At 40.2% G+C, this 72,089-nt stretch overlaps 1 protein-coding gene across 1 annotated transcript; it reads left to right on the forward strand.

Moving 5' to 3' along the window:
* Positions 1–21,458: 21,458 nt before the first annotated feature.
* Positions 21,459–28,847, forward strand: LITAF (lipopolysaccharide induced TNF factor). Its single transcript, XM_009820234.2, has 4 exons — positions 21,459–21,531; positions 27,563–27,745; positions 28,151–28,307; positions 28,647–28,847. The coding sequence occupies exons 2-4, from the start codon at positions 27,568–27,570 to the stop codon at positions 28,753–28,755; spliced, it is 444 nt and encodes a 147-aa protein (XP_009818536.1). The 5' UTR covers positions 21,459–21,531; positions 27,563–27,567; the 3' UTR covers positions 28,756–28,847.
* Positions 28,848–72,089: the final 43,242 nt, after the last annotated feature.

Below are 72,089 nucleotides of genomic sequence, written 5' to 3' on the forward strand. Positions count from 1 at the left end.
ATAGACCTCTGAAAGATGAGAAAAGCAGAGAGATTCCCCCCTTCTACCCCAAGTAGTATGCTTTCTCAAGAATCTTTCACCCACTTCTTTTAGTGCTGATCTGTGAGCTGATTAGTGCTGATTCTGTTGTGAGCTTTAGTAATCTTCTGGGGGTTTAGCTGCTAGCAGTACTATGGCCTTTCACTTAAAAGGAGAACATCCAACGCTGTATTGCAAATAAATGCCTGAAAGAAGACCTAAAAGCTGATGCTTGAGTCCTTTTGGTAGGATTCTGATGTGGAGTGTCCTGATGAAGTGCCAGAGCTGTATCTTTTTGCACTACCGTATTTCTCGGATGCTAATTTTACCTAATTCAAGTAAAAAAAGATGGTGTGATAATTTCTAATTGTTACCTGTGAAGCCTATTTGCATTATCCTGGAAACCCAAATAGGGCAGCTTTAATATATCCTGTTTTCAATGAATCATTTGTATTTCCAGGTTTGCTTTCACATAACTGCTGAAAGAGCAGAATTGTAACTAAAGTGCTGTCAGTTAAGTCCTGGCAGGGTTGTTATCACCCATCCAGTTTTTGCTGTGTAATTGAGAATTCAGTGCAGCTCTTGCTGAAGAAAGAGAGTTTTCTGAGTTGCACTGAGATTTCCTAAGTGCTTCAGATAACCACAGCTAAAAGCATCTAGTGTGCTTGTACTGAAGCAAAGACAAGCGGGTTTTTTTTTCTTTCTTTTTAGGTCAGTGGTTCCCAGAATAATAATGTATGGTTGAACGCACAGCCTCATTTCCAGAAGGATGATATTGCAGCTTAAATGATTAACACTAAGGCACTATAAATACTTGTCTTATTGTAGGGCTGTTGCTACCAAAGTAAAATAGTCCAGCAGTAGCCTGTTAACACAACAGCGTGTTTATTAATAAGTAAATTCAGCCCCTCCTACTCTAACACAAAACTGGTCAGTGCATCTTAAGAAAAACAAAAGAAAAATCGCTCAATCTATGTACCATTTCATATCTGCATCCATTTTCTACCTATAGCGTGGGCGAAGTAAATGATACCAGGTGAACAGATTCTTCCTTATCCATGCCAGCTGTCTCCTGCTCTATAGCATTGCTTCCTTCTGACAGACTAATCCTGCAAAACCCTGAATGTGGTGGAACTCGGCGGCTTGGTGGGCATCTCAAAATCTGCCTCAATCTCATTAGTCTGAATTTGGGAAATTAGTAAGAGTCTTTAGAGTAAATTCATGTCTGTTATTAAATCAGTGGAATAGTATACTTTTTTCCCCTGTGATTTTTAAACTGAGACTTGCAGCATTGAAAGCTGACTACTTCCTTTGAAAGTTTCAGTATGCTGTTAGGATTACTAAAATTAAATTCTGGTACGGAGAGGAAAGTAATAATTTTACAATATCTATCCCGAATTTTCCTTTTTGTCCTCTATTCTTGACCCATAATATAATAGCTGACCATCAGAGGGGTGTTGCACTGTCAGCTGCAGTTGCACATTGTTTACTGGTACACTGTAATCAGCTTGTCTTTTTAAGCATTTCTAGAGAGTTGAGTCTGAAATCTCTATAACCTTACCACTTTCAGAGATGTCTGCAATTGAGCTCTATGTGTACAAAGTGGTTGGAGATTCTTGATGATAATCCCCAAAGAATATATCTAGCATAATTTCTGAAATAATTCCAAATATACTGAGTTCTTGCATTCAGGCTATCAAATTGGAAAAAAACAAAAGCCTGAATCTTTCCATGCTGTAGCAGCTTCTGCCAAGTCTTATTGTTGCTACAGGTAGAAACAGATTTCTGACCCCAATCTGCTGCACAGAGCCCTTTCTTCAGTGAAGGCACGAGGCATAGTGGTGAGAAAACACAATTCCCACTAATTTAGTTTAAAAGCCAGTCCATTTTTTTTTCATTTTTCTCCACCATAACTAATTCATTCACAATAAATGGGACCCATTCCATTACCCCAAGAACAACTAACAACTGAATCTGTAATAAAGTCTGATCTAAACCCACACTTTATTATCTAGTACCGCAAAAGATGTTCTGAGGGAATAGGCTTGAGAGAACCGGAATAAATACATTTTTTTGCTCTATGTCTTGCATGCAGTATCTGTAAGTTGATTAATTACTGTAATAAAAAGATATGCTGTAGTTTCTTAGAATCCTCATGGAAGGACAATGAGAATAGAAACGAATATGTGTCTGCAGGAGTTTCACCAATTTGTCCTTTTTAATTACATTTTCTTAGGCATTTTCATATTCATAACTAATATGAAAAATATCGACAGGCTGACATTTAATTAAAAAGTATGTTGCATTGCCATTATTACTTTACATGGGGAAATTAAATGCTGATTTCTCGCTGATTTAACATTGCTCTTCCAGTCTGCTCTTGTAACTGACATTTCTGCCTTTCCTCTGGGTATCCAAACCCAGTGTCTGAACTAATCAAGAATGGCTGAACATTGAACTGTTTGGGCATTCTGGAATGAAGTAGGCATATTCCAACTCAGAAATAAATGAATAGAGAATGTGTTAGTAGTAGCATATATAGTTATAGTCCACACATACTGATTTATAGAAGAGAAAATAAAATGCCTGGTTTGCTAGAGGAACTTTTCATCTCATTTTTCAAGTTCTTAGGATAGGCAGCATACTGATATTGTTGCCAACAGTCACCAGTAACCTCATGGAGCAGTATAACTTCAAATAAGATGGAATACCGAAGAGAATTTTGTGTGCCTGAGTAAAAGATTTTTTTGATGGGAGTTTTCCATCGCCACGGTGTAAAATCTGTCTCTGTTTGAAACGGAGAGGAGATATTACATGGACACGTAGCTCCCACTTTGGAGCTGGAATAATTAATGCAGATTATACTTTTTTAATATATATATATGGGGGTTATAAGGTTGTTGGGAGGCTTGGGGGCAGGGTGGGTTAGGGGTTTTTTTATTTTTAGGAACAATTGGTGTAACTTCCACCTCTGCACCTGGGTGGTTTTTAAATTGATCTTTTTCCCCTCTTGTTTGTCATGAAAGGCACTAATAAATAATGGACTGTCCATTACATTTGCTCAAAACACAGTCCCATAATAATCATCCACAACAGAAGAGTTTCCATATTCTTATCTTATTGATTCACCTCATCTTGCAACTGTGGACTTGGCTTTCCCATGTAATTTGCTGGAGGTCAGCTTTGTGGGCTCTCTGAGTAAAGGCAATTAATCTCGTTTTGTCAGTGGTAGTACTGTGCAGTGGAATTACTTGCTGTGTTATACAGAAATTCACTAAAGGAAGTAGGAAGATAAACTTGGATATTCTGACTACCAATGTGTTATTCTACCTACCAGCTGTCTTCTCATGTAGCTTTCTTATTTTCAAGTATTTGTTGTTGGGGGTTTTCAGTTGTTCCTGTTTTCCCCAAGCCTGTAAGTAGACCTGATGTATGTTTAAGAGAACTTACTAGATCGAATAAAGCATAGGGGTGCAAAGGAGGAGTTGGAGGAGTGAGTGATAGTTGTAAGCAATATTATTGCTTCACTCTCACAGAGAGCCCTAACCTTGTGCAAGATTAAATTTAGCCCCAAGTTTCCACAGTCTCTTCAGTTTAAATGTCAAAAAAGTGCCTTTAGTGAATATCTCTTTCTCTTACAGCACTGCTGAGCACTTTCACAAGTTCTGTAGAGCTGTTAACCTTAAAATAAATTTGTTCTAAGTGTCATTTCTGCTTCACACTCACTATTAGCTAGTTCACAGCTCAGAGCACTGACTATGTATTTGTCCATTGTAACTTCTGAGTGTCACCATACTGAGTTGAGAGATGTCCTTGTTGGTGTTACTGGAAACTTTCACCCTGAACAGTCTTACCGCCCAGTGGATTTCTTCTCAAAACTTCAGCCGCAGCTGGTGGAGGAAGCAGTATTGACACAGAATAACCCTTGGCCTCCAATCTGTATATCCATCAACTCATTGGCGATTCTTTGCTCTTTCCTGTGAAATGATCAAGAGTGACTAGAAATGTGATGTCAGCATTAGAAACGGACCTTGTCTTGTGGGAGTGGTGGTGTACTTATCACACTTGTTGTAATTGCTGCATTTATAATTCTGTGGGTTTTAGCTACTTCACATATACATAGCTGAAAATATCTCGAGTGACACATCAAATCCCTTGTTGGCCTCTGAGACTTCAAATAAAATTGTCCATTCTAGCACGAAGTTCTTACTGCCTTGAAAGTGTGCCTTTAGGACAGAAACCAAATACATTTCAATTTTCTGAAGGGCCTCCAATGATAATTAATTAGGCCAGTTTTCTTCATGCTGTTTGAAAGTAGCTGTGTAGGAAAACCTGTCCAACGGTCTTGGTTTAGGCTAATGCCAGTTTGCAATGACAACAATGTCAATCTGGAGGGGAAAAAAATTGACATTGTAGGACTTTTGCTGAGCTTGGAATAATCAGAATTGGAAGCCACATCTGGCCTTTTTGCTGAAAAAGCATGACTGTACAGTGCCAGGCTTCCCTGAAGGACTTGGATAGCAGCATTAGTTATGGGTGGTGGAATCAGTTGTGGGAGGCAGAGTAAAGGACAGGTGCATGTTATTTTCACATAATATACAATGAGAGTATTTCATATTGAATGTGTGGCTACCAGGCTTATTATTTCTACCTTCAAAAATATCTTCAACAAAATTAGGGTTTGGATGAACTTGGACGTCAGGATTTTATCATCAGAAAATTAATCCCACTCTTTGGATTAGCATTTCACATATCTTAGGGATTTATGTGCCTTAAGCTATTTGAGTGTGTTGAAGTGAAAACTGGTGACGAAAATGCCGAATAGAGAGTTTATTCATAAACATACTTAAATTATGTCAGGTCATTTGGAATAGAACAAGTATCCTATTCTGAATTCTTTTTTCAGAATAGCCCTGTTTCGAGGCTTTACTTTGGGTACAGTTGCCTTTAGTTTAAAAGTGCTCTGCAAATATGTGTGTAATTGAATGGGATATGTTCGTTACTTGTATGACAACAAAAGGACATTTAGCTGCTTTGCAGAAATGGAGGAATTGCATTATTAATTTCAGAATCCTGGCTCTTTGGTTGCTTTCAATTTTGTTAAAGAGGTGTGTAAATATCAACAAACTGAGCAAGGCATATGGGTGGATGATAAGAGGGGTTTCATTATTATTTGATCACTGTGAGAAAAAAGTGGAAAATACTTATGTTGTGATAATAGCAAACCTGCAAGACTCTGGCAACTTGATGTGTATCTGTCAGAACATTTATGCTTCAGCCACTTGGTGCCAGTGTTTCTGAGCTTAGCTGGGAAACACTGCTTTGTACTAGAGCCCAGATAGCTCCATGATATTTTGGCTTTTCAGTCTGGTGTCAAAAGGACATGGTCATATGCCTATGATCACTTCAGCCTTAGGTGTGGCTTGGAAGCTGTCCTAAACTGTAGTGGTTTCATTTTTAAAAAAAAAAAAAAGTGCAATGCTGTCTTTATAGCAATAGTAATGCTAAAGTTATGACAGATGGAAACAGGGTCCAGTTTGCTGAGTAGTAAGTCCTTTTATTAGGCTAACTGACATAAAGTGACTTTAGGGCACAGAGGACCTCATCTGAAGAAGAGCATGTAGACTTGAAAATGAGTTTCATAGGTGAGTCTAATAGAAGAACCTTACCTCTCTGTGCAAACTTTACCTCAAAAAATATAGTCCAGTATAACGATGAGATCCAAAAGGGACAGATGGGTCAGTTGTATTCATTTAATGCTTCTATTTCTGGCAGCATCTGTGGCAGGATGTTGGGGGGGGGGGGGGGGGGGGGGGCAGGGCGGCACTGTATTTTGTTTTATTTTTAATCTGAACAGACCTACTGAGAGTTCTGAGAATTTTATGCCTTTTTGGTTATCGGGTATGTAGGGATAAATTCTTCTAGACTGTTCTTAGTTTCAACTTCCTATGAAGGACTGTTGTCTTCATTCTGTGGTTTTTTGGGTTTGGTCTGTCCTTTCAGAACCCTAAGCTCTTTCTCTTCCCATTCTTACCTGCTTCTGCTAGGCATTGAGATAGACACTGGTAAAAACAGATCTTTGGTAAGGTTATAATCCTTCTCCCTACAATGCCTTTGCCTCTTGTGTATGACTTAACTTGGTGACAGTCACCCGAAATCTCAAAAACTGGTTCCCCTGGGTGACAGACATTTTCTGTTTTCCATGTGAACTGAAGTCTCTGCTTCCTTCTGAGGCAAGCAGATTTTTGATTATATAAGCAAATCATGAAAATAATTACAGACAGATATTCTTCTGTGCTTGTTGAGAAGGATAATGAAATGAGGAAGGATAATTACATTGAAGCTTTTTTGTCCCATAGATGTTGCAAAGCATTTTGATGTGTCAGTTCCTTTTGGACACAGTGTATGCCATCTTGTGGACAAGTCCCATTATGTCTGAATCCTTGAGACAAATATTTAAAGATCATGACCTTTTGTGTGTGTGTGATAAAATTGCTTAGTTGTGCAATATGTAAAATAGACATATTTGTAGCTCAGTGCAAATAATCCCTCTTCTTGGACGCTGATTTTGTAATTGAAGTTACTTGGGTTTGCTTGGTTCCTTTACTTTTGAGGAAGCTGAATTTCTTTTGCTAGGATATGAATCACTTGTTACCGCTTATAAAAATACCAAACATAAAATTCTTTGCAGTTTTCTTCTTAATTAAGTTTAAATCAATGACCTAGAATGATGTTCATCTGGGAACAAATCAGAAATAATTCTGAGAAACATCTGTCAAAGCAGCATAATTGATACATGCCAATAATAATAAAAAGAAAATAATTTTAGAAATGTCCTTGCTTCAAGAATGAAAGCAAAAATATTCTTCTTATTAGAGACATACACAACTTGTGTAAATATTTCTTATTTGAAATTAAGATAGCTATACTCTTTATTGACCCATACTAGTTTGATTCTTTCTTGGTAGAAAGCAAGTGACAACTCTTAAGGCATTCTTTAGTGACTGAAAAGTCCTTTCCAAAAGCAATAAGTATTTGTTTTACAGGGAAGGCTCTAAAACCCCCAATATTTGTCAAAATATTATGCTTGCTGAATGAGATAATTTCCCTTTTCATGCAGAGATCACAGAGATCAACAGATCTTGTCTTCTAAAAGTCCTTTAGAGATAGCCCACTGCCTGTTTCTTCTAAAATTTAAAATAAAGCAAGCTTGTGGTAAATGTTTCCAAAAACATGTACGTAAAAAGTAAAACATAGATGGTTAAGAAGGTGAAGTTTTTGCTGTTAGCTTGAAAGTACGATTCTAATAGATCAACTTATTTGAGGCTTTTTCCTAACTTAGAATCTAATTTGAACTCGGTTAGAAGCAATTTTATGTTTAAAAAAAGACTGTAGTTTAAATTTCATTTAATGACTAAAAACTGCTGGACTTATAAAGTAGCTTCAGTTGCATGCTGTCCTGCAGGTAGGCAGAGCCATTGTTAGCTTTAGGGTAGATGTTCTTGTTAATTGGTCATGCAGAGATGCTGGAAAGGTGGCTGATTTATAAGCTTTCCCACCATTCGTGTGTAACAGAATTAGTGCTACAGAGGTTTAAGCAGCTTCTGGTAATAGATTTGTCACCCAATATCCCCAGGTACCTCTGAAGAAGCTATCAAGCAAGTGGCAAAGCAGCAGGGTCAGATGGTTCTACTGCTGAGATATACAAATGTGGGTAACATAAGCTGGTAAGAGAACTCATGGCTTACTAAACAAACATCTGGGACCAAAACAAAGTGTTGCAAGTATTTGAAGATAGTAACATCGCCTACCCATGTGACAATTAAAGAGGTCATACACATTGTGATAATCATAAGGTTCTGTGTTTGCTGACCGATGCTGAAAAGTAATTTATAAGCTGGACTAAACTGAGCCATGAATTTGCAGAGAAGCAGTTTATTTTTAGTTACTGTAGATTCTGTTCTGGTTGTGGCACAGATCACATGATTTTGCTGCAGGCCAAATTCAGGAGGAGCTGCGCATACAATCAAGACTTGCAGAATCTATGCGTACAGCAGATCAGCCAGCTCTCAAAGTCCCAAAGTGCTTTCAACCATCACGTGAGGGTTTCTGGTTCACTTATGTTTATTTCTAGTGTTTGTCTGTAAGGATATTCAGTTGTTTACTGATTGCTTTGCTTGTCATGAAGGATTAGTCTGAAAAGACAAAGGATTCATTTCAACTGAGGAGTATCCTGAACATTTGGTGTCCATATGTAACAAGCCACTCAAAGCTGCCAGCAAATTTGGTGAAGTGCTTTCCTAATGTGTAGCAATGGATGATGAGATTGCATTTCACCATAATTAGTCATTGTTTTGGTAAATGGGTATTAATCCTCACATTGCTATCGCTGTTTTAGCTCTGTAGCTATGACACTTGCGCTAATTTTGTCCCCTGATGGTAAGCTTCCTGGTTTGCTGCTTCCTGCAGACAAGTAGTATCAAGTGACAAGATATGATATGTAATGCCTGAGTTTCTGGAACAGGAACTGACACTTTCCCAACTGACACCATTGGCTATTTAATTTATATGTGGACATGAGAGATTCATTATCGTGCCTTTAATGAAGGCAGTCCTGCCAGAGGTGGGGAACTGAAATATTAAACATTATGTCAAAGCTATTCTTAAATCATGTAACGTAAGTTATTACAACCAGAGATTATAAACCAAGAAATTCAATAGCAATAACTTTGCAATTGCCAGAAGTGCAGCAAGTATTAGTACGGCTAAGTTCAAATGTTTGTAGCATGAAGTGAGAGGAGTATAAGAAAACAAATACCTGTTAGCATCCAGCTTTGCACATAATGTGTATGAGTGATGCTGGGAACAGAGTTTCAGAGAAGTGGATATTTGAGGCCTTAAGGAAAGCCTCATTGGGTAACTATGAATTTTTAGCAATAAGGTCTTAATCTCTCTCTATACTTCTGTATTTCTTGCCTATATCCCAACTAGGTTATAATAATTCTGGTCTCCAGATGACAGCTGTGTGAAAGTTTATTATGTCAGAATTATGCACAAGAGACTATTGTATCATTCCTTACTCGCTTTAGATCCAGAGTTGGATCAAAGCAGTTCATTAAAATAAGTCTGGCTGCTGCCTTAAGTAAAACAACAGGAAGCTTAAATATAAGATTTAGACCAGTGGTTTCAGTGGTCAGATATAACATGAGTCAGCAAAGCTGATTTACAGCCAAGACTATACCACAGCTTGGCCAAACAGTAGGTCAGACATTATTCTGGAGGAAGGGTGAGAAGATGGGATTTTTGCACCTCTTTGTTCAGCAATGGCATCACAGCAGTTGAAATCATGCTTCAGTTCTGTCTATGGGAAAAACAATCAGGCAGCTTTATTTTTGAAATCACATCCTTCCTGTACCCTGTCAAGGGAGTAGGAAGATGAATTTGAAGGTTTTCTGATGGCATTATTAGAGAATCCATCTAATGATGTATGACTTAATCAGGACAGATCTACCATTTTTAAATGTGAAGCTTTTCTGTCATAACCATTTCTTTTTGGTTGTTTATACTAGGAAAACCATTACTGGCAGTGAATTGTTATTCTCCTTGTAATTCTTTACATGAAGTGCCAAATGTTCTGGGAAAAATAAATCTGTCATTACCTCTTTTGACACCACGCTGCTGTTTCACTCTCTAGGGGAGATGATATGATTTACATACTTAAATGTTTTGCTGTAGTGTGAAATAGTGTTTTGCAATCTGGTGGCTGTTATTAGCTGTTATGATCATCAAATAACACTATGGGAGTTGGTAATTAAGAAAGAAGCAATACTAAAAGAAGGACAGTAAAGTATTAATATTTAGGTTTGGATTAATTTAGCAATTCTGTCAACCAATTGCAATTCCGGGGGATCACTTGCAGTTTCATACTTGATATGCTACTTCTGTTTCACGTAATAAACCCATTAATATTCCACTCTTCCACAGGCATATTACCCCACATATTAGCAACTTGCGGATGAAAGAAGTATGACCATTAAGGAAAAAAAGACTTGCTAAGCAAGGCACGTACAGTGAGAAGGGTGCATGCTTGGGAAAGACGATGGCAGATGTTTAGTATCAGGAGGAGTTGTTGCAATACCTTGAACTAAGAGTTGGCCTCCCAGCGAAGGGGGGGGCAGTCTCTGACCCTGCTCTCTGGAGGCAGGGAAGCCCACCTCCATGCATCTGCCCGGCACACGGATAGGCTCTAGGGTAAGGAGTTCCCTACCTGCCAAGATGGCAATAAATGGGCAGCTGCAGCCTCAAAAGAGAGAACAGCAGCAGCCAAGAAAAGCTCAGCCTCAAACCTGCCTCATCAGAGAGCACCAGGCAGAAGTGTCTGAGTGGCTGCTGCGAAGGGGGCATGTGGGGTGAAGAGACCTGAGAGCAGTTTAAAAGCTCAAAACTTCTGGAGAGTTCACCCTTTCCATCCCATCGGTTTCCAGTACCTGGGGGGGAGGGGTGGGATTATCAGGGGAAGTGTAAAAGGCACTGGAAGAAAATGGGAACTGAGAAAAAAGATCGTTTTATGTAAGATAACACGTGTCTTGAGAGCTGACTTGAAGTCATTATTTATCTATCATGAGGGGTTCTTTTGGGTTTTTTCCCTATCAGTTCCATACTGGTGTGGAGCAATAGTTTTGCTTTGATACATCAACCTAAGCAATGATACTGTCAGTCACGGGGTATTTATCTTCGCAAAGTAGCTTCTGAAAGGGAGGCTGTATTTGTGGGCTCTCTGTTATCTTTTTTTTTTTCCCCCACTGCCTCCTCTGTCACACACAGAATTTATTTGGGGATAATTTAAGTTAAGTTATTAACTCCCAAATCAACATTGCAAAGCCCCCTATCACAGCTTTTTTAAAAGCCAAGTGTTTGGAAACCAGCATTCAAGGTAACCCACTTCCTGGCAGCCTTGAAACCCAGGCTCTGCTCTTGTTCACACAAGCAAACTGCACCATCTTTGAAATGAATTTGGCACCTATGTCAGACTCTTTTGTAACTGCTCATGTCGGTATAGTTGTGTATACTGAACAGGGCTTGTGCTCACCCAAGCAGAAACAATACAACAGTGTTATTTAGGCCTGTCTCTGCAAGCTGTTAATTATTGCATTGTTAGCTCTGAAGTATTTTGTGATTAGTATTTCTGTAGTACTACACAAGAGGAAGTATATTATTGCAGTAGTTCGTTTTAATTATTGCAGACATTTTTATGTGTACTCACTGTTAAAAGTAGTTTAGAGAATAAAACTGAAGCTGTCTGCACAGTACAACCAGAAAGCACTGAAGTTACTACAGAGTGGATTTGGAAGCTAATGAAACCCTAAGCCCTGAGCTCAACTGAAGCTTGAGGCTCAAGTGGTTCCTTTAGCTATTGCTCCTCTGCCCAACAGGCTTGGAGAGGACCGTGTAGAAGTTGAAATTAATCTCTCCTGCACTAACATTGAGTTAATTTACAGTAGACAGAATTATTACATGGTAACATTATTCCTTCAAAATGTAGCTCTTGCCTATCCTTCATTACCTTGACTCATGAAGCATTTGGCAGAATTTTATTATTTAGTCTTTACCAAAACAACTAAAATGCTGTCTCAGTCTTTGTTTTATCAAAGCTCTAAGCCCGAGAGCCAACCTAAATAAGAATATATTTAAAAACAAAAGTCAATGACACCATCTTTTTCCTTCCTGATCAAAAAACCACCCAGAGTGCCAACCATTAAAAGCATTGTATAAAACCCCATAGACTTAGTTAAGGGGACTCTATATTCTACCATGAGTGTTTTGCATTCAGAACCTCAGCCAGGATAGCTATAATTACTCTACTGGGTGCTAACGAGGGTGCTGTTGGTACTTTAGTAGGGATATGCAAATTGAGCTTTGTGGCTACAGAATACATGTCTGTATGCAAATCCCACCTTTATAAAGCCATAGTGCCTCACAAAGGGTGAGTTTGCTACTGTGGCTAATATGTCTTTTTCCTGCTCGTCAGCAGACGGTCCCAAAGAGGCTCATACCTTCCCTCCCCTCAACGATGCAGTGTCTAAGTGCAGCTAACACCCCTGCAGCGAGGCTTTTCTCAGACAGCCAAAACTCCTGTTTTCATGCCTCCATCTACTATGAAGGAACTGCTTAGGTAACTGCATCTCATCTGAGCAAACTGTGTGCCCAGCTCATGACAGCTAAGTATTACCAGTGCTTCAAGGACATCTCAGCAATGTGAACATGCTCTTTACACTGAAATGTGCGATGTGTATCTTGTTTTCAGCTTTGAGGCTTGAAGTGTGATCCTCAAAGCTCACGTCTCATGGTTGCTTGGCTAGTCGGAAAGAGAAAATTTCCCTTGAAGATTAGTTGCTGTTAGCTCTAGAGGCAGCAGAACACCTTCATTTGTACCTTAGACCTGTAGAACAGATGTTGATCTACACTCATGGCACTGACAGAATGTGTATTTTGTTATTGGTTAAAATGCAGGTCAATTTTAAAGAAGAAAATTTTGACCAAAGCCACTAGAAATCAAATGACATAATACCAAGTTGTACTACTGTTTTGTGGTGTTGTGTTTTTGTTTTTTTTTTAACTGATGCACTATTTCTTAAACCAGATGGGATTATTAGCTCACCAGTTGGACTTGTTATACAATGCAGGTGACACATGTGATTCGTAATGACTGAGGCTTGTCTTAAAAGTATTTTCCAGAAAGTCAGCCAACTTTGTCTGGAAGTAATCAAAAGATGTAGAATCTCTTTCTTCTTTAGTCAGTTTGTTCCACTTGCTTATCACCTAATTACTGAAATGGAAAAATAAGACATTAACCTTCATTTTCCCAGCTTTGTCCTCTGAACATAGGTTTTGACTACACTTTTTTCTCTTTGATTAAAAAGCTCTTTACTATCTGATACTTCCCCCCCATAACCTAGTGAGTGATTTAGGACAGTAATTTTCTAAACGTGAAGAAATTGTATCATTTCATGATTAAAGAGATTCAATACTCAGACTAAATACTGATCTTCATATCAGTATTATTTAATTAAGGAGAAACAGAAGGAAAACCTGTGCATTCTATATGCTGACTGTTTTGACAAATATGTACAATTAAATTTGTTTAACTTATTTTACTTCCTAAAAAACTTTTTGTCCAAATTCTTTAGCAGTAACAACCTAGCAGACCAGTATCTGATAATGGAGGGTAAAAGGAGAAGAAAGGAAGAGATTATTTTGACTCATTTAAATAACAAAACTGGAGAGGATTTATATGTAATTAACTTTTTGTTAGTGTTATACACAAAATTACATGAAAAAGAATACAGCTCATAGGTGAGCTAGATTTGCTATAAGGCTCAGAGAAAAGATTTAGAATTAGCAAAATCAGTGCTAAGCTATACCACTTTAATCGAAATTCAAGCTCTTCTTTCTCAGGCAGTCAACATTCCCATGGGCAGAAGCTGAATTTTGATTGAGTACCACCTGACATTGTAAGTGTAAATAATTTGTTCTCCATCAGTATTGATCCCACCTGGTAGTTCATGCTCTTCGGATTTTAAAGTAGGTTTTCTTCAACCAATTGATGCTTGCAGCAGTGAATTATGTAGAAACGATAATTTTGGATTTTTGGTCTGGTTTGGTTTTGTTCAGTACTTTAAACATGAAGCTGCCAAAATTTGGAAGTGTTACTCTTCTAGATGGCACTGCTGTTTGTGTCTCTTCTTTTTTTTTTTTTTTTAACCCCATCATGTTTACCTGTTTCTCTTTTAAAATATTTATATTGTGAAAAGCAAACCTATGAGTGGCTTAGATTTTAGCTGTTCTTGTAGGTCAGGATATTGACTGTCAATTGCAACACCAAAATGACGGGCTGTATTTTGCTTGTAGTAACTGTTCAAATTGTGTTGGAATTCTTGTTTTGTTTGCTTTGCAACTTGAATCAGCCATTGCAACAGTGGGGAAAACCCCAAACATTCTTTCAGATTATTTGACTTAATGTTACCTTGCTTTCTTTGTAAATCTATGCATGTACATTGATTACTGGTCTGAAACTGCATTCTGGCACAACTCTCCTTAAGTATCTAGTGCTATTGAAGTGATCAAAACTCACAGAAATTCTTTTCTAGTGTGAACAAATCAGTATATGCAAAATGACAAAAAAAAAAAAAAAGATTGATTTGTATGTGTGCAAGTCCTATGATTTCCACGCAGGAGAAAAATAAGGTGACATTAAGGTTTACTTATTTTACACATTGAGGGCATATTACAGTATGAAAAATATGGCTAACAGGTTTTAAAATGTACATCAACTTCTCAACTTCGTTTAGTTTCTTACGTGGAAACTTACTGCTGTAAAAGCAAAAGCTAATAAATCTAGCATGCATTCATTTTTGGGGCTAAACTGACATCTACTGGCATTCTGTAATACAATACATGCAATTACTGTGATGACAAAATATACACAATATTCTGTGTACATTTCCATTTCCATGACGCTGTTAGCAGCCTTGTTGATGACTCAGTAGGGTGGAGAAAAGCATTAACAGCCAAATATAGAGGGTGGGGCTGCCCAGCACATCATGCCACTGGACAGGTGATGGCGTGGAGCTCTCGTAGTTACAGCATACTGCATTTGGACCTACTTCAAGCTTCTGAAATTGCCGTGTGGCCTTTCTTCTTCTCTTACAATTTTTTAAAACAAATTATGTTTATAATCTTAAGAACAAAAATATTCTAATAGGTACACAGCCCATGGGGACGGGGTGAGAGATAATAAAGATTTATCTTAATTTCTAGCCATGTTTCCTCAAGTATGCAGTGAGTTGATGCTGCATGTGTCCCCACCCCATCACTTGGTCTGTTGCAGGAAGAGAGCTTCTCCGGGTCCCACCGCACAGGCAGCCACTTCGGGGAAGCTGGGCTGGGTTTGCCCAGTGGTGCAGGCAGGCACCCTGCCTAACCCAGGCAGGCTGGCGGGCTGCAGCTCGCAGATGCTGCGGTGGCCTGGCCAGCCAGAGGCTGGCTAAAGCTGATTCTTCTTTCACCCAGTGCCAGCCAGCAAAGGACTGGAAAGGGACGAACTGGTGAATGGTGAGATGGGTGGGAAGGAGGAGGGGTAGTGAGAGGAAATATGCTCACACACTGATAAGTGGATGCTGACCGCCTGCTGTATTTGGACATTTGGTGGAAACAGTAGTACGGCAAAAGGGAGCAATATTTTTGGGGTCCCCAAGGAGGAGTAAAAGCTGTAGCACGAGCCAGCCTCTGACTAAAGGTAAGCAAAAAATATGAGAGAGCATGGCAGTCAGAGTAAGAAGGCTTTCAGTTGAAGGTCATGCCTTATTTCACCCTGGGAGATATGTTCAGTCATGGCTTCTCTCTCCTGTGGCTTCTAAGCTGCTCATAGCCACCTAGGGAAGGGGATTTAGTGACAAAGAGAACAATTATTCCAATTTTACTTAGGCCAGGGCACCAAAGCCAAATTACTCATACTCTGCTACTGAGAAAAATATCGTAATATATAATGTGATTTCTTGATAATGATGAAAATTTGTTCACCTCTAAGTCTAGTTCTACTCTCAGGTTCAAATGCTAATTCATAGGAAGGACTGAATGCTGCTAAATCAACCCCCTCCCTTCCCCTCAAATCAGGGGATTGGGAATATGCACGCTGCCAGAGCCCTCATACTCCAACATCTGATGAAACCCCCGAGTACACGTACCTGCCGGTGGTTCAGTAGATTACTGTGACTGCAGAACTCACTGTTGGGCTTGTTGTTACTTGGGGGAAGAGCCTTGTTTGTCCTATGAAACCTGAATCCTGGCTCTGGGATGTGTTTGAATTGAAGCTTTATACATGTTACTTAGGGCAAGATCCAAGAAAAGATTTAAACACAAAAATAGGACTTGAAATGATTTTAGATGCTTTCAAGCCGAAAGGCCTAATGCACAATCCCTGCGGAGCCCTCAGGTGTTATTGACTCCCTTCAGCCTGAAGTAGATTAAAGCACTTGAATACTAGCTCTTGCCAACTGGTTCACCTAAACGATAGCAGGTGAAGCAGTCCTTGTTGAATCCCTTTCAGGGATCTGGCCAGTAATTCATTTTCTGTCTTACCTTTGAGCTGTTGGGTTGGATAGAGGAAGGAGTGACATAGTCGGTATTTTCCAAAGACTGAATCCAATTCAATTGCCTGTAAGGGCACTAGTTAAAATTGCTGTATCTGTTGAAGGTTTCTTCGATCATGTTATGTTTTCTTGCATGCGGTGTTGTCTGAAAGAACTGATTGTGGTAGCATAAGGGGTATTGTAGAATTAGGGCAGGGTTTTTTCCTCCTCTGCCACGAAATGCGGAGTCTGGCTCCGCCGATTATGGGAAAGTTGAAGATCACTTGTTTCAATTTGTCAATCTATGAGTAAGCCTCTTGCCGAGAGCTGCGAAGTTCCCCGATGCTTAGGACTGGCCGTTTGTCAGGCAGAGCAGGGGAATTACGGCGGTGTGCGTCAGTTTGTACTTCCACGGAGTTTTGTGTCCTTTCCTTTTCCTCCTGCCAGTGCTCAGACGCGCCGCGCCCAGGTGCGGGGACGCGCTGGCTCCGCTCGCAGCCCGGGCGCGGGAGGCCCCGCTCGGCGGGGAGCGGACGAGGCGCTGCCGGTATGTCTGGGGGAGCGGGGGGAGGCGGCTCCCCCCGACCAGCTGGGCTCCGGGCAGGGCCTGGCCCGGGCCCAGGGCTGGGGGCGGCGGACTGTCCTCCCGAGGCAGCCTCCCGCGGGCACTCGTGAGAGGGTGAGGAGGAAGGCGAGGCTGGGGATGGGGCGGGACAAGCCCTGCGGGACGGTGGCTTCACCCGGGCGGAGAGCAGGGCAGGCAGGCACCCGCTGCCGAGCGGTAAGGGCCGCGGGGCCGCTGCGGGCGACGCTGGGCGCGCCGGGCTCTGTCGCGCCGCCCGGAGCCTGGCTGCTGCCGGACGGACCCCGCCGGGACCCGCTCCCGCGGCGGGCAGGACGGGGGGAGGCTTTGCTCCACTGCCGGGGCCGCTTTCGGGGGTCCCAGTTGCCGGCCGCCGCCCGGGGCCTGAGCGCTGCCCTTCCCGGCGCCGCTCCCAGCCCTCCCGCGGCGCCCAGGCAGGGCCGGACCCCCCCGGCCCGGCTGCGGGGCGGGGGAGCTGCCTCGTCTCGGCGGGCTGGTCCCGCCGCGCAGGAGCCCCCGGGGCGCAGGGGGGAAGCGCGGGCTTCGCGGGCGCCAGCGGTGCCCCGAGCGGCGCGGGCGCCGTCCCGGCAGCGGCGGGACGGTCAGGACACGGCCCGGGAGAGGCCGCGGGCGGCGGCTCCTGCCCGCTCGGCTGCGGGCGCGGGGCCGGCGCCGAAGCCGTGAGCTGTAAGAGAAGCGAAACCCAACTGTTGCAGGCGGCAGCCGGGCTCGGGCGGGAAGTGTCCCTTTCCTCAGGGAACGGGCTCGAGAGCGGCGCAGCAGCAGTCTGTTTCGAAGGGGCCCGGCAGCGCCCCAGGGAGGGGTTTACCGGCCTCAGCAGGACCCCAGTTGAAGCCACTCGCAGGATTATTCCGAGATTGTTGAGTGCTTGGTAAAAGTAACACACGAAACGTCTGTAACCGCTCCTGCTGGGGAGAACACGCTGTGTGGTACCGTTTCTATTCTACCAGTATAAAATTCAGTGTGACCTGAATGGCATTGGTTGCCTTAGCAAAATAATGTTTCAAAGTCTTTATTGGAATTATTACTGAATTTTATTCTCTCACGAAGGCCTGAGAAATTTACACAACTTTAATATTTCTAAGCAGGTTGGTAAACTAGGAAGTTACTGTCCAGAGAACCAAGATGGTGGCCCCAAGTAAGTGCAGTGTTACGGCTTGCTGCTGTGTGCTGTACAAATCCCGAGTGCTCTGATAAACCTGTATATCCCGCCTGATTGTTTTTAGCCTTCAACCTGTGTTTCATTCCAGGTGCTGCTGATTAGTAGCTGTCTTAAACTCTGCTGTGCAGGGAGCCCCTATGTTACCTGTGGTGTTGGAGAGCAACTTGGGATTTCTAGTGAAGAGGACTGAGTAGGACTTGTTTAATTTAAGGGATTAAATCGTGTCAAATCTTAGCAAGAGATAAAGAGTAAGGGAGGGGCAACAACGTATTTGCTTGGCCAAGCTGGGTTAGGAAAGCTGTGTTTGTAAGCAAGTCTTTTCCTTTTTTTTTTTTAATACCCAGCAGAGAGGTGGGTTATTACCTTGTCTTTCTCTTGTCCCCAGGCTAATCTTCAAGTAGTGCTCAGGATTGCAAGACACATGTTTGCACTGGCTGTATGAAGTAATAGTTCAAATATCTTTTCAAAGTTTACATTTAAAGCAGAAGGGACATTAGCAAAATTAAGTTGAAAAGCTGAAGGTGTGGTTACCTCCACAATACTCAGTATTTTGAAGAGATTGTTTTGTAATCCTGATGTCTTCTTGTTCTTTATTAGGAATTTCTGTTTTTATAGATAACTTAAAGGGACTGGTACTTGGTTTTAATTTTATACCATTCACTGTAGGACTCGGTAAACATTATCTGTGCTTCAGATTTGAAGCTTTAACTTTTAAAAAAGAAAAGGAAGGCACAGGTGGTTGTCATGCCAGGGATGCTGCCAAGCTCTGCAAAGACCTGAGACCTGTTTGCATCTGTCTTCAGGAAGGGGGGGGGAAGTGAAAAAGCATAGCAGTCAATTTTAAATTGAACCAGCTGTCCAAAACTAGTCAGTGGTAAGAAATGAAAAATGCAACATCATTTAAAAATAAGTATTGTATTTTAAATATCAAGACTAGATGTGTTCATGCTGGAAGTTATGATCACGACCATTTTGAAATCTATGAAAGGGTGGGGCTTTCTTAGAACTTGCTCTTCAGTAAAGCAGAGGTGAGGACGGTCTTCGGTCGCGCAGTGTTTGCGTAGCAGAAGTAGCTGTGACTGGGGGTAGCTGATCAGCATTCAGCTCTGTAGTTTAGTCACAAGGGGAAACTTTTCTTTTTCTGAAGAAAACGGGAGTTCAGTGGTTTTTAAAAATACAGCTATGGAATATTTGGTACTACAAATATCGTCACAAAAAATTACTGATTTTAGTCATCTTTGACTGCTGTCTTGCTCCCTCTTCAGTCTGCTAAAGCTGCAATGAGTATGAGGATGGTGTGAAAGAGCAATGCCTGTCCTCAAGGAAGTGATGGGTTACCACAGTTCCTGTTCCTGCACACACATTGCGACTGTAGCCACATCTGTCCTTCTGTACCAGCTGCTGTGTTTGTCCTAGCTACGTGGCTATTGTAAAACCCACTCTGGACTGAGTACACAATTCTCTAATAAACTTTTCTGCATTTCTGCTTAGTCTACTGGGAAGACCGTGGGACTACTGAAATGTATAAACATCAGTAGTGTTTGCGGATGTATTACTATGCCTCCAGTGCAGCAGATTAATCCTGCGTAACCTGGAAGCGTGAACAAACTTGTGACAGGTTCTTTATAGAAATGTTTGTAGACTTCACTGAAATCCTGATGAAAGCTCTGTCGTGTAAGGAAAGCAATCAGCCATATTCCAGATACTTTTCTGCATTCCAGGAAAGCGAAGAGGCTTGTGTCTTTGTTGGGAAGCTTGTGCACTGGGTCATAGCTGTACTTTGTGTGGATGGAGTACTAATCAGGTACTTAAGCCTGAAATTCTTTCTCTTTGCGTGTTGTCTTTTGTACCTGCAAAGTTCTCTGTAGGCATCTTTCAGGTGTTGAAAGGGCTTTTTTACTTGAGAGACATGGTCAGAAAAAGTGTAAAATCAAGAGATGCTACTTGAGGCCTATTTTAAAACTTAGAAGAATGACCACAGAAACTGGTACAGGAATTGGCTTGGTGAAGAGCAGTCACGGATTACAAATGAACTTGTTTATGTTGCTTAGAAATAACACTTACTTTCTTTGAGGTTTGCAGTCTGGAGATGTGTGTCCACAGAGCCTTATCCTTGTAACTGAAGGTTTAAGGGAGAGATTTTTGGATGGCGAGGGAAAGGCTGAATAAATAGCTTATCAGAGCAGGAACCAACAACAATTTTAGATTACTTTTTTCTTTTTGGTATGTGGACAGGTGTGTAGGTGGTATATACAATAAGGAAAGCAAGTACTGGCTACTGACTCAGCAGAGGAATTGGCCCGCACAGCTGCAGGGGCACTGGGGGTGACTGGCTGCATAACTGAACTCTGCGCTCGCTCAGCTGGTGCATGGTGGTAGTTGATTATTCGCAGGTACAGTGTGGAAAGGAAAAGACTGGTGATCCTGCAGGACAGCAGTGTTGACATGGACAGATACAGACCTGAGTAGGTGAGGAGGCAACATGGACATTGTAACACTAGCAGAGGTTTACCAGACGGGAGGCAGTGGTTGAGAACTCTAGTTGAGAAGTTACAGTAGTAGAAGTATGTTAGATAAACATTAGGATATATAACTGCTTAAAGGATTATGTAGACACAAGCAAAGTTGGTTATGAGTTAAGGCTAAAACTTACTACAAAGTTTGGAACCATGATAGACTGGAGTTTCTAGAGCATCTCACAAAAAAGCAAGAAAATCAAGCTTATCTTAAAATGGTCTAAAGTTCCTGTGCTGTCAAATAAATGTATTTACTTTATGTCTTGTGAAGTAAGAAAAAAAAAAATGTCGGGTCCACTAATAAAACCCAACTTCCTTTTGATATCAGGATACTGATTCAGAATCTGCATTCCACTAGGTGTACAGCAGTACTTGGGACAGAAGGAGTATTTAATAGCCGTACAGTTCCTATTGGTATTTGGGATGAATTAGTGCTGCTCTGACCTGAACCAAGCTGGCAGCAATGGAGATAGCCCAGCAATTAAGGCAGTTTTCTGGAGAATTGTCCTCAGTGAAGAAGTCATTAAAGCAAATTAAATTGTTTACATCATGACTGGTATCTTTTGCATCAGTTTTGTCATAACTTAGTATTTAGCCTTTAGTGTATGGATATAAATAGAACTGGACCTTTGTAATCTTTTTCTAGTAGAGTAACCTAACTTTTGTTTTCTGGGTTATTATAGAGTAATTTAGGTCAGACAAGGGATCTCCAGAGGTCATTTGGATCAGCGGCCTGCTTAGGACCTACTTAGGTGAGGTTGTTCAAGGCCCTTTGACTTTGTATTCTGTTACAGCTTTCTATTCTGCAGTGTGTTTCCTACTTCTGTTCTTGTTACAGAATTACTTAGAGCCAGCAACAGTCCCGATGGGGAAATTCTGCATTATTATCTGGCTTGTTTACTGTGCCTTTTGTTTGCTTCTAGTAAAAACTGTCCAGTCATTGCTTCTGTTTCCTTCCAACTAATCCGTTCTTTGCCCTTTCGTCTGTTGCCTACAGATTCTGCTGGTGTTCCCAGTGAGTGTTTTCCTGGACTGAAAAGATCAGATACCAGAGTGTATAGACACCAACTTTCAGCTGTGTGTAACAAACGTGCAACAATCCAAGTAAGTCAAACCATTTTCTCTCTACCTGCCGCCCCCCCCCCCCCCCCCCCCCCCCTTTTTCTTAATGCCTGAGACTTTTTTCCCCATGTTTCTCTCCCTGCCTGGTGCAGGCTGTGCTGTACTCTGCACTTCGAAGCCTGCTTAGGTAACGTCTTTCAAATTGAGGTGTGTAGCTTCTTGGAATAAGCTTGGGCAATGGGCATATGTGAAGGACATTATGTCCAGGAGAAGGCAGTTGGGCTGGGAATAGAGCAGCAGGAGTTGAGAGTCTGGCAGGAGTTTGAGACAAGCTGCAAGCTTTCAGTGTTGGATGGCAATGGCAGGGAGACAGTGGCTTGGCTCTTGTGTTCCTGGCAACCATGTGCATCTTCTGGTTTTGTTCTCAGTGGTGTCTGCTCCCTTGCTCAGCTGAAGCCCCTCACGCGCCGTGCTGTTTTGCAGCCTTCCTCCGGCCCCATTTCTCTTGCCAACTCCTCTGCTACTCTCCCAACAGGTGGTGCCCAGCACTGTGTCTTCATCCTGGGTCAAAGCTAGTATGTCCCTGCTTGACATCTGCTGTCTTGCACCCGAATGTGAATGGCTAAATTTACATGTCTTGTTTCTTTTCATCCAACATATATACCATTCAATAGAAGTCCCCGAAAAAATGAGAACTGCTAAGAAATCTAAGAAAATAATACCTTCTTACGCTGTTATAAAAAGTATGCTTTCTTGATGATATTGTCACCTTGTTCATCACTTGGATAGCCAGATATAGGCTTACTTTATTTTCATGTCCTTGCCTTGTGTTGCGTGGCATCTTTGCTAGTGTGGTGTACCTCCAGTAAAAATTCTCTAGAAAGCAATTTGATGTAATGCATTCAGGTAAATTCACATTCAGCAACATTCCTCACAGTGGAAGATAAAAATAAACTATGTACTTCTTTTCTAAGTCATCCTAATAAATGTGTGTAATGGAAGTGTCCCTCCTCTTGCTGAGAGTGTGTATGTATTGATTCTGAGTTTTGGAATGACGCTCTATGAAAGTAAAAACAGATGGTCTGAGATGTTGGGTCTGGTTTCATGACCTGCTTATGTTCCCTTGCACGAATGTTGTCGCCATCTCCCCTTGTACCACTAGCATTTATGCTATTGTGTGGCTGGTGAGACTAAGGAACTGATGTGGCTGAAAACTCACTCTGTAGGGTAGGCAGCTGAAGTGGCAAGTTGGATCTTTCTTTTGGTAGAAATAGTCTTAGATTGATTTAGGTTATTTGCTATTGCACTGTTTTAAGGATATAAATTTACTTTGATAAAACCAGGAAAGTTATAAAACCATACCAAACAATGAAAATGTTCTTAGTTCAAACTTTCATATAGCTAACTATGCTTATCTTTTATAAAAATTTCTTATGACAGACATACACTCTGATTTAAACTAAAAATTATGTTTTCTTTATACTAAAGTTTGTTTCGGAAAGACTTCAAGCAAATGCAGATGTAATTATTTAGTTTCAGGGGCGCCTATTTAAAAGCAAGCGGAGCGGTTTTGGTCTGTATCTGAGTGGCTAAGGAAGATTTCAGATAAGGAAAATTGTTCTGTAAGGTAGTAAGTGTATTTGCTCTTCCATTCCTAGAAGAGCAGTACTTGCTATTGCATTAAAAGCAGGTGCCAGGTTCAGGTTTGGCTGGGCAGGGAGAGAGGGATGACTCTACAGTTCCCTCCATCCTCTCCAGCCTCCCAGGAGCAACGCTTCTGTGCCTAAGTTTCTCCTCGCATGGTGTGTTAGTGTGAGGACTGTGCAGACCATTTTTTCTCCCCTGCTGATAAGGGGCAGAGAGATCATCTAACGACAGTTATCCTTGAGGTGCTGTTGCTGTTACCTGTGTGCTGCTGTGGAATCCGTTTCTACTAGACTCTTGTGCAGGTCAGGAAACCGGCTGGGATTAAAAAAATTGTTGCCTAATGATTCATCTGTAATTGTTGGGTAAGGCATGAATGACTTGACTTACCTTTCCACTTTTCACTTGTTCCCCCTCCTGTTTTTTTTTTTTTTTCCATTTGTTCTTGGGCAAAAGATGTTTCTCTGCATTCTTAGAATACACATTTGCATCCTGTCTTCAGAAAAAGGCTGCAGTTTTAAACTACATAATGTTAACATACTGATCTGGGCAATATAAAAAATTCTCATAAGATGGGGGATGCATCCTGTGGTGAGAAAATGGTAATAAATATGTGTTCAGTTTTGGGTGTGGAGCAGACAATTTGTAGTTATGGTGATTATCACTAGGTGAAGATGCATGAAAGGCATGTGAGCCAGACTCTGACCCTGACTGGTCTGCATCATGAATGGAGTGTGAGGAGGGAAGGGGAAGATGACTGCAGCCCTGTAGCTTTGTGCATCTCTGTATTTGGGAGCATGACACAGATAATGGCGCCCTAAGGTTCTTGCAGTAAATCTGCCCCTTGGCAGGAAGGGAATCTTGAATACATTTCCCTTCTTAGAACAGACAATGGCATAAGTTAACATGTGAGTATGTATTATCTGGCAGATGCAGCAGGTATAGGTTATCACAGGGCAACCTATTGTTTTGGGCACGTTAAATAAGACCTGTGTAGCTTCTGGACTGTGATAAACATACATTCTTTCTTATTTTCCCTGTAATGACTGTATTCAACTTGATGAAGAAGGTCAGAGTAAGAGTCTTCCTCATCTACAATAGATTTTACAGTTTGATACTTCCATTAGTATTCTGAAGAAACTGACCAACTTCTTACAAACCCATGTTGTGGGAGGGTGTACTGAGGAATGCTATGCAGCTATTTAAAAAAAAAAAAAGTGTAGGTCATAGCCTGTATTTTAATTAGTTACATAAACAATATTGGACAATTGTCTGATGAGATATATATCCTGCTGAATCCTTCTGCAATGTGTAGCTGCCTCTGAGCATACTTCTAGTTTCAAGTCAAAGTTTTATCTTGGATGATTTTAGTCAGATACAAGCCCTGAAGCCCATGATAGAAGGCTGTAAGAATCTTGGCTTTATAATGAATGCTTGGTTAATAAGTTCTTCAGATTAGTTACCTTAGAATTTCTGATTCACTTAATTCACTTTCTCCAATAACAAGATAAAAGGAAAGTTTAGCCAGGTGTTGTGCCTTTTTTTTTTTTTTTCCCCCAGGTACAGCCTGCAAATTCTTTTGCCGTGTTAAAATTGGCAGTTCTGGGTAGAGAGCAAATCCAGACCCTGCTTCTGGTTTCTGGTTGCTGCATGGAGTTAGAGTTTAGGAATTGAAATGGAGGGGAGCGTTTGAATTAGCTGAAATATGATTTTTCAAAATGCAAAACCTTCCAAAAACTGCTGTGTACTACTGAGTTTGGCTAAGTATTCAACAGTTTCAAAAGGCTTCCATTCCCCAAAATTCATGTGGCTTTAGTGCAGTTGTAAACGTGACATAAAGCTGTGCTGCACTCTCTATTGGAGAGAAGGGTATCCATGCATTGTTCTGTCGGTAGGATTTGTTACTTGTCTTCCTGGTCTCCAGCTAGCATAAGTAACTAATCTGGTTGCGTTTAAATAGAGTGGTTTTTGAATGCTGTGGCTTTTAACAGCCTTTTCCCTCCCTTTATGCCAACTTTGTTCAGTATGTAGAGCAAGAGACCTCTGCAGAAAGGAATGAACTGGAATGGTGCTTTGCCCCATGTTGATGTTGTTCCAGTGTGTGCTTATGAAGGAAATTATTTGGGCTGAGAAAAGTGCTCACAGCTTTAGATACTTGTGATTCTTTCTATTGAGCAAATGAACAAAAAAGAAAAATCTGGAGGCGGGGGCTGCTGCTTTTGCTGCTTTATTAATTCTTCTCTGGAGTGACTCATCTGTGCAAAGTTAGAGTGCAGCTGGGCATAGTGAGTCAATGTCCACCTTACCATTGTGCACCTGGAATACAAGAGTTTTTTCATGAAGAGCAGAAGAATGCTCGGTAGCTGCAAGGACGGGTAGCTGAAGCTGTTGGTCTTTGTCTTGCCATATGCATTTTGAAAGACTTGAAGCAAAAGACTAGTGAGAGTCTGGGAAGAGAAGCTAGTACGGAGTTCTTCTCTATGCTTAGTGGTATTTGGATCTGAAACTTCCAGACGTAAATGGAAACTTCTTGTGTATCAATGTAAAAGGTCCAGTCTTGTGGCTAGTGTGCTTGTTGGTCTTTCAATGTTTGCATATCCTGGTTTGGCATAGCTTTAATGTTGCCTAATGGTTTGCATATATGCTACCTCCAGATAACTTTTTGGTGTATTTGGCTCCCCTGTTAGCAGTCTTATCCTTTGCTTCTTCTTGCACCCAGGTACCTGTCACCGAACAGTCTTCCCTTTTGAATTATTTGGGAGCAGCATTTGAGAGTCTGCTTTAAGACGACAAAACTTGTGGGTTCAGTTTCTGCTTCTGCCATCAGCTTGTTTTTGTGCTTGCTTATTTTTCAATTAGTAAACTGCTGCTGTTTCGTAAGTAGCTGGGTACAGTTTGTTAAGGTGTTAGAAATGCCAGTCTTCCCTATCCTGTATGGATGCTTAAGATTCTGTATCACTTTTTGTATGATCTGGGGTCGGTTTGTAATATTAATCTTTTGTCCTCTTTGTAATTAGGCATTATGCATTAGTTGCTCTTGCCAGACATGTCTGTATAAGTGGTATTTTATATAAGAATGTATCTGTAAAACATATTAGGATTACAGTGACAAGCTGTTCCGTACCTATGTGCAGGGAGAAAAGTGCGAATGGAAACTATGGGAAGTCTATTAGTGCCTTAAGAGATTGCATAAGGAAGTATAACATGCAGTTTACTAACTAATCCAGGCTGTAAGTCTTGCTTAAGCTAAAATAAAATGCTGAAAATCCTTTCTAGAATGTCCGTTTCGCCTTTGTTTTCATTACTATTTAATCCTTGGGTTAATGCTTATTGCCATATCAATTTACTGCAGGTACTATCTTATCTGAAGCTGAATAAGTTTGATACTGAGAAACTCTTTATAATCATGGTTGGTTTGGGTTTTTTGTTTGTTAGGGCGTTTTGCTTGGGGGTTGTGGGGTTTTTTGGTGGTGTGGTTTTTTTTTTTTTTTTTTTTTTTTTTTTTTTAAGTAGAGGAAGCTGGTTTTCAGCTAGTTCTAGACCCAGTCTTGCAATGAGCTCTAGGGGCAGGGAGTTGGTTTGCAAGCAGTTTGTTAAGGATTGTGCCTTACTTTCTTCAGAAGATGTAAAACAAAGAAATTGGTGGGCAGAGAATAGGAAGTGGGTAGGCAAGGAGAAAGAGAGGAAGTCTGCATTGAAATCACAATAATTTCTTTCCACTTTGGGAAGAGGTGATGGTTAGAATTCTTGTACTCTGTAATGAAATAACAGTTGGTGGAGGAAAGCTGCATTAACAAACGCATTGAAACTTTGGTAAGCAGCAAAAATGGCAACCTTAGACATATTTGAACGTTGAGTTGGATGTACTTAATTGTTTGGGGTTTCTGTTTCCTTCAATATAAATATTTTTTTATTTCAAACTGCAGCAGAGATAAATAGTCTTTTTTAGATACTTGAGCTTCACCACAAACCAGGCTCATGTCAGTTAGCAACTACCACATGGCCTATCATACTGTTTGATTTTTTTTTTTTTTTTTTTTTTTCAGGAGAACGGGGGGCAATCTGAAATACTGTTCTTGGAAAAAATGGAGAAACTGCCAGATAGCTTAATATACTAATAAAGATGCCCCATGTCCCTGTTTTTATAAATTTTTAATTTATGAAGGAAGAATTGGTGGTGGGAAAATGTGTAAAAACTGTCCTGTGAAAAGGAAGAGTGAAGGAAGCAACAACAGCAATGAAATAAAGATTAACATTTAATACTATGAGAAATACTATCAGAAACAAATAACACTCAATAAATTTTATGCTTGTAAAGGTGCATTTTAATCTAGTTATCTTCTTGCTTTCTGTCTGAATAGAGCCGAATTAGTTGTCACTTGCCGTCAATAAATAATGTCTTTTGTTACAATTTTCTATTATGTTTTAGTTACAATGTCTGCTCCGAGTGGTGTCCCTGTCCCATCTGCACCACCTTCTTATGAGGAAACAACAGGAATCAATGTGAGCTATCCTCACCCCTATCCTGTCCCAGAACTTGGCCAGAAACCAGATGGGAAGGGAATGAACCCTCCCCCATACATGGGACAGCCTGCACCAGTGAATAACCCTGGTAAGCCTGAAAAACTGTACTGTACCTCATGTTAAGGAGGTGGCAAATGGCTATGTAATAGGTGCTGTGCAGAAGATTAAAGATTGGGGTGCACAGGTGTTCCGCACCTTCCAAAAAAATATTTTTGAAGGGAATAAGGGGAATCAATTCTTGTGAATCCTTTTGTGTGCACTAATAACAACAACTTATTTTGGCTTTCTGCAGTTTTTAATGCATACTTACTCTCAAGACAGCGTGCTTCTGCATTAGGAAACGCCATGGTGATTTCTCTTTGTCATTGTGCATTTCATTGCTCTGAGCCTCAAATACTTCAGAGTAGTAGCTGGTTCTAGCTAAGAGGAAGTTGATCAACTGTCCTTTTTTCCTTATTTACCCATTGAGTAAACAGTGTATTTCTCTGCTCAGTTACAGTTCAGACAGTGTACGTGCAGCAACCAGTAGTATTTTATGACCGCCCAGTTCAGATGTGCTGCCCTTCCTGTAACCAGATGATAGTGACACGTCTCTCGTATGACTCAGGAGCTTTGACTTGGCTGTCATGTGGTGGCCTCTGCCTGCTGGGGTAGGTTGATTCCAATTTGCGCTTTATTTTTCTCTTCTTACGTGACCTTTTATAGCTCTAAGGAGTAATAAAGCCCTCAGCTTTGTGGCTTTCTCATTCTGTCTGGGGCCTGATCCTTTATAGTTTGAATAGCCTACATCTGCATTTAAGTCCTATAGGACCTTAAAGCAGCTTTAGAACACTGGAGTGATGGACTCCATAGCCATGTGTGTTCTTCCTAAAGCTTCATGGCACCAGTTTTACTGATGGCTTTTGCAGGAAATATATTTTACTTTCTTGTGTATGTAACAAGTGGTAAAACAGATTGTTTGGTTGTTTTGTTTTTTTTTTCCTTTGTAGGTGTATAGCTGGCTGCTGCTTAATTCCCTTCTGCATTGATGCCCTAAAGGATGTGGATCACACCTGTCCAAACTGCAATGCTCTTCTTGGTTCTTACAAACGTTTATAGGCAGTATTTAAACATTGATAATTGATTGATGAAGTTGATTAGCACCTCTAGAAGCCCTTTCTGAAGCTTCATGGAGACTTCTGGTTGTTTCTGTGCATCCTGTCACTGGAACCAATCAAAAGTAATGTTTATTGCTAGATTGTTTGAATAAGAAATTGCTTGAGGGGATTCTGACTTAGGTCTGTAAAAAGTATGTGTAATCTTTATCGGCCACTCAGTCCAGCACCAGTTGATAGCAACTAAATGTTTTCCCTTTCTGCTTTATGCAAAACAGGTTGGCGACATTCTTCAGTTAATCTTGCCTCAATTGTGTTGCACACTGGTGTGCTTGCTTACAGTCTCAGCACAGACCAAGAGGAGAATGTCTATGGAGACCTATATAGTCTTATGCTTGGTGTTGATGCTTTTGCAACAGCACTGTTTACAAACTGTCAGGGAGTTGCTTGCCTCTGAGACCGGTGCCCCTCTTTGACAAAAGAAGTGATTTGTTGGCATCTTTTCATGAGCGCTAAAATTCACTTTAAGACTTTCTTAGTTGAAAGAGAACCAAACCTAAAGGCTTCTTCCTTCTTGGAGGCTGCTTTACCAAATGGACAACTCAGGTTATTGTGCATCTCTGGTAATTCAATCTAGTACCTGAATTTCCTTGCCAGTTTTAAGTCTAGTCATATCTCTGCTCTGCAGTAAAGATGTTCATACAGGAATTTTTAATTCAGCGTTTTTTGTTTGGTTGGGTTTTTTACTGCTGATTTATACATCTGTGAAGTGGTCTCGCCATCCCAGTGCAAATGCCCATAGAGCTTGGTTGTAGCATTGGAAAACTTCCTTTTACATGTATGTAAGTCAGCTCATAGATCATAAACAAACCTTAGCCTTATCTTAAGGCTTGAATTCCACCTGCAAAGCACAGATACAGGACCTGTGCTTTTAATTGTTGATCTGTTTGTTAATTACTGTTTCTTCGTTAAGAAGGTAACATGTTTGTTAAGGAGTTTGTCTATGATTAGACTTGTACTCTTGATTTTTCTGAATGAAAGAGAAGTTCTGTTTTCAGAAACTTAAGCTGGATATGCTTATTTAAGACAATGATCACAAAAAATTAGGGAATGAGGCTCTGAAGGTTGAAGTATTTTACCATGTCATAAGCAGCAGACTTAGTCCAAATAACATCTTGATGCATTTGAATGATAACCTGTCTAGAAAAGGCAGGCAGGTGTTTAAACAAGGCTATGATGCTATGTATTAATCTCTGTAAAAGTAAAAAGCTAAAATAAATACAAATAAAGTACTGCATTTACTGTTCTTGCCAAATGTGCTTTCTATAAATATTTGGTGTAAGTTAACTTTTGAAAATTCTTTCAACACTTCATGTTTGAAATCCAGGTGTTTTGTGGATCACAAATATGACCTCTAGGCATTGTGTTAATTAGTTTTTTGTAAATTGCTGCTGCTTGTGGGTCAGTCTGCAAGTAGTTTAAGAGCTTCCTTGTGCATTTGGAATAGGTTTCTGATCATATGTCTCCCTGTACCATAAGAATTTATATCAGTAGCTACTAACTGGCAAGAGAATGATGGAGATAAAAAGCTGGTAGTTTTGTAGCTTTCTGCTTTGATGCAGTACTAGCTCGTGTTTTCTGCCTGCTGCTGCACCTATGTAATGCTTTCGATGTTTGTTAAGGGCCTGGATAATGCCCCGTTGAATTTTCTGTTCTCATGACACAGGCACTGATTCTAACTTACGCAAGTCACATGTGTTGCTGTAAAGCAGTATTTCCACACCCCCCACCCGCACCTGGATTTCACAGAAAATGTAATTCTTGTCAGTTTATCATCAGAGCAAGACAGGAAGAAGCAATGAAGCATGCAGTCTTTCCAAACTTGATGTTTGCTTGTGTGGTGGGGAGGATTTTTAGTTCTTTTGTCAGTCTGGTCTGGATAATCCTGCTGGATATTCATTTGGTGAGTAAGTCTTCAAATTGTTATTCCCTTAGCTCCTCTTTTCTTTACAAAGTGACAGTTGGAAAATCTGAGGTGGTGGCACCAGAACACAGAACAACACTGACCAAAAAAAAATTATGTGGGGTTTTCTTTGTTTTGTTTTATGGACACAGTCCATTGCAGCTCTTGAAATTCCTCTTACGGATTGAGAATAGGACACATAAATGTTGGCAGCTATTCCATCTAACTAAGTATTCTGCAAAACTTTCTGCTGCCCCTTCTGTACTTAAATTTCCTTAAATACAAAGCCTGTGTTTGTTCTCTTGTGTATGGAATTATCTACAGAATGTGCCAAAGTAACTTGCTTTGTTAAACTTATTTTAGACAGACAAATGCAGGATGTAACTTGCTTTGTGTGAAAGTGCTTCGTGTTTGATTACGTTGAAGTTACTGTTTGTTTTTAAAACTGATTATATTTAAAATAAAAACTTTGTCTTTCATAGCTAGTGCTTGTAATTGATAAATTATAACATTTGGAATGTTTCCAAACACTTGAATAGCTGAAATGTTAAAATGAAGTCAAGAAATGTAATCACAGGGTGAAATTTATCAGAGTCTCACTTGGACCAAGTCTCTGATCAATGGCGTTCTCTGGCCTGCACACCAACTGTTTACACACACAGCCACATTTGAAAATGTGTTGTCTTTCTGCAACTCAGGCCCTTTAAATATTTTTTTCAGTTAAAACTCCTTTGGGTGAGACTTTCACTTGCAACACAACTAAACAAACATGTATAGATACGGCTACACTTTTACATACCAGTGACTGGTAGGGAGAAAATAAATACCAAATATTATGTTCAGTTGGAAAGAATCCCTATTAATCATACAAGAATACCCTACTTTTTTAATGTCTGATGCACTTTCTTCTTTTTTTGTTTTCTTTTTCTGGGATGCAGAAAATACAGGAAGACAAGATTAATACCTCAAACAATTTTGTTCTAATGCATTGATTTTTGTTATTTTTATTAAGCAACATTTTGGTTAATTTGTTAGTAAGCAAGTTGAGTTGTGAACAAATAGTTTTTCTTCTCCTGATAGGTACAGAAGTGGCATGCTGACTTTATGTGCTCATGCTATTTCCACAAATAAGCAATGAAGGGGCATAGGCCATCTGAAATCCTCCAGCCTTGCATGACAAATTTGGGTGAAGCCTTCCCATACCCCCACCTTCATTAGCTTTCCAGGATGACACTGCTTTCTGTTACGCTTTGACAGTGTTATTTCTATTAGACTTCTATTTTTAATTGACAGAACTTGCAGTGTTCAAACTTAGTTAATTCTGATGAGGCTTGAGCCAGGAGGAAATAAAATTTGTTTTGTCATGCAAAGAGGATCCAAAATAAAAGCTGTTAAAACAAGTAAAAAGCAGCTGATAGCCTTACAAGGGGGAGTTGTTAAATGAGAGCGGAGTGGTTTCAAAAAGCTGCTATTTATTGTAGTGTTTGTGAAAGCACTTCTGGCAGTCTAACCACACGTTCTTTTTTGAAGAGATGCATTGTGGTTTGTGTACTCAAACCTAGTTAATTATTTGTCATAACTGAGCAGCAAAAGGAGGGTAATGGAGTATATACAGTCATCCTAGGAATAAAAACTAAGAAGTGCAAGTACCGTGACAAAGGTGTGAAGTGGTTGTAGTTCAAGTGAATTGTATTTTATAGCAAATTAGCCTTTGTGTTCCTATTTTCTTTATAAGATTCTGCAGTGCGATCCAAAATAATTAGGATGACTTTTGTAGTAGGATGTGTTTTTGTGAGGTGAATACCCTCATGTATGATGTGCTGGACATGAATCCGGTATAGAAATAAATCCTCCAATGAGTGTCTTACTACTTTTTCGAACCAGGACACCAAAAGGTGCATGGTGAAACGTGCTAATTTCAAAGGAAGTGCTTCTTATTACCACTTATAATTGATTTTTGTTATGAGTATTTCTTTTTAAAGAATCTGAAAATCTAGGGTCTGTTTGAACAGGTGCCTGTGTGGTTGGGAGATGCTAAAAGTAGTTGTGCTCAAGTCTAGAATAAACCAAGAGTGAGTAGGAGGCTTTTGGAAAGTCCTTTCGTGGTTGGATGTTTTGGTTCATGCAACATCCTGGGCTTTTAACAACAACAACAAAGCAGCTTCAGTGAGCTCCAGCGGATTATTGCATTGACGGGGGAAGGACAGGCACTGCTCTAGGATCGAAAGCGATGGTGCGTTTGCATGTGACAACAGCCATTTCACAAAAGGGGGGGGACGCAAACGCAAAGTCCTTTCCATCCCTTGCCCCAGGGAGCCCCTGAAGCACTTTCTCCTGGCATGCTACCCTGAGTGAGGTGGGAGGGAGGGAGGAAGGCAAAGCCTGGCCCGCACCGTCTGTGTCTTGGCAGTTGTACCGAAGTTCCCTGAGGCTCGTGCTTCACAAGGTGCTCTAGTTCTTCACAAAGTAGCGCTGAAGAGTTTTCGCTCTGGGCTGATTAATAAGTAAGGCCATAAGTAAAGGTGACGAGCCTAAACCAACCCTGGACGCGCGGCAGGCCGCGGCAGCGGGGCGAGATCGCTGCTTCCGCAAAGCCGCCCCTGGCCCTTCCGCGCTCCCTCCCGCCGCGGCTGCCGCACCTCCGCCCGCCCGCCCGGCCCCCGCCGCTGCTGGCGGGGCGGCGGCAGGGGGCGCTCCCGCGCGGGAGGGCAGCTGTGGCGCCTCGGCCCGCGGGGGGCCGCCTCAGCCTCGGCGCCGCCTTCCCTCCCCCTCACCACGGCGCTTTCTCGCCTCGGCCGTGCGGCGGGTTTCTCGGCTTCCCCTCTGCGCCCGGGGGCGGCGGCCGGCGCCGGGTGAGGGGCGCGTTTGGGCTCGGTCTGTTGGGGAGGTGGTGTGGTGTGCAGCGACCGCCGCCGCGCGCTGCCACAGCCCTTTGGCCCTTTCCTCGCTTAATTTCCTCCTGCTAAACCGCCTGGAAAATGTACTGTCTCACAGCGCTGCTCGGCTTTGGGGCTTTTTTTTCCAGGCAGATAATGTATTTGCAACACTCTCCCCGAAGCTCTGCCCTGGGAAGCGTTCCGTTCTGTGAGGGTTCCCGCTGCCGCGGCCCGCGCCTCGCCCGCCCGCGCCGGCGGCGGTGGGGCGCGGCGGGTTTCTCTTCAGGCCTCGTTGTAAGGCCCAGAACTAGTCAGGTCTGTCAAGACGCCAAATAGTTGTAAGAACAGGTAGGTGGGAGCGGGCTGCTCGGGCCCCTGCGCCGGTCGGGTTCTGCGGGAGCTGCGGTAGCCCCCGCCGCCATCACGGGAGGGCGACGGGCGTGCAGGTGTTTGCACTTAGAGGTGCAGGTTTGCAGCCATGGCTGAGGGCACGTTCCTCCTGCTTTTGCCCATTAGGGTTAAACGTGAGTTTTATAACTATATTGTTAATTTAAAAGAACTTGTGGTGCCTTTACGGAACAGACTTTACCAGTTTGTTAAAGCTCAGATTTTCCTGGCGATGCTACCATAGAGTTTTCAGGTGTCCATGGACATCTTTACTCTGTTGTGTGCTAGATGGTATTTTTGATGAAATTCATTTTGCAAACTTGAGTACAATAGCCATTAAAATGGATGAATACTTTTCTCAGACTTACCGCCAGTGTCGGTCTCCTGTGCGTCATGAAACTAGTGTGTTTGCAGCACATGTGCGTGATTTTCTTCAGTACTTTAAGATTATCTACGACAGCACCATGGTGGAAATTTCTCTTTGGGAGGTTCTTTGTCTGTTTTGGGGGCGGTGGTTTGATTTTTTTTTTTTCAGAAAAATCTCGTTTTGGGGGAGGTAGAAAAAAATGCTTCAAAGATGTTGAGTTTGTTTTTCAGTCTTGGACTGCATCCTGCACTTACCAACCCACTCAAATGAGTGAAGTTAGTCAAGTACACAGGACACTAATGTTATGCAGTGTTTTATCTTAAAGGTTTGGCTTCGGCATGCATTTAAGAGTCTACTGAGAATCAGGCATTTAATTTCTAACTTTGAAGTTTCAATACAAAGGGCCCAAAGTCTGTGATGTACTGAAAAAAGCTATTTGAAGTATTTTTTACAAAAAAGCCCTGGAATTCTGTTAATTTCTTTGTTCTTTGATGTATGAAATTGTTAAAATTCAAGCAAACTCACATTCTTCAGTGTGCTCATACACCTACAATAAGCTATTTTTCTTCCTTTTTATTAATATAGTTTCTTCCCTATGAAATGGGAAGCTGCAAAGCTAAAACTTGAAATTAAAATGCAAATTTGATTATTTTGGAAAACGTGATTTACAGCTGTAACTGAAAAAGCGGAGCAAGACAATTTGAACAAAATAGAAAATTAGATGCAGTTACCAGGTAACATGAATTCTGCTTTCTTTCTGTAAGCCAGAGCCCAAATCCTCAAGCTTCTCTGTTCCAGCAGTCCTTTCCATATATAACATACCTTGGGATCACTGCCTGAGTCTGAGTGTGAATGTGAGCCTGACCTGTGAGTCCCTCAATATGTTGACATGTAACCCATTCTGTAATTTATGTTTTTATGTAGAAATTCACTGTATCTGTTATTTTGCATGGATCTTCTATGTCAATATTCAGTCTGTGGCTCACAGTGTTATTTATTACTGGCTGTTGATCCTCAGGTATCAGAAGGGGAGAGACTCCGCTACAGCCTGGTTGCGCTGACATCTGAAGCTGGATCTGTCCAGTTCTCAGACACCAGGATCACTGGTGACTTCTGCTGAAAACTTCTGAATAGCTGCTCTGTTCTTACAGACATTTGAATTTCTCTTAACTCCACTTAAGCGTGCGTTGCGTGTCTGCATTTATTTGATCCTTTACATTTAACAAGATCACTTGTGCTTAAAATTATGTGTATACATTTAATGGCCAATGAAATGAAAACTGTTGCTCCCTCTTGAATCTTTTGAGAAAGTTTGTTTGCTAATTCTTAAAGAGAACCCTTCTACGACACACCAGCTATTTTTGCATGAAAATGTTGTTACTCTAGAAATTGTAATTGACATGCTAATATCTGTAGGTAAGTATTTGTCTTAAAGCTATAAAACATGTCTCTTACTAAACACTATGGCACCTTATAAAAAAGCACATTGGAAGAGTCCAGTTTTCTTGGTGTGATGCCTGTTGTGTAATCTCTTAGACGCTTTCTTGCCACATGATAGGACATGCATGCAGTGTTGTTGGTCTGCACATGCACAGCAGTTCTGAGGCATCCCAAAATCTAGTGTGCTGCAGTCTTGTGAACAGGTCTGACGTTTTTGGTAGATCTGGTTAGACCCTGCTTTCTTTCAGGGACTTTGGGCACAGACTGTCTCTCAGCATAGCTCATACAACCTTTCCTGGCCACCCTCTTTCCTAAAGCTCCTTCCTTGTGCGAAAGAAGTTGCCTGAGACCTGTATGAATTATTCTGGGTGAAAATTAAAAATATAACTGAAAGAGAAAATTTGATTTTTTTTTTTTTTTTTTTAAATGAGAAACCTGCCCACAGCGCTCTGAGGAAAGCTTAGCTATTTAGCGTCGAAAAGGTTTCTGAAAGAGTTTCTGGTGTTTGAGTAGGGAATGAAATGACTAATAAAATGGCCTTGTTCCAAGAAAGCGTTTAGATTTGAGCACATGCTTAATTTTTGGGGTGTGCTTATGTTTAAAATTAAGCACCTTTTTATGTACTCTGCTGACTCCGGACATTGGTGCCATACATGAGATTAACATAAACTAAGTGGAAAACTTACTATAAAGTGTCAAATTCATTTAAAAAGGAGTTTATGTTGGCCTCTCCAATGGATTACAAATGTTGTCCTTAATATGAGGGTAGGGCTACAAATGCTCAGCACACAAACACTGCTTGTAACTCATTGCTGTTGGACTATGCAGCTCTTAGGAGAGTCATGATAAGGCATAAATTCCCTCCAATTCCAATTTTTATATTCCCACTGACTTCAGTATAAGTTTAATGTTTTTAGGTTATTTTGCAATAGCTATGTGAAATATGTTGAAAAATCTTACTATATATGAACAGTTAAAAGTCAGACTACTGTGGAGGACAGGCAATCGTAGTGATTCAAGAAAAGAATTGTCACAATACAGCAATTTTCCAGTAAATTCATGATGGTTTTATACTCATGCTCAGCTATTAACTTAAATGCTTCTATCCATATTGCTGATAGTAGACCAAGAGATGAACGATTGCAGTCTAATGTATGGGGATAACGTATGGAGCACGTACTACGCCCAGATGAGCTGTAATCTTAAAATGGAAAATCAGAATGAATACAAGACTGAGTAACTCAGCAGAGTAAAAATGGCAAACCCAGCAAGTGGCAAGATTTCCACAATGAAATCTCTGAAGCAGTTTCAAAATTAAAATACTCTGAAAAATCACAGTGGAGACGGAAGAAGGCTTTCTCAGGTACCACTTTGGGTAGATCGTAGGAAATCCGAGTTGTTGTATGAAATCTCTAAGGTTTTGGGTTTTTTTTTAATTCTGTTTCAGACCTGAGCTGTCCCCAAGTTTGGCATTTGGTAGATCTGCGATTTTGATAGAGGGGCCCAGCTTTCGTCATGGAGTATTTAATTAACTCTTCAGACTTGACTTGCTCTCTCTTATCTTCTTTGGTCATTGATCTATGCAAAACACATGTGGGAAGTTGCTTTCCCTTTAAGTAAAATTCATAAGTGTTTTGAACTGAGCAAATGTTACCTGATGGAGAAAGTAAGTTCAGGCAAGAGGCTGTGACAACACAAGCTTAGTGGGGGAGAGTAGTACCGGTGCCTGGGATTGTTATCTATGATTTCTACTTGTGAATCTGGTTTGAAGTAAACAGTAGCTCAGGGTAAACCAGAGAGGCTTACAGCAGGTTAAGACAAGGCAGCAGGAGAAAATAAATCTTTGCCTGTCCACAGCAGAAGGTCTTCAGAAGGACTTTCTTCAGAAGGTCGTGGCGTGCAAGCGTAACTGAGTTTTGACAGGGCCTCTGTGGTGTTGAGTGATCATGGATCCTGTGATGTGTGAAAGACCTGGCCATAGGCTGCCAGGGAAGGCATACGGCGAGAACCCCAGTTCTAGAAGAATGAGTCAGTAGAACAGGAGGTAGATGGTGAATCTCCCTCAAGCAGGAGTGGAAGGTCTTTATCGCAAGTGCAGTGAACCCTGGCAGACCTATGTCTGACATGTTGTAAAAACCTGATGGCTGCCAGAAGGACTGTAGTTTAGTGGTTTTGTGTGTTATTTAACACACAATTTCATCCATCCTAGGTTTGGGACTTTGGTTGAAGGGATGAGCTGCCTCCCATGAACTTGCTTGCTCCCAATGGAAACGCCTTGCCTTCAGCCCCAAAGCTTTTGCTTTCATCCTGTGTGCTTTTTAATTGATTAATTGTCAGAGAGCGATTGCTAGGGTGATTTTTTTATTAATTTATTTATTTTAAACTTACTGCATGGGATTGTTCTGAGCATTTGCTGTGTTGTGATGCCGTGTATTTAATTTCTTTTCCTTGCAGTTTTGCGGAATTTCTGATAGGTTAACTTCTCTCTCTTTTTTTGCAAAAAGGCTGAAATGCTGTTAGAGATTGGATGAGATGTTTGCGTGTCTTTCTTTCCCCCTTACTACACACGCACACCCTCCCCTTTGCAGGCTGCCCTGCCAGAGCCCCTCCTCTCGCTGCAAGAGAGGAGTTGAAATAGTGAGGTCCTGCTTTGTGAAGGAAATTTTCTTTCACTGCCTTGCTCAGAGGTGCCTTTGAGAGGAGAACTGATGTGGTTTTGTTAACATCTGGGCTGAGGAGGTGATTTCGATGGCCATGGGGCTGCACGCCATCATTTTACTCTGTGCTGTTGTGGCAGGAGCTTCAGAGAGTAAGTAGAAGAAACTTTTTCCTCTACTAAGATTGATCTCTCTCAAGGCAGAATACTTCTGCTAAGGAATGATCTCAGTAGCAAAACTTCTGAGATGCTGTAAATTATGTTACAGCTTGTAGGTTTGCAGTAATTCTTGTAGCAGCGTTGTCTTGATTTTCAGTGTAGTGTAGCAATTCACTTTACTGAGCTCTCTGGGTGGTACTGGGCAGGTGGGAGGGCACCCTACCTATAAAGGAGTGCAGTTAAATAGTGCGTCTTCCTTCAGCGTTATCAGGGAAAGAACAGAAACAGTGAGATTGTGCCAGTTAATTAATTATCTCACCTGAAAGTAACATGTAACTATCATGCTCTAAAATCGTGCTCACTTTGCTATTTGGCAGATGAAGGATTCTGAAAAGCGTGAATAGGTCACGAAATGTCAATGATGTGGTCCTTTGTTACTCTTGTCAACTGAGAAGAGATAAGTGCATGCTGTTTTTAGAACCAAAATAAGTTATGGAAGAAAATTTGAAATTTAAAAAGAACAAGGCAAAGAGCAGAAACTCTAGATCTAAGCACCTTAACAAAGTTAACAAAGTGCCTGATTGTGCAAGGTGCTCAGTCTACCACACTATCTGTCTGTGATAAGCACGTTTAAAAATTCTGAGCGCAGCATTCAGGTATCCACAAGGGAGCTGAGAGAGCTCTTAAATCTGGTCGTGGAGAGGTGTGCTTATCATCTTAAAAATGTGATGCTACATAACAGAGATTATTTTTCCAAGTTTGTCTTACCATATTTATTTCAAGGTTCTTGGATAATTTGTACTGATTTCTTAATTAAAAGTCATTAACTTAACACTACCTTTTTCCACTGTTCAAAAGAAAAGGGTGAGGTAGATAGCCCTTTTTTTACCTGACCCACTAGATACTTAGGGATAACTTTTTTCCCCCCAAGGAGACTGAGAAGTGTATTTCTTTCTCTCTAAATGCAGTGTGTTTGGAATGTTAAAGTTAATGCATATGTTTTATGTATAGATAGGTATATTTATAAAAATTAATATTTGAGTGATAATTCTCATATGTAACATGACCTGGATTCTCTATGCTGGAAAGTTTTCTAGTTTTGCAGATATCGGTAGCACTAGGACCAAGTTTGCCTGAAAATAAGATGTTATTCATACTTTTTAAAGGTAAAATCAGAAGTTCCATACAGAGAATTAATTCCGCAAAATAAAAAGGAGCATTTATTGGGAGAAAAATGTAAATGTGGGGGTAAGACTTTTTCAAGAAAAATGTAATTCTACTCTCCAGAAACTTAAATTTTAACCTGGGAATGAAAATGTATATAAGCTTGAGTGGGTGCCGAAGAAACAAACACTTTCTTATTTTTGTTCCCAAATTCCTTTCTTTCCTCCTGCCAATAATTTTGACATTTCAAAAAAAGGGATTAAGAGAAGGGAAAATACGGTTCCAATAAATAATATAAATGTGGATTTTTAAATATCGTAGTTTGACAAGAGCATTTCCTTCAGGCATATAGAATATATAAAACATCCAAAAGCACAGAACCAGAGTAAAGAGGCTTTTTTAACTTCTGTCTGTAGTGGGAGACAAAGCTGAGCAACACAGGGATGTTAGTTACAGCTTAACAGGGAGGTTTATTAGCATACAGCATAGTGTAGGGGTTGGGGGCGATTATACTTACTATTGAACTTCTTGTGGGAGTTATTTTTAAGAAAGATTTATCAATAATGGCAAGTTAGGGCTGAATGCTTTTAATGCTAATTACATGATTTATTAATAATTCACTATGTTACATACAAGTGCCATGTATTGATGTGCAGTAGGATCACATATTTGCTTTTGGCTGTTCCTTGTGTATCACTGCAGTGCGTATGAGCAGCTGGGATCTGACTGATTTTGCCATGTGAATGTTCCTATCAATATCTAGGACTTGGGGTAACTTGCTGAGTTGAGTGCTGGGGAGTGTTAGCAGTGTGACATCAGGTCCTGGAACATGCATCTCACGTGTCCGTCATGGGGCTTCTCTCTCAAAATTCCTGTAATTCAGCTCAAGTTTATCACAGGAGTTCTCAAGAGATTGGGACCAATAGGCCAGTCTTCAACATAGTACCTGTGTATTTGCCAGGGGTGAAAGCAATCTGCAATGATTTTGCTTCATGTACTGAAGCATGATTGATATCAGTCTAGCCCTTTGAGTGCCCAGTCATCATGCTTGTAGAGGCAATCACAGTGATGCACAGGAAATGGATACCCTAAAAATTTCACTGTTGCTTAACTTATCTGTGAAAACAGAATTTTTCTCCCAGTTCATCATGGACTTTTATGTAGTCTAGCAGTGCTTGCAATAACTGATGAATGTAATTCGGCCAGGCTTATTTAAGGTCATTCAGTGTCAGAGCATTAGAGTGAGAGTCTTACTAGTTTACTCTGCAGATGTGTGTGCATAGAGTGAAGAGAAGGAATGGAGGCTCTGTATGTAGCAGCCCTGACTGTTTCCTCTGTTCATGTTAATGCGAATCTGAAGCAATTCCATCTGTGTGGTGTAAGTGTGTTCTGCATACCCTTGAATTCGCTGCCCTCCCAGTTAAAGTCTGAATGAAAGTCATGCTGCAGAACAGGTTCTCCAGTGTTAAAGGATGTCTTAACCAACTGCCACCCTTGAGTTATGATGTTTAAGTATCATTTAGCGTCCTGGTACTTTGGCAGTAAAGCTTGCTCTTGTTCTGCTTTAAATGATACTTATGATTTCTTGAATGGCCATGGGCAATAAAAAACTTAGCTAAACAGAAATTTTCCCTAACTGCAATAAAATTCAAAGCCTATGGATGTGAAGAAGTGTGGTGTGCAAAATGTGTATTTCTTTCTTTGCTGAAGAACCCCTTTTTAAAATTTGCTTGGTAATCCATGGTATTGTTGCATTTCCATACCTACCTCAATAAATACACTAAGGCATGTCATTCCTTTATGTATGTGCTTGTGTGGTATAGATGTGTGGAAAGGGGCAAGAGCAAAGTCTTGTTCCTGTATACTTGGTAGCAAAACTCTCATGTTTTTTTTTTTTTTTTTCCTGAGGGCCATTCTTTGGTTACAGTTATTTCATTGTAATTGAAAAGCAGCAGGTCCGTCTTGAGCTGCACACAAATTTCCAGTGTTTTTCTATTATCTTACCTGTCATTGCAGGATCCTTGGAGAATTTAAGTTACGGAGCTTCCTGTTTTGCGGAGTGTGTAGGTGAGTAAAATAAGACTGTATTTCAGGCCTTGTATGTGATAAGGAAGGAGGGATTTGAAAACTTTCTTCTCTTCAGCAAGGATGTTGTGTTCTTAGAAGAATGATACTTATGTCTGAGTGATTGGCATTCATGGAAGTAGTGGAGAAATTCCACTAAGCTTTACCAGGCCCAGACCTGCCTAAAATTTGCATTCTGTGAACTCAGAAAACTCATAGACATTAGAGCTCAGCAAACTACTAAACCAGTGCAGGACAAAACACTGCCGTGTATGAGTGTATTTTTTACCAGTACCCAGTGTTAGCTCCTTTCATACTGAAACAGGCGTGAAGAAAGACTTCTCCTTCAGTGAGCAGGCACAAAACTTCTGTTCTGTAAAGGAGGAATGGATGGGAAGACAGGATAGAGAACTGACCTGGAAAGGTTTGGTTGAATGGCTTGAAGTGTAGTTTGTAACTTGTGCTTCTCATTTACATTGCCAGCAGGTACTTGAGTGTGCAGAAGTGCTTTTCAGTGTAACAGCGAGGGGAGCACATGGATGTTTTGCTCCCAAGGAGATCTTGCACTGGCCTCTTAGCCCCCTACTCAGACAGTGCTCAGAGACCCTTTATTTTTTCAATATTACTTCAACTCTGTGTGGCTTTGTCATTGAAAATGCTCGAGTGTTGCAGTGCTGCTGTGATGCGGAGAAAAAGCAGCGCTCTGTTACAGGAGCCACATGGGAGTGGTCATTTTTCCTAGGTGTTGTCTTCTTCATCTGAGGGAAGGGAGAGTATTTTCTTTGAATTTTCCCTCTTCTGCACTTCAGTGGTCCCAGTTAAGGTTGTACCATGATGTCTTGTCCTTTAGGGACACCGTATTTGTTACCATCTCACACACTCAGCCACCAAAATGCATGGCATTGAAGGTATTGTGACTCTGATCTTCTCATCCTTTCGGGGTTAATTCTTATCACCTGGTCTAGAAGAGAATCTCCTTTGATTAGAGGAATACAGAGACCATGTAGCACACATGAGGGTGTCTGACATTATATTCACTAGAAGACAGTGCTACCCATGGACACTTGCCAGGTCATTACAATGTCTTCATAGAAATACACATAATCCTTATCTTCCCATGCTTTCTTTTCTTCAGCCTGGATCTTTTCGGGCAGGCTTTCAGAATCAAAAGTTCTTTATTTAAAAACAATGTCGTTTAGTTTGTCTGCATGTGTGTAGCCACAGCATGGGCATGAAAAGCAGTGAATGCATCAGGAGATCTTTTTCATCTTGCTGTTGCAAAGGTCCTGCTTTGATGCTGTCTGAAAGGTGTTGGAAAGAGCATCATGCCGTAAATGCATTGCATTCCTTTTCTGCTCTTGGAAATTAGATTCCTGCCTTGATGGAAATGGTGAGGTTATGTGCATTGGAGAGAGGGCAATTCTTTTCACCTTCCATACAGGAGTTATTGCTAGCATGCAGGGTGCTTTCAGAAACCCAGTTCTTTCAATTCTTAGTCCAAGTGGGAAGGGAACATTCTGAATATCCAGCCCCTTGTTTAGCTGATTTCAGTGGCCAAAAGATTAAAAAGTAGAGAAAAAAAAATAGGAGGAGAGGAAGCCGAATAGACTAAAAAAATGTTTTTTTGTTTGTTTCCTAGGACACAGTGCATCGTACTTCCCCAAAAGCGCTAGATACAGCTACAGGTATTCAGCAGTCACCAGCACGTTCCTGCAGGGAAGTGTTTACAAAAGCAGTGGCTTGTCCCTGGAGAGCACAGTGATCATTGAGGACTTGGGGAATTGCCAGATGGTTTTGAAAGTGAGTATAGTCATAATTGTCTGAGTGATTGGGATGAGCTAACGTGGAGCTGTATCTTTCCTTGGGATTACTGCCACATTTAAAACATTTGTTTTTCTTGTAATTAAAAGCCAGTTTAATTCTGGATCTCATAATTAGAGTTGCAGAATTGCTTTGATGTGACACGGCTTCAAATTATGTATTTGCCAGTTTTAAAGGGCAGATTAAACAAATCATTGTTTTCTTTCTTAAGTGTTACAACAATTTCACTGTTTTGTCACATGAAGTGCAGAACTGGAGATGAAGTTAGTCCCTTTGAAAGGAACTTGGTTTATTTTTAAGCACTTTCATATCTGTAGCAGTAATTTAAAAATAGCAAGTGTTTTAAAGAGAACTTGAGAAACTTGTGGGATGTGCTGGATTGGTGCCATTCCTAGCGCAGTGTAAAATTCAATCTTATAACACTCCATTGATCTCAACAGGAGGTATCTCTCTCAGTGGCAAGAGCAACAGACCAGTTTCAAATTACAGACCTCTTCCTGAGGTGAGCCCTGCAAGTAGGCCAGTTTGAGAACTATAGTGCTTTAGCAAGGGGAGCATGGAAAATAAACTTCTTTCATCTGCCCTGATTTTTCTTCAGGTTAACAGAGGGTATAATTCATGGGTTCTGCAGGGGGTTGACATCTGTGTACTATATAGACCTATACATGAGGCCAGTGAAGAATAGGATAGTTATCCCTGTCCTAACATGGCCATATGCATAAAATTGACTGGCCAGTGGTCCCGTGATTTTACATGAAAAATGAGAATTTGGGTACTGTCTTCAGATTGAATCACTCTCTTCTGCCTTACGATATCAGTGGCTGGATTCCCCAACTTCTAGCTCTTTATTTTCATTTGAGGCCTCCTAAGATATGCAAAACAATATGTAGTTGAATGCTTGTGTTTATAAAAAATAAAAAGTAGAAGATACTAAGAAAAAAATTTACTAACAGTTGCAGTCTATGCTGTACTTAAAATGGGGCAGAGAGCCACTGTTTTTTATCTACCATTTGAGAATGGTTCTTCCTTACCACAACCAGCCAAATTGCAAGTACTTTAGGAAATTCCATAATGATCTTAAGTATGCATTTTCTCCTCTGAATTCAGTAAAAGTAAGCTATGAAATGGCTACTGAGTACTGAGAACTTTACCAGGTATAGGCTCAAGAGTCAACTGAGATGGGTGGTCATTTTGCTTCTCAGGTGGAGTAGAAAGGACTTATGTTTATCCAGGCTCCTACTTTATCCCAGAGTAGGTGGTTGCTTCTGGCTTGAAAATGAAAGGGCTATAATAGTATCCCTTTATCTAGTATTAGATACAAATGTATTTAATAGTGAGTGAAACTTCTTTTTAGAGGAAATTTCTGGAAACCATCTCAGATATGCAACCTGAAGATTTGGCTATTGCGGTTGTGTTGCTTGCAACACTAAGCCTTTTTTCATAGTCTATGACATTCTATGGAGATATTCTTTTGTGACAAAGTCCACAAGTTCCTATTGACAATGATATTTATTGCTCTATAATCTTTGCTCCTAGGTGCGAGATGTACAGATTAAGAAAAGTCTTGCATCCAGAGAGGAGCCTCTGAAGGAAATGGACAGTCTAAGGTACAAAAACTTATAATCTGGTCTAGTTCTTGTTTTTTTGAAGCTATGTGGCTTAGCAGCAGCCTGACTTGACGTTGTTCACTCTGTTTCATGCTCTGTTTAGTTTTAGTTGGTGGGTTTTTTTGGTTTTTTTTGAAAAAGCAAGGATCAAGATATGAGCACCATCAGCAAAATGAGAGGCATTTGGTCCAAAAAGGTTTTTTTGAACCTAATTTTCATCCCTTTGTATGTAAAAACATTTGGAGAGTAGACAATTAAAATTATTCTGGGTACAAATTATCAGGCCTCTAGCTGGCTAGCAGCCTGTATGTATCACTCACTAGTTCCCTGAGTTGCAGTTGCTACTTGTACAGAGTCTTGAGTTTTGAAGTACATTTCAGAAGTTCTTGGTTTGGAGCATTCTCATGATGCAAAATGTTGGGTTTTTTTCTTTCAGGATATTTAAATTGCATTTATTAATCTAATGTAATTTTCTTCCTTTTATGTTTTTGTTTTCAGTAGCTCATTCATAACATATGTCAGCGTGTTTCCCTCTGACTTGCAAAGGTATAGACTCTATCTAGTGAAGATGCCTATACAAAAAGGTCTCTTCAAACTATGGAGGTCTGGTACTTTCCCAGAGCGCTGATGCTTCTTGTGTTGTCAAAAAAAAAAGCAGTTCTGTTGTCTGATGAAGCTCAGCCTTGTAATCCTCCTCTTTGTCCTGCCACTTGGATTCTCAGCCTTTAAACAACACTGAGAACTGAGATAATTGACTCAATTCAAAGGGTCAAAAAGAGCAAGTTTGGAGTAAATGCTTTGCTTTTTATATTCATCAGGAAGAGCTTTGTGTTCCGCAGTATGGGTAGTGGTATCAGAGTTCAAATCAGAGTACAGGCACACCTTCTTCTGTGAAGTTATTTGTAGGATTTTCACAGAGGTAAGAGCAGTCTTGTCTCGTTCTTTGCAGAGAAGCCGAAAAATAGAGGTAGCAAAGAAATCATTCAGTGAAACTTGGCTGTTGAAAATAATTATTCAGATGAGTGAACCTTATTAGCATTTGCCTCAGCCTATTGTGACTATACAGCGGTCTAGCTTGTTCTCTGAACATGCATGTAATTTCCACAGATAGTAGCAAAAGCAACGACAGTTGCCTAGGAGTTCAGAAACCCTTATCCCATATGCACAATCTCTTCTTCCCGAAAGACTTTATCCAGGTGTTTGTGCATTAAAAGTTTTTCTCTTAAGTTGTCTTTGTGGCCCGGTTGATGAGATGAACAGTTAGTTCCACAGTTAATGTGCAGATGAACTGTGTATCTCCCTGTGTGGGAGCTGACCGTTGGGCTACTGTAGTTCTTCCTTTTGATGGCTTATTTTTCCTCATTTAGAAGGGAAATATATGATTAAAGTACATTGTATTTGGAGTGAAAATCAATGTTAAAAGTCATCTCTTGCAAAAGTAGGAAATGCTGTACTCTCAACTCAGGATAGCAAAAGCAATCAGGGAGTGAACTGACAACAGAGACTGGGGGATAACCTTGGGATAGACCCCAAGTATGTACACCTAGCAGAGGAGGAAGAGATGGGTTGATTGGAAAGCAGTTGTTCTTGTGTGTATCACAGCTGAAGAGGAATGATAGAGTATATGCAGTTACTTTGCAACTGAGACATGCTTACCAATGCCAAAGGCACCCTGAGTCATAAAATGGAATTTCTCTCTTACGTTAAACCAGAATCGTTGCCATTAAGTGTAATTACTTGTAAAGAATTTACCAGAAGTTGGCTTTCTTAAGTGTTACAGTTATGTCGAAGATGCTGTGATAATTTTGATAGTTTTTGACTTGTTTTATTTTTTTAAAGGGCTCTTAGGTCAGGGTGAATTCACGAAGAATAGAGACTTGCTATAAAGAATGGAGATACAGAATGAGACAGATCCATTGTGGAGGAACAGCTCTGTTGAGAAAATCTGAGTCTAATGTCACAGACTGACTTGCAGCCACTGTTTGAAGCAAGAAACTGTAAATTATTTTATTGCAGGGAAATACTAGAACAGCATGCTCTTCATTTTTCTTTCCATGATGGGAAAGTTCTGAAGCTCTGTCCTGTGAGGAGTGAACAGACCTGGGCACTGAACATAAAGCGAGGCATTCTCAGTGTCCTGCAGACGTCACAAGCATCCACTGCTAGTGCAGTCGTGGAAGAGGTGAGATGGTTGGTAGAGTCATGCTCTAGGGTGGCTGTTAGCCCTTGTGCATGTTAAGTCTATTCCCTTTTTAAATAACTAAAGGTTTTTGCTACCCGGTGACTGGTCAGCAGCCAGTGGTGCTTGTCTGATTGCTTTTTGTAGTGAATGTTAAGAAGTTATCTATAATTTGCATTCTTATTGAGGGCTGGAATCCACTACCTTGTTTTCTGAGGAAAAGCTGTATACTGCAGAGTTGTCTGGGGAGTTGTAACACCAGGGCTTGTGCTTTACCTGTTCTCTGGGGAAAACACAATATTCATTATTCATGATTATTCATCATGACTTTTTTCATTAATTTCAGGAGGCTTTAAGATCAGGCTTCTCAGAGCTCTTTGCAATTTTTTTTTGAATACTTAAGCTCCAGTTCTGCTGTGTTACACTGAAATAATAGTCCAGAGTACCCCACTGTCGCCCATGTGTTTGCATGAGTACAGCTGAGATACCTCAATGGCTGCACTTCTTCTGTTGTGAAGAGCAGTCTCTAGTTTGACCTTCAGCACGATGTGTACTACCTCATTCTTATGCTGTTGCTATGTATCAGTGCTTAAATAGATGTTCTTCAGTAAGGTTTGGGACACCCATATATAATTACATTTCTTCTGAGTAGAAATGCTCTTCTGAATTAATGCTTCCCTGCAAACTCACAAAATCTTGAATGAAAAAGCATACATCTGTAAATTATCTGATTCAGAATGACACAGTGAAGTTAAACAAATTAACAAACCCTGGCTATTATAAAGTTTGACCAAGGTCTTTAAAACGCTTTGCCTTTCCATGGCTTTTGTGGCGAAGCCAGTGTCCTACAAGGGAGAATTTAGGTCTCTGTTGCATTGTTATTACAACAAAGCAATTATTAAGATTAATTGTAATAGCCCATATACCTGCTTGTGTTGTATGTGTGATTCAACACTGTACGTTTCTTACTAGGTGGATGTTCTGGGAATATGCCCAACCAGGTATCAGCGAAAAGGTCCTGTTCTTGTCAAGACGAGGGACTTAAACCTCTGCTCTCATCGGTATTCTGGTTTTACTTCTGTGCAGTCTGTTGCTCTTCCTTATGTGTCGGTAAGTGTTGGGGAATGACATCAATTCTTCCACAGGGCCTTTTAATTTCTTCGAAGAGTCTAAGTAGTAGGTGTGCAATTCACGTCAGGTACTTCTGCTAGTGGAAACATTTTTCATAATGTCAATGAAAACATTTTCGAATAGCCATTTATGCTCAATTATATTTGTGTGTGTCTGCCCAAACTTGCATTCTTAGCAAAGAAATGATGAATATTATTGTCCCTGTAATGCCTGTTATTCACAGAATTCGTTTTTAATGCAAATCTGCCTTGTAGTTGATGAGCATTACAGTATAAATGCAAGAGGTTGTTAGGTGCCTGCATTAAACTCTGTCATTAAAATATGTTATAGTGGTAAACTGAAAGTAGGGCGTGAAAGAGAGGAATAGAGAGATGTGGGTAAGAAAAATAAATTGTGCAAAGAAAGGTGTTATTTGCAGAAAACTTTGGAAAGATAGAAGCTTTTCTAAAAGCCGAAACGTACAGCTTTCTACTGTTCATGGCAAATACAGTCAATGTTTGTATCTTGTGCCATTTTTATTAGGTGAATATTAGTTGTTTCTTGTATTGTACTAGGTAGTTGTAGTTTGCCATCCTGTTGCTTTTCTCAACTCTGCTGACCAAAAAGATCTGCTTATCACTGATGCTTTGTGAGCTGAAATGAATTGAGACCATTTGACACTGAAAAATTAGTAGCAGATGCATTTCAGTGGTGGAAAAATCAGACTGAAAATAAAAAGTGTATTAACCTCCACAGGCTGGGGGCTGTCAAAGGTCTGGACAAGAGACTTCATACTGTATCACAGAACTGGAATCCTCCATGTAGTTGGGAGAGAAAGGATTGGGCAGGCTGACGTAGGTCATCAAGACTTTACCTGAAGTATCTATTCTTCTCAGTCTGAGCAGCAGATCTTGTCCTCCAAACTGGAATGCGTTCAGAGCATTAAGGATGGAGTCCTGGCGGAGGCCAAATGTACTGAGTCCGATCTTGTTATACCATTCTCTCAGAAGGGCAGCGGGGCAAAGACACAGACACAGTCTTCGCTAAAACTCTTTCAAGTGGAAACAGAGACACTGTACAAAAAAGGTAACATGATGTTTCTGGTAAAGTAAAGTAAGTTTATTTCCTAGAAAAATCTTGGGACTGCATCTTGCCTGTGAGAACTCTTTGCACCTGGTATTTCCTTTTATGCATTAAACTATGTGAAAGTGGATGTTTTTACAGGCTGGGCTACTGACAGCTGTCCTTTCTTTGGGAGTTGGGGCCTGCTATAACTGGAAGCTGGGTGGGTCTCCAAAAGTGATAAATTTCCTTAATGGCCAACCCTTTTTTTACCTACTTTACATACCTAGCCCCCCTGTACGAAGAGCATCAGCTCCTGTGTCTGTGGACAATTCCTAGTTTGTGTACAAATGGAGCCTAAATAATTGCAGGTCCTAATGGAACTAAGGACATGCCATGTCTGAGAACTGTTTCCATGTTTGCTCCTTCTGTGCTCTGTGTGCTTCTCCTTAGGAGAATGATTTTATTGAAGTCAATGGGAGGCTTGCCTGAGGAAAGATTTTAAAGTTGAGCTCTAAATGTTGAGAAACATTTTGGGGTTTTTTGTCTACTTCTAAATAGTTTTTGGTTGGTTTTTTTTAAAGGAAAAGACAAATTTCCAGTACAATTTTTGTTTATAGTTATGCTGACTTAAGATGACAAGATTCTTCCTCAGGAAGAGGTTAAGAGCCGAGCCATGTATTTTTCTTGGCACTTAGATCTCCTGTTGAGTTTTTGGGAGGAGTGAGTGATTAGATAAAATTGGAAAGGGCGATGAATGTAAGTAGCAGGGCCATTGTAAGAGGTATATTGATGGAAAGTAGGACTTCTTTCATATGTATCTTCTTTGTGTTGTTTCTCTGACTTTTTCTATCAGGTACACTTGTCTTTAGGTCTTTATTCTGTTGTATTCTTAAATTCAACCTGATTGCAGGCATTCGTATTCATCCCTTAGCTTTACTGAGACTAGAGAGATTCTTCCATGTAGAAATAAAGGCTGAGAGAGAAACTTTCCCCTAGCATTTAGGGTTAACCATAGCAAATGGCCAGCAACCACCAGATGTCTGATTTTTCCTTATGTCTTTCCAGTGGACTCCGAGGATCTGTATGTGACCAGCATGCTTTATGAAAGGGAGCAAACTGAGAGGGAAGTCACTGGAGGGGAAGTGACTGAACTAGTGTGGAAGCTTTGCTTAGCACATAGCGCGAGTTTTGAGGTAAGCTTTCACACATAACATCCATTTCCTTGTACAGCCTTGTAAGGCCCCTCCTACACAAATAAGAGGCGACTAGGAGAGCAGCAGTTTTGAAATACTGAAACCTTCCATTGTTTTGGGAATTTTTTAATGTGGAATTATAGAAAGATAAAATGCTTTGAAGTGTCATTTTCCTATATAAACAACAAATCAAACCGAAGAGTCAAAACATCATATGGCCCCTGAATATTGGGCAAAAGCATTTTTGAACTGTATTTTAAATGAACCTGAAAGAAAATATTCTGGATTTTTGTTTTGCTGTGGAAAAGACAAACAAAGAAGTGTCTGGTGTAGATTATCACTGATGATTTTGATGCTTACTTGTAAAAACCCTTTTCTACAGCTTTAGTGTGGCATACTGCCCCTAGCAGTGCTGTTGTTTCTATGTTTATTGGAGTTCTGTGGTCCTTCTCTTGTTGCCTAATCCCCTTACAACAGTTTGCACATGAAACCCTTGCCTCTGGATCTTGGCTGGTTGGTTCCATGTGCTTCTGCTGAATTCTAGTAATAACCATCATGTTTTCTGGGGATGCTGCTTGACCCCAGAGGGAATCTCTTCTCACCTAAACCATTTTCATTGGTGAATGCTGCTAAGATAGGGTGGAATATTCTGGTCTCGTGGAACATGCAGTGGCTTAATTTTTTTGTGTGATGACCGTCATTCTAGATGAGGGTCTGCCTGTCTCCTTAGCTTGCTCAGGTCTTACAAGTTTTGTTGATACTGGCAGCAGCTGGATCAGTTAGTATTTGTCACTGTCTTTGAAACAAAGATCCCTATCTTCTGTGAAATTCAGACATTATCAAGAACACCTGTTATATACGATACAGAAGGATCAACAGATGATGGTGCTTAATCATTGCTGACCTGAGATGAACTGAGGGCAATGATCTAAAAGAGAGGGCACTACATATCCCACTATGCTTCAGATGGAGTGGTTCTTGCTAGTAATGAAGTTCCTATATAGAACAATGTGAAAAAATGTAGATTTGAAAATAGAAGAACAGACTTCTTGTTTAAGTCATGCATGGTCAGAATATTACTAGAAAACAAGTACAGTCTATGCTGAACTAGGCCTTGGTGCCTCCATTAATTTGCCGCTGATGAGTTTAGTCAGCTCATTCCTGATATATTCCCTGTCCTCTGATGTTCTTGCCTTGTTAGGTTGCTCATACATTGTTCGTACTTTGGAGCAAGGTTATTTCTTGTGCAGTGGGGCTGTGATCTCTCCTGTAAATGCATGTAGGTACAAGTGACATTTACAAAAAGCTTCCAACCTAGCCTAGGAGAAGGCACTTCACCTTCCTTTGTCTAGGTTAAGTCCCATGTCAAAGAACAAAAGCTCTGCCTGCCTCTTCCCTGGGGCGTTGCAGATACTGGGAGATGGAGTACAGGCTTTATGGGGACTGGAGGAGAATGCACTGCTGGATTACAGCTCTGCAGGCCAGTGGTGCCTGTTCAGAAAGTAATATACTGTGGATATTCACCTTTCTCTTAGCTTTAGCTGTGATTAATGAGTACAAGTAGATGTTTGTGTAACATGGCATGAGACTTAAGGCAAAGGCTGGAGAAGGATCACAGTCATGACAACTGAAACAGGCAACTTCAGTCAGCTATGATAAATTACAACCCTAGCAGTTACTCCCAGCCGATTAAATGGTGATCAGAGTCTGACCTGGTATCACAGCCTGACAAAGACCTCAGCACAGGGCTGAGGAGAAAGCAGCAGGTGGCCTTTCTGGGTGGCGGTATATGGGATAGGTTTCTCTCTGAGTTATAAGCAATTCTGCCATCTTTTTTAGCTGCATGCTAGGGAGATTGGGACTACAGAGAGCTAACAGAGCCATAAACATAATGGTTCTTGCTAATGTAGAATAAAAGCAGCCTCTTTGGGTACGATAGTGCTTAATTCTATGTGGCTATCATTGTAACAGCAGTATGTAATGGCATTTAGGAACAGACTAGAGGATGTAAATAATGCTTGGAAAATGTTGAAAAAAGAAATTAACTGCAGTGAACCTGAGAAATTTTCTCTAAATCCTACCTTCTTTTGAACACCCATAATTCAGTGTCTCTGAAAGAATGGTAGATGATTTTTCCCAGTAACAGTGGGATGTCACTTCTGTCTTCAAAGAGGCCCACTGGCTTCATGTGTGGGAAATTTGTTTTGTAAATTACTAAGATTAGCACAAGTGGCTGCTGTCCTGCCACTGCCTAGAAAAGAGGTGAATTATTCATCCTATGCCTGTCCCAGCACAGGGTTTGATTGGCTGTCAGCCATTTTCACTGTTTCAGGGTGTTCCTTCTGTGTGACAAGACATTTCAAAGGGGATCTTTATTATCCCTCATTCCAACTGATAAAATGTCCTTTGGGCCAGGAACGAAGTTATGGGAATGCCCACAGCGTTGCTTGGGAGACAGCTCCGCTGTTACCCATGTATAGCTTGTTTGTCCCCTTATTGTTTGACTCTGAATGAGGCGAGATTATGCATTTCTTTCAGAACACAAAACCAAGAATAAATGGAAGGGAAAATCCCCAACTCCAGGGAAAACAGTGAAGGGTTGAGAAAATGGGGGTGGAGACTGTGTCATTTCCAAGGAAGCAAAGTTGTTGTTTAATTTTTTAATGCTATTATGAGACAAGATGGAATTTCAATGTGGATGTAGATTAGCTAATGGACCATTAAGTGAACAAGCTGCATACTGACAAAGAATGGTCAAAGGGATGGGGAGAAGGGACCCTCACTTCAGAGCTCTGTGAAGGAAGCCTGTCACACAGCTTCTGCTGGCAGCTGTATTTACATTTGGCTGTCTGGATTTTGATGCTGGATTAGTAGCTCTAGTGAATGTGGCTGTGTATCCATTAAGCAGTGTGATCAAGAGTATGTCAGATTCATGCTGCTCAACTCCTGTATCCCAGTCTGACCCAAAAGAGTTTACCTTTAAGGCATGGTCTCACCATCTGTTTTTCTCATAAGGCATTCTAATTGCTAGTTACTACCTAGTTGGGTGTTAGGATTTGCATGTTTCTGACTTGTGGGTGTAGGGAGTATAACAGAATATTTCCCAGGTAAGGAAGATGTTCTGATTATCAAGATGAATTAAGATACTGTAGTTACATGGATGATTTTGCTTTTAGAAATTTGACTGTTCTTTTTCTGTATGACTATAATAATAACTTTACCAGTAACAGAAGTCTTTGCTGTGAATTGGAAAGCCTTGGAAGATAGTATTGGGAATGGCCTCTTAGGTCATTTAAGCCTGGTCCGTGACCAGGCACAATTACATCCTTCCTGAAAATCAAGGCTGAAATAAGGTTAACTGGCAAGTTAAGAAACCAAATAAGAAAGAACTGATGAGGATCAGAAGGAAGGGAAGTTATGCCATGGCAGGGAGGGAATAACCATACCTGTTCAACCAGTAGACTTCAGGGAGAAGAGTATATCACCTCCATCCGATTTCATGCTTGGTTTTCAATTCAAGGAAGTCACTTGTTCTTTAACATATGTATAGTTGAAAAAAGAAATCAGCTGAAAACCAGAAATATGGAAAAGAGACAGCTATGTAATTCCAAAGAGCTATACTAAATTTACTGGAGAGAAGGCCTCACACTTTCACTGAGAACATAAATTAGCAGTCAAAACCGAACATGTTCATTGAACACATTTTCAAAGCAGTCTACCTTGTGAGTAGATGGGCTTATACTTGGCAGCAAATAAGGTGTTAGGCTTTCAAAGGTGTTTCTATGTATTATAAACAGAAACACTTTTATTGGGAAACATTTTACTACTTTACCTTCCAGTCTAAACTATACAATGTTTATGCCTTCAGAGGATTTTTTTTTTTAAGTAGAGCTACAGTAAGTCTACGGATAGAAGGAAAAGCAAGCTTCTATGTAGAATGAAAGCCAGGCTTCCTTATGTTTCATTTAGGTGTGGGAATGGGAGCCAAATTTGCATGTAGTTTGTTATTACAATACTACAAATAGAGGAATTTACAATGAGGTTATTGTTTATCTGACAACTTGATTTCAATGCAGCCTACTTTAAAAAATAAAAACAGCCCACTTGACCAGCCAGTTCATTCTGAGGCTTTATTATTAGAAAATAAAAATAGCTGTTTCTCTGCGAAATTTCGCACTGAGTTATTAGATGGGAGCTTGTCTAGCAGGTGTGAAGCAGAATGAAGTCAGTCTACAGTCTAAAATTATATCACCTGGAAATATATCAAGTCTGGAAATTCTATCTTGAACTGTGCTGTGGCCTGCAGCTGATGAGCCACCTGAGCTCAATCAGCAGCTGCACACACAGCTCCTTGTGGTGACATCCATGGGGCTCCCCAGCTCCGCTAATCATGCTGCCCATAGTGTATTTGCATGTGTAAAAATGCACATAAGGCCTGCTTTTTACAAATGCTTTTGAAGAACTTCATTAAATACAGTTCTCTGAATATTTTATAGACCATGAGATGTAATCTGTTTCACTAGCTCCATAGGGTTCAGGGTTTGGTAATTTCTTTTTAAAACAGACCTTAAAGGTAATGATGCAGTGGAATGGAGTGGAATACATGTGGATCTAACTGAATTTTAGCTATGGAGTTATAAATGTTATCGGAATTAATACCTAGGTAGGGCTTCATACACGAGAATAAATTTCAATTTGATGAAATTAATACATTATTGCTTAAAAGAAAAGAAGTCCCAAAAGAACAAAAGCAAACAATGTTTGTGTTGGATCTGAAAAATTATTCCCTCAGCCTATCAAACAACACAGTAAGAAATTACTTCATCTTACTGAAAGACAGCTGCTTTTTACTGAAAATGTCTTGGCAGTCTTAAATTAAAATCAAATGCTGGCACTGGGTTATTCCAATTTTTCATTGCTTTTGGAAGCAGCCCCTGGAAGGAAGGTCAGGAAGTCAAAGTAGGTCTCTCCCCAGACCTTTGGAAATGTCACTTAGTGGAATTAGGCTTTGTTTGTGCGATTTTTACATGAAGAAAAATGTTTTCTTTGGAACCAGAGCAGTAGTCCTATGTCTAAGCCTTTCATGTCTGAAGTGAATAAAGAATTGAAGTGAATCTGTATGACATGGACCATGATTAAAACTTGTACATTATAAAGTTAGGTTAAAATGAACCTGAAAGCTACTGTATTTAACATTCTGCTAATTTTTCAAGTAATGAGACCTATCGCCCTTCTTGAACTTTGGATCAGGTCTCAGAGGAACACATCTACATGCTATTTAGGCTTTAAAATACCATTTTCCAAAAGCTTCTACTGAGGCCAAAATAACAGTGTGATGAATCGTGTATGTGCAAGTGTATATAATCTGAAAAAAGGAGAAAATATCATCCTTTCTCAGCAGGGGACAGACTGGGTAGGTAATACAGAGCCTGGTTTGAATCAGGATGACACTGAAAGGTTTGTACTGCATAAAACCAGAAAGGCTTCTGCCTTCTTGATAATGTGTTCACTTTAATATTCTATTAATTTGGTTTCCAGCATCACATTTTAGAAAATAAAAATGATTGCTGGTAATGTAATACACATCTAAAAGTACCTTGAGACAGTAGTTTCTGAAAAATATTTGTTTCAGCTAATAGGAAACTGATCCTGCCATATAAGTTAAGTGAGGGGTGGGAGTAGTGGGGTTTTTTTAAATGTGAAGTCTAGTACAGGTAGCTACTTCACGGAAAAGTGTGGGTCAGCTCTGAATTGCTCTTGATTTCTTTCAGCCATGCAGATGCAAATAAATTATTGAACAGGACTAATCAGCTTCAACTGTATAGCTAGATTGAAATACCTAAGTTTTTTTAAAGAAGTAACCCTAGAGTAGGTTTTTTTCTGGTTTGCCGACAAGAACAAGGGGGAGCTTGTGAATGAAGGGCTAGAATTTCTTTACACTGAAAAGTGTGTGTGATAATGTCGTGCAGGTAAAATAGGTGCTGTATGTTGTAGCGATTCAGCTTAGCCAGGGAGAACAGCTCTTCTGCTACTTCAGTCTGATGCCTCAAGCCTGTCAGTGTTTAAAAGGCATTTGGACAATGCCCTTAATAACATGCTTTAACTTTTGGTCAGCCTTGAATTGGTCAGGCAGTTGGACTAGATGATCATTTTTGGTCCCTTCCAACCAAAATAGTCTATTCTACTCAGTTTTAATTAATCCTGTGCTGCCTGCAGAGATCAGAGCAGTTATGCTTGGGCTTTTCCTCAGTAAGATGGGATATTTTCACATAGCACCAGAAGTACTCCAGCAAAACTTCTAAGCGTTGTCCAAACATCAGTTAAATGATCTTTCTCATAAACTTAAGGCTAATATAAACTATTGTTTCATTTTGTGTTGAGGCTGCATCAGCAGTTCTGGTCATAAATCAGGGTCTTGCTATACAAACTCAGAGAAGATTATGGTCTTCTCTTCTGGATTGTAACCACAGTGCTGCATTTTGGTTTATGATTCATTTGTATGCTAGTGGTGTGCACAGTGGTCACTGAGCACTGTTGCTTGAGGGACTGACTGACATCCTAAGTGAAAGCCCTTCTCCTTATGTGTTTGCAGCCTGAAGAGAAAAGCAAGGGAGGGAAAGAAGATAGGGACACAGGGAAGAGAAGAGGTTTTACTCTCAGATTACACTGTAAAACAGCAGTGCTGGTATAACCCGAAGTCTCTTGTTGTGCTCTGTTCTCTAAAGCTGGTTTCTGCACAGCTGTAATACTACATTTGTTGTTGTGCTCTTACAGACTGCAGACCTTTTCATGACTCTTGTGTTTGAGCTTCGACATCTTTCTCTTGAGGCCTTAAAAGCTCTATGGCAAAGATCTTCATTTAAATGCAGAGACAACTGGTAAGGCCCCTTTAGTAAGTGCGTTAAAAATATATATAGGAAAGAAATGTGTTGTAAATATTTAAAGTAGATTAATGCTTTAAATCCATGCCCAAATGTTGGATTTAAATTTGGAGCACTTTAAAGGAAGAATATGTATTGCAGATCTTGTTTATGTGACAGAAGGATGGTATTATTTCCTTACTGAATAAATGTTGTGTGCAAAATAGACTTTCCTGTCCTATGCCTATTCCCACAGACAGACTTCCTGTTTCAGGAACAATGTGAACAGGAAGCTTGAGTCATGGCTTAGATGGAAATCGGTGCTGCTGGTTTTAAGTGTCTATTGCCGTTTGTTGTGAAAAAGCTTACCTGGATCTGCACCTTCAGTGCCATTAGAACTCATTGCAGAGAGGAGACAAACGTTAGGCTGGGAGTATGGATGTGGTGGAGCCACACCTTTCAACAGCAGCCTGATGTCAGGATGGTTTATACCGATTGCTGAACTTTAAAGATAAAGGCCCCCACTCCTCTGCAGTCAGGAATAGTTCTGATCCGATGGCTTGAGACTTTCAGAAATACTAATCCAGTAGTATTAAAATCAGTAACATTTTTTTCTCCCTCCAAAATCAATATCCTGAAAAGTGTAAACAAAGAAACAAATTTTTTACTTAATTTCAGTACAAAATGTCATCAGCCTGTTTGAAATTAGTCTGTCAGGTTTTATGCTTGTAACAGTATCTTAAATTTTACTTCATGCAAAAGGGGCAAATTTTGTTTTGGCTTAGGTTTATCTCACCTTTTGACAAGTAGTCATGTTAATATTCTTAAATATTAGAAAGTAATCTAAACTACTCTGCCTCTTTCTATATTAACTTTTGACTAATTTTACTCAGGACAAGGTCATTAACTTTAGGAGCTAAAAAGAATCCCCTGCAGACTACTCTCTACTCTGATGCAAGTGCTTTTAACCAGTTCAGTTTAACTGTTTGCTAGCTAATACAGAAGTGTCCATCCACCAGTATAGGATGTAGGTACAGAATATTTACAGAGGGATTTTTAAGAGCTGAAATATGTATTGTCTGTCATGCTGGTGTAACCTTTCCACTTCGATAAGGTCTAAAAAAGCACAGGAAGTAAAAGCTAGTCAATTCAGTTCTAATATTTTAATTTGTTATTGGTGAAATGAAAGAAAAAAACCCACCTTAAAAAATCAGTGCCTCAGTCTTTAGAATTCAAACTTGGGATATGTTTTGGCTTCATTTTCAGAGAAAGCAACTGAATATTTTCTTAAAAGCCTGGTTACACACAATTCTTGAAACACCTATATACGTTATCACATCTTGGCTGAGGCATATTTCCGTAAGGTCACTAATCCAAAGGATAATGTTGATATCTATGGAATCTGGCATTTGCTAAGCCGGTGGACTTTTATTTGCTTTGAAAGAAGCCCAACCTCAATGTGTTTGTTATTTAATTCTTGAGTATTCTGGTCATTTTAGATTTGCTGTACTTTTTTCTTGTGTTACAGGCAGCCTCTAATAGATGCTTTCCCATCTTGTGCTACAGAGGCATGTGTTGTCCTAATGAAAGAAATTATAGCTTCTGGAGAAGTCGAGGAAGACAAAGTGGAGTATTTGTTCTGGTCATTTTCATTCATTCCTAAACCCACCTTGGGCATGATCGAATCTCTTGCTGTGAGCAGATGTTTTTTTTCTTTTTTAATTTATCATCAATCTAGCTGGCTCATAATTTTTGTATTTTACAGTAATAGTCTTTTCACAGATTCATACAAAATTCTATCTGGCCACGTAATTTTGGTGGTGAAACTACTGGCTATTTTAATCTTGATTCCAAAAGAGGATGCAGTCATGTTTGGTCAGTGGAGCTCGATCTGCATTTGTAGCCTAGAGACTTTAAAAAAAAAAAAAAAAAAAAAAAAAAAAAAGAGAGAGAGAGAGAAAAAAAAAAGTGTGAACTACCCTGTGGGCTCCAGAGACTGGTTTGGGCCAATTAGTTTTGAGGTTCAAGGTCAGGGCAGCGTGAGGAGGATGGTGTTGCAGCTACCTTCTGCTTTGGATAGAGAGCTTTATTCTCCAATTAGGTCCATTACAAGCTTTTTATGTAGCACCTGGAGACATTTCAGTCCTTTGTATATGCAGCTCTATTGCAGCTTTTGACATTTTTCCTTAACTAAGTTAATTGTATGCAGAGTAATACTGGCTCCATTTTATAGTATATTTTTACTTTAAAGATCTATTGTTCTGCTGCGTTTATACAGTGTAATCTGTCATGCTCTTAGAGTCTGAAGTTGGATTTGCTATGTTTTTTTGTGAAGCTGCAGTGTTCCAGGTGGTAAAATCATAGATAATCTTGTATCTTAAATAAGCCATTAAGAATATTTTTTTAATTAAGTAAAATGGTACACCTGCTTGGCTTTTGTGCTAATGAACCACTGATTGGCCATGGAGAATCTTGTGGAGTATATCACATCCTGCTGTTACCAATTATACAGGTTCCAACGAGGATTACAAAAAACAGCTGTCAGTGTTAGCAGGCTTTCCACAGCATCTGTGTGAAATAATTAATCTTGAGTTCATTTGGGCTTCACAAACATTGGTTGAAGTGGTGGGATTTTCAACAGTAACAGGCTTGCTTCAGAGTATACAGAAGTTTGGAATTTGCAGGTTTATGGGACAGAAAAACTTATTTTCATTCTAAAAATTATAAACTGCCCATGACTTACTGAGCTGTCGATGCTGTTTCCTAAGTGTTAAGGTGGGACTTAGAGAAACTGTACTGGTAAGTGTTTAACTATTTTGAGGGTCCTGGAAAATCGTTTAGATTTGTTTTCACACTCCTTCCTAAGCACGCAGGGCATGATTTCTTGTGAAAAGAACAGAGGTCTGTATCATGTTGACACAATTTAGCCCGTATGTTTACATGTGAAGGTGGAAGAATTTTCCACTATATCTGTGCAGGGTTGTGCTTTTTGTCTGTTTGTTTGTTTAAATCCTTTAAGAGCTGCTTGAAAATACGCCTTGTTGAGATTGAGTTTTAGTGTGTAAATATTTTGATACATTTATTTTCTATTGCGTGTTACAGTAATAATGAGAATGACTTTTCTGAAACACCCTGCTCTTTTTGTGCTTGTTTACAGCCCTTGCTGAAGTCACCAGGAGCAAGTCAGAGCTGCTTCTTTGGAGTAACTGCTCTCTTACATAGGTTTTGTTCAGCTTACAACTCCTGTGATGACGTACCCGCTGTGCAGAGCGTGATGAGGACTCTTGGGAAATTTTTGGGAGGAAACTGTGCTGTGCAAGATTCAGAAGGGCTCAGCCAGGTATCAGTCATACAGAAGCATATGATGAAATGCTTTACTTTTCTATTCCCTTTATGATCTAGAACTTGTTTGGTGAAAATGGCATTCAGTGGATTTCCAGAAAGCCATGAATACAAACTTTGTAAATGAGTATTCTTTGGTAGGATGGGCAGATAACATTTCATAATCCAACAAGTACAACCTGTCAGCATGGGTGTTACTGTGTATTGAAATAAGGAAAAGTCTTGGGTCTTCTGATGAAGCAAGCTTCATAACTTGGGATATGGAAGAACACCCATCGCTCCCCTGTAAAATGGCACGTTGATGAAAGTTTCCTATTCCTTTGTTGACTCAAATTCATATACAGTTAGTGTTAGCTGTGTTATTGCTGCCCAGTAAATTCTGCTGAGTCACAGTGTTACTGGCTGTAAGTCGGTCGTGAGACTGGGAAACTAACAGGAGAGGAAAATCATTCTTGGTTGCTGTGTGTGATCTTGAGTTAGGAGTAATTCCTGTCACAGTTCTGTGGCTTTTTGTCTTTAATTGATATCTGCTGCTGAAGAAATATCGTCATATCTTTTGTTTGATGATCTACTTAAACAATTGGTTCTTCCGTATCGTGCTTAGAAAATAAGAAACTGGTGACAGTGTATCAGATAGCAGTAAGAACCCAACAGCTACGTTTATCTCATATATTTGTGTCTGTTTAATTTTCCAGTGTGCAAGCTAGACACACAGGATATTTGTATTTTTCTTCATACAGTGTGAGCAGTCTGTTCACTTTTTGATTCTTAGCTCGTTTATTGAAGGAATAACTTAAACCCCCAGATTTTATGTATTGGGGCATTGAACAAAAGTTTGATTAAAAAAAACCAAAAGAGATACCATTGCTGATCTTTTTTGTCTTCCCGTTAGCCATAGTAGTTTGTGTGTATGTTTTCAGTTTCTTACTGTGTGCTGTATGAAGTTACCTAGTTCATTTTGGTAGAATTGGGTTTCTACATGGTTTGGGGATACATTGCTCTTATTAGAAAAAATTGGAATAGATGATGTTTCTTTTAAAAGCCTGTGCTCTCCATTGGAAAGAGGCATCACTGCACTGGTGAGTAGTCTCACGTCTCTCAGAGGTGCCTTACTGGTCTCTACTGAGCTCTTAGAAAGAAGTCTTTCCAAAAATCAAACCAGCTGTTTAAGTTCCCTAAGATGGATGTGGGGTGGGATTTTCGGGAGGAGCTTTGATTTCAATGTTGCTAACTGATTGTCAGTGGGATTGGTATGGTCACCTGAGCATCTGCTCTCTCCCTGCTTCCTCTTACATCCCTTGCTGCCAGCTGGGCAAGCAGAGTGCCATATGGGTAGTTCCAAGCTAGGATGTGCAGCTGGAGTGGATGACTATACATGCTGATTTGCTAGCAGTTGACCAAATGAAGCAAATGTCTATTCAGTTTATATTGCAATCTTTCTCTGTGGGGAAGGGCACGAATTTCTCGGCTCTACTGTGGGGTTAAACCCCGGTAGGCAGCTAAGCACCACACAGCCACTCGCTTACTCCCCCAGCAGTGGGAGGCGGGGAGAGAACTGGAAGGGCAAAACCGAGAAAACTCATTGGTCAAGATAAAGACTGTTTAGTAAGTGAAGGAAAAAAAACCCACAAACCCCAAAACACCCCAAAAAGTGATGCAATAGCAATCGCTCACCACCAATAGACTGATGCCCAGCCAGTTCCTGAGCAGTGGATACCTTGGAACCACCCCCTCTCCCTCCACACACACAGTTTTATTGCTGGGAACAATGCCATATGGTTTGGAATAGTTCTTTGGTAAATTCAGGTCAGCAGACCTGACTGTGACCCCTCTCAGCCTCTTACCCACACCCAGCATACTCGCTGGGCAGGTGGAGTAAGAAACAGAGAAAGCCTTGATGCTGTGCAAGCATGGCTCAGCAATAGCTAAAACTTTGTTGTGTTATCAACAGTGTTTTGGTCACAGATCTAAAACACAGCACCATACAGGCTGCTATGAAAAAAATTAACTCCATCCCAGCCAAAATCAGTACACCCACCCAATTGCCTGTTTTCATGAAAACTGTGCTTTTTTTAACCCTTTTTGTCTTCCAACAAATCCTGCCCAAGTCTCATTAGCTTCTTGAAGACTGTTCTGTAACTTACTGCTGAAACACAGTTGTCTGATGAATGAAGAGCAGCCTGTTGAAACTCAGCAGCATGTTGCAGTGAGTGAGCATACAGATGGTGTGTTGTTTTTTGTTTGTTTTTTTTTTTTTTTTGTAATGGTTGGACTTGATGATCTTACAGGTCTTTTCCAACCTTAGTGATTCTGTGATGTGTGGGAGAGGTATCTTTGACTATGACAACTTTACTGAAAATGCAGAGCAGAATAGGAGAGACCTCCCACCTGATGCCTCAAACCAATAGTGAATGGAACCTTTGACCCAAACAGTTGTGGAAGGTTTTTTGAACATTTTAACTGTGCTGGCTTCAGTATAGTTTTTTCTAGGGGACTGTCAGTAAAAGGAAAATCAGGCCCCATATTGCATTGAAGTCCCTGGGCTCTAAACTTTAATACAGAGCTTGTCATTAAAAATTCACTGATTGCCAGCAGTAACATGCTTTCTGGGTTCTGTGGTTGCACAGGTTTCCTGTATGTTTAGCAAAGAAAACTGGTAGTATTATGGCATCTGTTGACAAATTATTATTTTAAATTGGTTATTGTGTCCAGAACTTCATGTTGAATCACTAAAAGGTCAAAATGTCTGTGATCAAAAGGGACAAAATATCAAAGTACTTGAAAAACTTTTACTGTACATCGAATCCATTACTTGTTTTTCCGTTGCAATGCAGGTTTTTTAAAATGCTTTGGTATTTCACCAGGTCTAAGCCAGATTTTACTAAAAAGTGGTATATGCCATTAGAACAGCTATCCATATTCATATGAGTCTTGTCCTCACACTTAAAGCCAGAGTATAGCTGCTATAATAGGGGCTGCAGCAAACCCCCCAAATGATCAGCAATCATTTCAAACAGAGAATTTTGTACAGGAAATGTTAATGCAATAAAATTTTACGTACAGCTGACAGCATGTGGAGAACTTTTTATTCTACCTTGCTTTATGTTTACAGATGCAACTGGTGTTAAAAGCCATTGGAAATGCTGGACTGGCAGCAGCTTCGCTAGCTCCTGTTTTGAGTTTGTGTGCTTCCCTGAAAAGTAATCCAATTGAAATTCGTCTAGCTGCTATCCAGGCCTTCAGGCGCATTCCCTGTTCTGTCAGGGTAAGTGATTTATTGCCAGCAGGTGACTGATGGCTTCCTGGCACTGTCCCAGAGTTTTGACTTTCTGGAATAGTTCTGAAACATGCAAGCAAATAAGGAACAAGTGTAAACGTGTCTTCCAGCAGAGCTCCTCTGCTGTTGGAGAGGTTGGTAGGACCACCCCAATGAACGGACCTATAATATGCTTTGCTATAGTTGAGGTAACATATGCAGTGACTGAGGTAATAATGCTTATGACTTCTTAAAGTTACTTCAGTTGGGGGGCTTATGTCTGTGTGGGTTATGGCTGAAAATGCACTGTACTTGATTTTTCCTGTAGTCTGTTCCACTGTATCATTCTCTGAAATGCTAATTATTAATGTGAGAAGCTTGTTGTAATTGACAATACACTGTCATAGTTAGAACATTTTGTTAATGGTTTAATAGAAGAAAGCACAAAACTTGTTTATCCCAAATAACTTGATACTAAAAAGAACGGCAAAGCCAGGAGTGGTAGCCTGGGCAAAGCTGGCAGTCCTGCTCCAGAAGAACAAGAGGTTCCACATGGACTTGCACTTGGAGGAGCATTTTCTGTGGCTTTTTAAAATATAATCGCAGCATGAATTGGCATAATCTGCTTGTTCTGCAGTTATGAAGCTTGGTGTTGCTCCTTAGACCTGTTGAAAGTATGAAGTCTATGTGTTGTCATACAACTCATCATTGTCTAGCAAATGAACTGCCAAACTGACACCCTGTGGGTGGACTGGGAGTGTTAAATGCTGATAGAAATACTACTAGTGTCAGTCACCAATGTCTTAATTCCTAGCAGTTCTCCAAACAACTCATGCTTGTTGATATCAGGGAACTATTGAACAAAATAAATTTGTTATAGTCCTACCCTTTCATTGAGACCAGGAGTAATGATCTTAATAGCCTGTTCACAAAAATGAAGCCATTGTTGTCTGTGTATTAGCTGTGGCACATGTGTGAAATATAATAGAACAACTCTCCCCTGTGGTGGAATAAAACCATCATTCACAGTAGTGCTAGCAAGCGAGGCTCTGTGTTGCGGACAGTCCTCTATAAACTAGCTGATACAGGCTTCAGGGCATAATGACAGTTTGTTCTGGAAATTTGTGGATGGTAGTATAGAGAATATGTACATACTTTTGTATACATGTTGCGTGAAGTGACTTTGTCTGTCTGGTATAAAGCAATGGCTATCTCTTTCAGAAAGAAAAACCTGCCTGTACCTGAAAGTGCATACATGAGGTGTTTTAAGGCAGTAAATATCATAATTGTAATTTTCTTTTTTGGTTATCTTTTTATCTTTTTCTCTTAGAATGCTATATTAGTTCAGCTGTATCAAGCAACCAGCGAAGATGTGGAAATAAGGATTGCTGCTTATTATATAGCAATGAAATGTCCACGTGAAGAGTTATTTAAACAAGTACAGAAGACTTTGCTGAAAGAAACATCGAGTCAAGGTTAGCCAAGCAACCACAGAAGTCTTACACATTCCTAATACTTCAATGTAACGTTTACTTTACATGTGTAATGGTACCAACCTATATAAATTTTTATTTATTCTTAATACTTCATAGGTTGTTTTTAAAAGACTGTTTGTATGATGGCCACATTTTGTATTGGAATTGTGATACTGTTATTTTAGCAATAGTCAGTAAGGAGTGACTCTTCATAGAATTAGTTCCCTCTACTCGCAACATTTCATTTAGCTGAGTGTTCTTGAGAAAGACATGCATGGAATATCTGTGATGATTGGTGCATTAGAAATACAAATGGATAACTGCAAATTACATTTTGTTAAGCTGAGAAAGAAGCGAGTGGCAGAAAAAAATATTGCAAGCTGCAGGTATAAACTTTCATACTTACCTTTTTAATGCTCCTAAATTCCGTATTTACTATTTGTTTACTTGATGTAATACAAGTATGTATTATAAGGACTCCCTACCATAGTCTTCCTTTGGTACTGTCGTCTTTTACAGTTACTTTACATCAGTTTTGGTATGGTTTTAGTATTGATCACAGTATTTTAAAGATGGCATTAGATGGAAACTAAGCAGATCTGAAGACTGCAAAGAAAGGCCTGTTGATTTTCATTTAGATGATTTGAGGTAACTAGGAATTTTAAGGCTTTCTGCAGTTAGCATCAAGGCTTAGTGGGAGGTGCTTCATCACTGTGCCAGAAGTGATTCTTCAGGTCAACTGAAAAGTCCACTAAGGATCACAGTTTGAGAACTGTGGATCTAATGGCAAACAGATGGCATCAACAAACTGTTTATAACACAGGGAGAAAGCAAAATGTGGGCAATGGGACATGTTGTGTTAGGAATGTTGTGAAAAGGACTTTGTGGGGGTGTTTATCATATATCTAAATGTATAACAGCTGCCCAATGGTGTAGCACGCATTCGGCGAAAACGTTAGCATAAGTATAATGTCTTCATTATTAATAGTTTGTTCTGATTTATGCTTCCTGCTTCTGTGGTTCCATGATCAATTACTGTCTGATCTAAGCCAGATTACGGACATCAAGAGACTGAATTGAGAACTGATGACGAGTAGAAAATCTTCTACACTATGTTTAAAAATAGTCATTTTATGTAAATAGCTTATCTGGAGGAGAAGCTGTTTGGGCTAGTATGAAATGAAACTGTAGGTTCTGTAAAAGTACAGAATCCTATCAGCTCTTTATTACCAAAGCACACAGATGTTTTAAGCTGATCCCATATTTTGGGTGAAAGAGGGGTTTTTTTCTAAATGGTTTCACCACATTCAACAAAGAATACCTCTAGACTAATCCTTTGCTTTTAAATCTGTCAAGAAGGAGTAGACATGAAAGGGGTATCTATAAAGTTGTTTGCAGGCAGATGAAAGCAGGCTCTGTCTGCACTCTGATGTGTCTGGATCCTAGCCAGCTCTGAACTTGAAGCCATGTATCCATTTTATCAGGATGTTATGTCCAGACCAGTATATCCTGCAGCGATTATGAGTTCAGGCTCAGCATTGTGTTCACCTGGTGATGTGGCTTGCGGTTTGGACGGGACTTGTTCCCCTCTGTTTAGAGTTCAGAGAGAAATTGCATCAGCCTGCGAAATACTGTCAAGGTGTACCCTACCCTCAGTGACTTTCCTCCCTGTGGCTCCATGCGGAAAAAATAAATTACCTGATTTATGAAGGAGCTCTGCAAGTCCATCCAAAATGTTGTATGTTTTAAACAGCAATGCAGTACTCGTGAATTCTGTTAATTTCCTTCATTTGTCTTTGGTTGATGTAACACCTAAATAATTCATGTAACAGACGTTTGAGTAACAAGTGCTTTTGAAGGCATAGAACACACATTAGGTTTTAGTTGCCACATTCAGAAAAAGCAATATGAAAAAAAGAAGTTTTGTTGTTAAAAATGCAGATAGATAAGTATTCAGTGTCTGTGCACTGAATTAGCACTGGAGCCTAATATCTTTTATCTTCAGGAGAAAAAAAAAAAGCCTCTATTTAAGAACCAGACTCCAAAACACATGGAATATATTTGTCCCCCACAATGCAGGGCATACGTGGCCAAACCATGAATCAGCACAGTGTCATGCAGAAATCTTAAGTGTTGTACATTGCACAGTGTAGAAAGAATCTTTATATTGGAATGATTTGTTTGCTGTAGGTAAAGAAACTTTATTGCCAATTTTCTCTTACAAGTCCACCTGTAATTCCGTTATAAGCCTCAGGAGAGTTGGTGATAGTTTGCCAGTGTTCATGTAGGGTATCTGATTAACAGACCTCCCTGTATTTAAAGTTGCTTAATGCATGCCTTTAAAAGGCTTTGTTTATTCCTGCTTATAGTTTTTAACTGTTATTTTAAGATTTTCAAGTGCTTGCTGTCTATCCCAGACGTATTTTTTTTGTGTGTTTCAGTACACTGGGTCAGTGATTTTTCAAGAACAAAATGAGTGATGCTGCCAAAGTTAAAGTTTAAAACCATCTTTTAAATAATTCTGTTGCCTCTGTTCTTTGAAGAAGGAACAGAAACAGTCCAATATTATTTGAGCTGCACAGCCTGCCTCTAACATCTGTATTAGAGTTGTATCCTTTTTTTTGCAGCCTGTCTTTGAATTTAGTATAGAAGATCTTTTGCAAGCAGTAAATAGGTAGGTTAACCTTACCTTCTTGCCTGCCTAGGTTAGCTGAGAGGCATAAATGAAACTAGGGGAGTGAATGGCCTCTCACATGCCATACTGGAAAGAATAAGACAGTATTTAAATAAGTTGACTGTGGTAAAGATAACGTGCATCAGACTGATTTGAATGGTGCTGAAAATGAACGAATTCTCTTGTGGTCAGGGGAATGGTTTAGGATTAATTCTGGTATAAATAAATAAAAAGGTTCCCTGTATCAGTTATCAGTTTTTAAATCTGTTTTTTATTTTCCTCTAATTTCCAAATGCTTTTCTTTGTTTAATTTAAGTGGGCTCCTTTGTTTGGAGTCATCTCTCTCAGCTCCTGGAAACAGATGATCCATTGAAGGTGCACCTTCGAGATTCTATTCCTGATGAAATCCTTAGCAGCGATTTTGACCGGGAGATATGGAAATACTCCTCATATTCCGATGTCACGTTCCACTCAGGTATGTGTGATTGCAGCTCAGAAAGCTAACCGTATCCTGGGCTGCATCAAAAGAAGCGTGACCAGCAGGTCGAGGGAGGTGATTCTCCCCCTCTACTCCTCTCTCATGACACCCCACCTGGACTACTGCGTTCAGCTCTGGGGCCCCCAACATAAGAAGGATGTGGACCTGTTGGAGCAAGTCCAGAGGAAGGCCAAGAAGATGATCAGAGGGCTGGAGCACCTCTCCTATGAAGAAAGGCTGAGAGAGTTGGGGTTGTTCAGCCTGGAGAAGAGAAGGCTCCGGGGAGACCTTATAGCAGCCTTCCAGTACCTGGAGGGGCCTACAAGGAAGCTGGAGAGGGACTTTTTACAAGGGCCTGTAGTGATAGGACAAGGGGTAATGGCTTTAAGCTGAAAGAGGGTAGATTTAGGTTAGATATTAGGAAGAAATTCTTCACCACAAGGGTGGTGAGGCACTGGAACAGGTTTCCCAGAGAAGTTGTGGGTGCCCCAACCCTGGAAGTGTTCAAGGCCAGGTGGGACGGGGCTTTGAGCCACCTGGTGTAGTGGAAGGTGTCTCTGCCCATGGCAGGGGGGTTAGAACTAGATGATCTTTAAGGTCCCTTCGAACCCAAACCATTCTGTGATTCTATGCGGAGTTTTAGAACTCAATGCTTTGTAGAATATGGATTATTAAAATCCCATGTGGCTTTTCTGGTCCTTTATATGTTGGTCCAGAGAATTTTAATTTTTATGACTCAGTAGTACCCAGGTATGCAAATGTAGCCTTGATTCTGCTCTGACCTTAATTGGAGTATATCAAATGTAATTCCAGCAAGCCAGATACCATGCAACTTTGCTTTTTGTCAAAGAGGAGAGTAAGAACCAATTAACTATTTAGATTATTTTTGTGAACGCCAACTTTTGATTCCTTCCTTAGTAAGCTTCCTTTGCAGCAAGAGGGGATTTGGATATATTTTTCCCTTCTGATTCATGTGCTTTCCTTGGTATAAGAAAAAATTCGGAATAATTCCTTCCTGTTTTACTATCTGTTCATCATTTGTTTTTACCAAAAAAGCTAGATAATATTTTTCAGAGTAACATTTTGATTTTCTGTCGATCTCTTCCAGTGCAGTTGTGTATGATATGTTTTGTAAATGCTCTTCTTTTAGTGTTAGTCAGATAATAGGCTCTCAGTAATGTCCATTTAAGTCTTTGCTATACTAAAAAGTTAAATAATTTCACCTGTTGACTTAATAATTTATTCACCATCTTCTTAGTGAGCAGAGTCGCAGTTTCCCAAAGAATGATGAGATTTGCAAAGTATATGAGACTAGCTGATCTCCGAATGACAGATGTCTGATATTTTCTGTTGCAGCTGGTGCAGGTGCAAATATGGAAGCATCAGTGGTCTTTTCTCCTGCATCTTTTCTACCACGATCAGTCATGACAAATTTGACTGTTCACCTTATGGGGCAGGCTATAAATCTACTGGAGGCAAGTTTATGGATTTTATTTTTTATCCCCCTAATCAAGGGACACTTGGTGTATTGAAGTAAAAAGAAATATTTTCTGTTTTCCCAGTACAGTTCCTTTAGCACGGTATGCTTTTCACTGCTACAGCAAAGTTGCCTCAGACTGACTCCTCCTTTGTGTAATGGACTTAGTCATAATAAAACCACTTTCATTCTGATAGTACCATACACTAGCCAAGTGAGTTATATTCAGCTCTTGTTGTTGATTCAAATGGAAGATAAAAGTCAGTGCTTTCCGAGACGCTGGTCTAGCTCCTGTTTAGGATAGTAAGATTCCTTTGGTTGGAATCTTACTTACTTACAGTGGAAAATGGATTGGCTTGGGTACACTGTTCCTTTAATACACAAGACAGAATCTTATATACCTAACTGAAGTCACTGTTTTAGTCCCATTGAGAATCCAATGCTTGGGATATTTAAATGGATTGGCTTTGGTACACTGTTCCTTTAATACACAAGACAGAATCTTATATACCTAACTGAAGTCACTGTTTTAGTCCCATTGAGAATCCAATGCTTGGGATATTTAAATGGCTTGCCTGCAATATCATAATCCTTAATTGTGCCTCTACTGTGCCTCCCAGAGAAAGCAATATTTGGCATATGGACTCTTTATTGCAGGTGAAAATGTGTGTATGAAAGAAAGAATTTAATGTAGCCTTCAGATCTCAAGTTTAAGCTTGCAAGGGAACAAAATATTTTTTTCAGTGTCATATACCCTGGATTTATAAGTGTTAGTAATACTATTTTAGTCAAACTTCCAAACAGAATCTTATTTCAGGAGCACTAAAAGGGTCCGTTATTGTTTTCCAACCAAAATACTGTTTGTAACATGCTAAAATAGCAGTAGCTCAAACTGTCCCATCATGGTGTAAATGAACCAGTACCTGAATAAAAAAGGATTTGTATTTTATACAGAGCTTCACGTAATCAACAAACTAAGGAGTTTTTAGTGGAAAGATTTAATACTGAAATATCCAGTATTGGATGCTGCATGAGGTAGGATACTAAACTTTGTAGACCACTGTGATCTTGTATGGCAAATCTTTCTTTGTACAAAACCCTAAAGGTTGCATCTGGATGTATTTTTTTTAATTTCTGCCTGTAGAACTGGACATGGCTTATGCATCTCATTGTCAGGCTTTTCAATACCATATGCTTTCCCCTAGGTTGATGTACGATTAGAGAATGCTGAAGCTCTCGTGCAGAAGATTTTTGGGCAGAAGTCTGCTACTTTCAGAGACCATTTTTCTGCAAACACTAATGAAACAAACCACAAGTCAGAAAACCCAGAGGAAACAACAGGAAAAGTCAAGCAGAGGAAGCTGACTTCGAAGCGATACAGCCCCACTGATCATCTTGTGACCAAGTCTGGCAAGCCAAAGTTGAGAAAAGCTAAGCAGAATTGTCCTGGTAGAAAGTACAGTAAGATGAGTGAGTTAGTCAAAAAGGTAACTGACTCTGTAGATCTTGGAAAAATTAATGACATTCCCCAGTTAAACTTAGGGCCCCATCTAGCATTGGACAACTGCTCTGTATTACTGTGACTCCTTTGCATAAAATATTAGTAACTTGTTCACTCACTTGTAGAGAGCTTAACAGCTGCATAAAATACAAAGCAACGAGGAGCCAGATCTTCAGTTTTTCAGATTGTTTTATTGTCTCAAAACAAAGACTCTCAGCCAGGGG

The sequence above is a fragment of the Gavia stellata genome, chromosome 18 (assembly GCF_030936135.1).
Source record: "Gavia stellata isolate bGavSte3 chromosome 18, bGavSte3.hap2, whole genome shotgun sequence".
In the NCBI taxonomy this organism is placed as follows: domain Eukaryota; kingdom Metazoa; phylum Chordata; class Aves; order Gaviiformes; family Gaviidae; genus Gavia; species Gavia stellata.

Excerpts from the sequence above, each read along its gene's own strand:
- LITAF (XM_009820234.2), top strand. The coding sequence starts at position 27,568 with ATGTCTGCTCCGAGTGGTGTCCCTGTCCCATCTGCACCACCTTCTTAT. Across the intron at positions 27,746-28,150 it reads TGCACCAGTGAATAACCCTG|TTACAGTTCAGACAGTGTAC; the intron begins GTAAGCCTGAAA and ends TTCTCTGCTCAG. Across the intron at positions 28,308-28,646 it reads GGTGGCCTCTGCCTGCTGGG|GTGTATAGCTGGCTGCTGCT; the intron begins GTAGGTTGATTC and ends TTTCCTTTGTAG.